The 72,089-nt window shown below is 40.8% G+C and overlaps 2 pseudogenes; one reads left to right on the top strand and one right to left on the bottom strand.

Moving 5' to 3' along the window:
* Window positions 1-33,388: 33,388 nt before the first annotated feature.
* On the top strand, window positions 33,389-45,411 carry LOC139702402 (transcription factor JunD-like; annotated as a pseudogene).
* Window positions 45,412-60,606: 15,195 nt separating this feature from the next.
* LOC139702401 (ruvB-like 1) overlaps window positions 60,607-72,089 on the bottom strand; it is a 14,825-nt pseudogene continuing 3,342 nt past the window's right edge.

Below are 72,089 nucleotides of genomic sequence, written 5' to 3'. Positions count from 1 at the left end.
CAGATCGGTAGAATAAAAATGTGAGTTATTTTTATTCCTAAATCTCTCCTAAGGATTTCCATCACCAGTTACTCCTTCAGCCCTCATGTAATTACCACCCAGAACTGGGCTTCTGAACTTTCAGAGAACACTGCATCTTTTGAATTTTAGAATTAGGTGACATTTAGGCGACAGTCTAAATTCACTGACATTCAACCCTTGTGGCCCCACAAAAGCCAGGCAGCTTGTTGAAGTATGTACTTGTGACTTAGAAAGAATATTTTAGGAAACTCTCTTGGACTAGAACAGTTTTGTATTCCTTTCAGGCTTGGGAAGCGGCACTTTGATAATGCCCAAGTGGAAAAATATGTGGGGAAAGACCAGGAACATCAGGGTGTACCCTGAACTCCCGCCGCTTAATGCTTATCTTTGGGCCCCTCTTGGCTCTCTGCTACTAATTTTCTAGGCCCGGGAAATGTCATCCACCATTTCTATGAGGCACACCAGGTGATACTTAACAGGCACAAAGTTGGGGAAGCGATGCTATGTTCTTGGCCTTGGAACCACCCCACTTTCTGGCGATTAGGTCGGAAAGTTGGCAGCTCCTGTCTGGTGGAGTTGTTGCCTGACTGGAGGGACAAGGGCAGAATGATGGGTGGCGTTGAGGCAATCTGAGCCCTGTGGCCCCTGTGAGGTCTGGGAACATGTGTCAACAAGAGGCCTTTGTGTGGGCTTTCTTATTCACTCTTCCATCAGACTTAAAAAAAGAAGTTAGCTCAGTCCCCAGGGCTCCCCCAGCTCCACCCAGTGCAGGAGAGTGAGAAGCAAGTCTGGCAGTTGATGTGGCCACTCATCCAAAATTGGCGCGGTGGATTGTATTTACTCATATTTCATAGAATTCTTTACCCAGGGTCCCTGGTTTTTGGCTTTAGGATGGTGTGAAAGCAATACACATTTGGTAGAAAATGTTCTTTGAATTCTGAATTTTGTTCTTTTCCTGGGCTAGCAATACGTGCTATTATCCTCTTTTGCAATTCTGGGAGCAAGCTCGTGAGGGGAAATAGCCGACAGACACCCTAGTGTACTAAATTGCTATAATGCTCTGTGGGTAGGTATCTTAACTGCGTTTCAACTTACAGTGTTTTTAACTCATGATGGGGTTATATTCTAATAAACCTTTGTTTACTTATTTGTTATCAAAGTAGTACTGGTGGCTTGAGACTGGTTATTTGCATTTGTCACTCAAGGCCATGCAACTCCACGCAGTGGTTTAGCATGTAGGTGGGGGTGAGAACTGCAGGGAGTGCTCTGATGGCTCTTGACAGGGACTCTTCCTGGAGTCACTGGAGTTGTTTGAGGCTGTCTTCTCAGCCCATTCTTGCCCTACTTAGATTGAAAATACAAAAACCTTTCATTGTATAGAAAAGGACAGTGAGAAGAGAGATGGTTCAGGATGACTCAGTGATAAATACAGGATTCCCACCCTTATCCATAGAAGATGTGTTCTAAGACCTCCAGTGGATATCTGAAACTGCAAATAATATTAATGTTAGTCAATTTTCCATTAGTACCACCATTAGTGTTACCTAAAAAAGGTGATTATCTCAGGCTCATGACTCATGGCCCATGAATTCAAGGTTTTAGTTCATGGTCGCTTGGTCCTGTTGCTTTGGGACCCATGGTAGTGCAGTATATCATGGTGGGGAATGTGTGGTAGAATAAAGCTGCTCATTTCACGGCATCTGGGAAGCAGAGGGTGGGGTGGGGTAGGGGATGGGTTGGGGAGAAGCTGGCATTTCACAGTTCCCTTTAAGGGTATGACCCCAGTGACCTAAAAACTCCCACTAGGCCCTTTCCTTTAATGGTTTCCAACTTACTCCTCTAGTGCCAAACTGAGGACCAAGCCTTTAATGTGTGGCCCTTTTGGAGACATTCCAGTTCCAAGCTATGGCACTACTGAGATTAACAACAACTGCTAATAAAATAGAGTATTATAACATTGTACTGTAAAAAAAATTGCACTTTGGGACCATTATTAAGTAAAATAAAGGGTTACTTGAACACAAGTACTGCAGTGCCCCAACAGTCAATTTGATTACTCTGATGGCTACTAAGTGATTTAACAGGTGGATGTTAAATTTTTATGGTGTGGATATGCTGGACAAAGAAACGATTCAAATCTTGGGTGGGATAGAGCAGGACGGCACAGGATTTCATCACGCTACTCATGCAAGTTAAAACTGATGAATTGTTTATTTCTGGAATTTTCCACTTAATATTTTCAGCCATTGGTTGACCGCAGATAACTGAAACCTTAGAAATTGAAACCATGAGTAAGGAGGGACTATTGCAGTGATATTAATATATATTTTTTAACTTATTTATTTTCTTGAGGCACATTTTAGGTCGGATATAAGTTAAATATTAACAGTGCTTGAAAATAGTGCTTCTTAAACTTTAATATGCATGTGATTCTCCTAGGGGTCATGTTAAAATGCAGCCTTGGTACGTGTGGTATGGGACGTGAGATTATGTTTTTTCTGACTGGCTTTATGGTGATGCCTGTGTAGCTAATTAGTGACGGAGGCTTTGTGTGGTAAGGTCTTAATGTACTTTCCTCCATTTTATCTTTGGTTTCTTTTTCTCTAGAAATTCTCTGAACAGGTCACTTCACTCTTTAGGAATTTTTGCCAACACATTTCCTGTGATTAGCCCGATGTTGTTATAAGTGACATTCTTAAATATGCCCATGCTTTATTCTAATAATAAATATTTGCACATTATCCTGCTTTTCTATTTACTTGGATTCCTGTGGGTTTTATTTGGTGATTTCTCTCTCTCTTTTTCTCCCTCTTTTTTTTTTTTTTAAATAAGGATGGTAGAACCCTGAGAAATGTTTTGAACAGATTGAGCAGCCCTACCTGCCTGCATTTAAAAATATAAAATTTGTAGTGGGGTTCAGTGGTGCAGTCCTGTAATCCTAGCAATTTGGGAGGCTGAGGTTGGAGAATCGTAAGTTTGAGGCCAGCTTTGGCAACTTAGCAAGGCTCTGTCTCAAAAGAAAAAATAAAAAGAACTGGGGATATAAATCAGTGGCAAAACGCCTCTGTTCAATTCCAGGACTACTGCTGCTGTTGCTGCTATTACTACTAATTATTATTATTATTATTATTATTATTATTATTATTATTATTATTTGTGTTTACGTTGAGCTTGGGTACTCTAATGCCTCTCTTTTCTGGAGGCCCCTGCTAAGTGCTTCCACATCTCAGGTTATAGTTAGGAACTAGGAAGGGCTTTCAAACTGTGAAGAGAAATAACAAAGATGTCCCAGGGAGGCTGCCTTCTGGGGCCCTTGCACTGTCTTCTGTCAGCATGATCTTTTTTGTGCCCCATAAGGTAGAGTTGGGTGTCCTGATTATTTCCCTGTTAGGGGACGTGACATTAAATTAGTGTTCCTCTTACTTGTACCCATAGGTCTGTTTTCTCTGTGTAAGGTTGCACTCTGTGGATCACCTTCTTAGTGCCACCTTTTGAAAAATTCTGCTACAAAAATGCTTCCTAGTCATCCTTTAACAAGAATTTTCCTAGTCATGTTGTGATGTTAGACAACTTAGTGCTTCTTCAGGTTAATAAGTACTATGAGATATAGTAACCTATAGCCAAAGAAGCTTGGAAATGGTGGGTTAAAGTTGGTTTCTTATGGCAGAACTGTTGAGAAAATTTAGTACACCATGTACTGTGACAATCCAAAGGGGAAGATGACTATGGTGATTCCAAATTTAGGCGACATAGGAACCCCATTTTTTCTAATATTTAATGGGGTTAGCTTTTCACGTAGCTTCTCTGTCTCTCTGTCTTAAAAAAAAACAGCTTTCTTGAGATATGATTCATATACCATACAATTCACTCAAATTTAAAATGTACAGTTTAATTATAATTAGTATGTTCAGAGGTATGTGCAATTTGTTATGTGTTTGTGTGTGTATATATACATGTTGACATAATCTGAACGCATCCCCCAGATCCATATGTAAACTAAACAGCCACTGCGATAGGTGGTATTCAAAGTTGGAGTCCTTGGGAGGTGATTAGGTCATGAGGGCAAAGATGTCATGAATGGGATTAGAACTTTTCTAAAAGGGTTTGAGGGAGTGGATCCACTCTCTTCTGTTTTTCTACTATGTGAGGACTTGGTGTGTGTGTCCTCTCTGGAGGATGCAGCACAAGACACCTCTTGGAAGCAGAGCACAACACTCAGAGGATACAGAACCTGTTGGCATCTTGATCTCGGACTTCCCAGCCTCCAGAACCGTGAGCAGTACATTTCTATTATTTATAAATTTAACAGACTGTGATATTTTATTATAGCAGCACAAACAGACTTAAGAAATTTGTGTCTAAAATGGGTTGTTACTATAACTAATACCTAAAAATTGGGAAGTAGATGCTGGGATTATTTAGAAGTGTGTGCTAAAAACAAAACAAAACAAAACACCAGATTCTGTGAATAGTCTGATGGGCGATTCTGATAAGGGCTCAGAAGAAGAGAAGCTGTATAGAGAGCACAAGTCTTAGAAATTATCAAAGTGGTTGTAATCAGAATGCTTGTAGAAATACAGCGAGTAAAAGACATTCTGATGAAGTCTAAGAAATGAGGAGTATTTTTTAGAAACTGGAAGAAGGATCATCCTTACTAGAAAGTGGCAAGGAACTGGGCTGAATTGTGCTCTTGTCCTAGGGCTTTGTGGATCGCGGAGTGAAAGAGCAGTGAACTCTTTGATTCAGATAACCTGAAGAGCGGGATATTTGGCAGAAGAACTCTCCAAGCAAGGTATTCAAGGTGCTGTATGGCTTCTCTTAACTGCTTACAAAAAGATGTGAAAAGAGAGAAATGAGTTAGAGGGAAAATTTATACTCAAAAGGGAAACAGAATTTAAAGATTTGGAAAATTCTCACCCTGGCTAAATTATAAAAGCATGCTTAGGAGAAAATACTAAGGATATATGAAAAGCAGAAGGAAGCCAGATACGACTCAACAACACAAAGAAAGAAAAACCTTGAAGGCATTTGGGGGATTAATAATACTGTCTAGCTTTTATCAAGGCCCAGGGAACTTCAAAGGAGGTGCCCACAGGATCGCAGCATTCCTTTGCCTAGTGCCCCTTTGAGTCTCTGTACCTGCATTCTGGTGCAGCACTCCATGGCTGTCCCAGGTATGGCTCAGTCAAGCCCTGATGCAACTAGAGGACTGCCTCTGAAGGTACAGGTCTTCATGTGGTGCGAACTTTGCTGGCATGCAGAGTGTAAGATCTATGCAGGCATGGCTACCTCCACTTTGATTTCAAAGAGATCTTGGGTGCTCAGGCAAAGAATTGCCACAAGGGCAAGGCCAGGGTAGAATTCCTGCTACGTTAATGCCTGATGGAGCTTTGGGGATAGAAAGCCCTTCCAAGGACAATGCTCAATGGTACCATGGTAGCAGGGTCACCCTTGAGAGCCTGTAAGTTTAGAGCCACCAGTATGCAACACTAGCTTGGGGGACCTGCAGGCATTTGACTCCAACCCATGAGAATTGTTGGGTGGGCTGTACCTAGCGGAGATGTGGCGGGCAGGACCCTCCAGTGCCTTGGGGATCCAGCCTCCTACTCAGTGTATTCAGAAGATGGAGCACATTGAAAAGTCAAGATTATTCGCCAGCTTTAAGATTTAATATTTGCTCTGTTGTGTTTTGGATTTGATTGGGACCTGTTAACATCTTCTTTCTTATTTCTTTCTCCCTTTTGGAATCAAAATATCTGTCCTGTGCCTGTTGCTCTGTTGAATTTGGAAGAATACAACTTGCTTGATTTCACAGATTCACAGCTGGAGGACATTTTGCCTCTGGATGAAATATTCCTTTGAGTCTCACTGATACCAGATTTGGATGATACTTAGATGAAACTATGAACTTTAAAATTTGATTTGGTGGGCTGGGGTTGTGGCTCAAGGGTAGAGCACCTGCCTAGCATATGTGAGGCACTGGGTTCGAGCCTCGGCACCACATAAAAATAAATAAATAAATAGAAAAATTTTAAAAAGTATTGTGTTTAACTAAATATTTAAAAAAATTGAGTTGACGCTGGGTGAGATAAAACTTGGTGCTATTAAGATGGAAGGGAATGTATTTTATCTGTGAGAAAGACATGTATTTTGGGGGAGGGTCCACATACTAGGTTTGAATGCTTACATCCCTTCCAAAATTCACATTAAGATGTAATTACCAATTCAACAGTATTAAGAGGTGTGGCATTTGGGAGGTGAAGGGTCATGAATAGATTAGTGCTCATATCAAAGGGTTGGAGAGAACTAGGTGGGGTCTTCTTTTTGCCCTGCTGCCTTTTGCCATGGGAAGACTCAAGGATTCCAAAGAGGGCTCTCGTCGTTAATTGTGTGCCTCTTGATATTGGACTTCCAAGCTTACAGAACTGTGAGAAATAAATTTCTGTTCGTTATATATCACCCAGACTCAGGTATGTTGTTATAGCAGCATGGAGAGACTAAGACATACATACACATGTGCGTATTTTGTATGTATTAGCCAGATATTTGGAATCACTACTGTTGTCCGGTTTTAGAATGATTTCATGACCTCAAAATGACACCCTCTATCTTTAGCTATCAGTGCCCCCCACCCGCTGATTCACCCCACCCAACCCCACCGAACTCTACTTCTGTCTACACAGATTTCCTTGTCTAGAGTACTTTATACAAAAGTAATCATCTGTGGTGTTCGTGACTGGCTTTTTTTGTACAGCATGGTGTTTTCCAGGTTCATCCATGTTGTAGCATTTTTTTTTTAACTTCATACCCTTTTATTATCAAATACTATTCCATTGAATATGTACAACACTTTTTGTTTATCCATTCTATTGTTGATGGGTATTTAGCTTGTTTATACTTCTCAGCTATTGTGAATAGTGCTTTTATGCTTACTGTTGTACAGGTTATCTTTCTGAGTACTTACTTTCGCCCCCTCTTCCCCATATATTTAGATGTGATGTTGGATTATATGGTAATTCTGTGCTTATCTTTTTAAGGAATTGCCAAACTCTTCCACAGTGGCTGCTCCATTTTACATTCTCATCAAGAATGTAAAATGTAGTGTCTGATGGGCCCAATTTCTCCACTTATTTTCTGTTGTTATTCTTACTATGGTCATCCTTAGTAAGGTACCATTCTTACTATGGTACCTCATTGTGGTCTGGATTTGCATTTTGGTTTTGAGTTGTAGGGATTTTTTTTACCCCATATATTCTGGATACTAATCTCTTATCAAATTTGATTTGCAAGTATTATGTCCCTTTTTATTGGTTATCTTCTGACTGTATTGGTGGTGTCCCATGATGCATGAAAATTTTATTTTTTTGGATGAATTTCAATTTAATTTTACTCTTTTTGTTGCCTGTGCTTTTGGGGTGATATTTGAGGTGTCATTGTCAAATTCTAAGTCATAAAGATTTCCTCCTCCTTTTTTTTTTTAATTGAGAAAAGATGATTTTACTTCTTCCTGTCAGTTTGGATGGCTTTTATTTTTATTTATTTATTTATTTTTTTTTTTTGCTTAATTGCTCTAGTTAGGACTTCCCTGTGCTGAATGGAAGTGGCAAAAGTAAAAACCCTGTATTGTTCACAATCTTGGGTGAGTAGCTTTTACTTCTTTCACTGTTGAGTATGAGCTTCGCTGAGAGATTTTTTAGCATGCCCAGCACCCTTTGGGTTACTAGGTACTCAGTTCCCTTTCCCTGGGGGAGTTTTTTTGTTTGTTTGTTTTAAAGAAAATTCTGTGTTCTTTGACAACCCTGGAACTCTTGAATTGAGAATGGTCTTAAACCAGAACTACAAGCTGGCTGGTAAGTTTGGGAACATAGGTGATATTATTTTGTACTATATTGTAAGTAATGTCAGTTCTCCTTTGTTTCCAGATGTGGTGGCTATTTTGTGGTTCTGAGTGTGGTAGAAAAGGCTTTAGATTTAAGAGACAGGAAGTAGATCTTGTACCACAATTCCACAACTCTTTTGTGTGTGTGTGCAATATATACACATAAATATACACAAGATATATATATATATATATATATATATATATATATATATATATATATATTTTTTTTTTTTTTTTTTTTGGTCCTAGCGTTCATATCCAGGACCACTCATGTGCCAGGTGTACCATTGAGCTATACCCCAGCCCTGTTGCTTCTTGTTTTTTTCAGAGCAATTGAGACTGAAGGAATGGTGACTGTGGTGAGTGAATTTACCTGAATAGATCCACGTCTCTCTTGTGATTTCCCATAGTCACTTTGATTTGGTACCAGGTTTAGGGTACACAAGGCATTCAAGTTAGGTCCACTTTGTAATACCTTCTCAGGGTCAGTTTTGGCCTCCCAGAGGGAGAACATTTTACTTTTGCAGCATACTGACTGCTCAGGGGTAGACGTGAGAGGTGTGAGCAAGGCCTTGCCCCATTTGGAAGAGTACATCTCACATTCTTAGGTCAGAAATAGATCCTCTTTCAAGTGTTGTGTCCAGTCCCCAGAGTAGTAATCCAGCCACGAACAAAGGGGGGCCTCGTGCTGGAGCTGCGGAGGCCTGGGACACAATGTCGCTCTCTATAGCCCCTCGGGTCATTCCTTCCCGGCAGCGGACTATGGTCTTTTAAAACATCAAACAGTTTGAACAGAAGACGCAGATAGCTGGCGTCAGGATAAGTGGAGAACAGTTGTTCTTTCTGTGGTTGGGAGGACCTAAACTTGGGCACTGATGTGTGCTGTTCACTTTTGGTCCCTGTTCTCACACAGGGAGAGGGAAGATGGGGAGGCTCTGGCCACCTGTGAGTGTTGGCAGCCCCGAGGAGACAGTCTGTCATGCGGCTGCACTTCACCCGGGGCCAGGCCTCGAACTCTGCCGGGAAACTGGAAATACTGGACGTGTGACATTTTCTTTCTGTCTCTCCCCATTGGTGTGGCTTATTCAGGAGGCATTGGAAGAACATTCTAAATGACAGAGTTATGCATCTTGCCAGAATCAACAAGCAGGATAAGCCTTTAGGGACTATAGCTGAGCCACTTTTCAAAGGCTCTGACCCTCCTGGGGCCCCTATTAGTCCCTTGAGAAGCAGAATGGAATGCCCTGCCCTGCCCTGCCCTGCCTTGCCCTGCCAGGCTGTGTGCAGCTTGCTGCACTGCACGTGGTCTGGCTAGGGATAATGATGTGTGGCCAGGTCTCAGGTGAAAACTTCTGGAAGTCAATTTTATTTTTAAGAAAAACTATTTAAATGAAGAAGTCTCCATGGGTTCTTATTGCACAAAAGCTAGGAGTTTCCCTGAAGAGTTCTATTGAGAAGCAGTGCAGTGTCCAGGGGGTGGTGGATGATCCCATGTACATTGAAGTCTTGGGTGCTGGGTGAGGTCATGATTCCCAGGGGAGCAACCCCAGGTGTGCAGGGCTGTAGAGGCAAAGGACGTTGTATCAGAAGCATCAGTTCTTAATCTGTTTTGGTCCCAGGGCCCTTTAATACTCTTAAAAATGACTGAAGACCACAAAGAGCTTGTGGTTATATGACTATATATACTTACATTTAACATTTTAGAAATTACGGCAGAAATTTTTTTAAAAAACCCTTCCATTTAAAAACAACAAAAAACAAAACCGTCATCTGTAAATATGAATAACATCTTTTTTGGAAGAATAGCCATATTTTTGAAAAAGAAAAAAGAACAAAAAGAGCAGCATTATTTAAAAATTTTGAAAATTCCTTTAATGTCTGGTTTCAAAGAAGGCAGCTGGATTTTCCTGTTTGCGTCTGTAGTCACATGTCCTGTGGTCTCCAGAAAATTCCAACCTACACTTATGAGAGAATGAGAAGGAAAAGGAGAGATCACATCTTAGAGTTTTGAAGATAGTTTTCGGCCTCTCTGATCCTGGAGGTTCTGCCCCAGTGTTGGAGATCCATCATCACTAGGCTTCATATGACATGTGGGAGTAGAGCATCAGTCTGAAAGTCCAGGGGTTACTCTGAAGCCCTGGCCCTTGCTGTGAAGATGGAGTGTCAGACCCATTGGTTCCTTGGTGGATCTCTGTTTATTATGTCAACTTCAGACTCAGCAACTTAAACCTCAGGGATCCGGGGGGACACTTGGTCCATAACTCTTAAGCACCAAATTAGGGGAGCACTGGAACATGACTTAACATAATTAAGAGTGCTTTGGAACAAAAAAGAGCTAATCATACTCAGCAATGACCTGCACAGTTTGAACAGGTAGCCCATTTTATCTTACATGTAAAAAGGAGGGTTTTGGTGAGCTGAGAAATGAGGGTAGGGTGTTGCAGAAAAAGCAGAGGGTCCTGACTCCTTTCTTCCTCTCCTGCCCTTGCCCATGTGACACTTGGATGTGGTGTGCTGTGCCCCATCAAAAGGCCTTGTGAGCCTGGCTGGCACCTGAAGCCGGGAGGTCAAAAGCTAAAGGTCCCCTTCCAGACCCCTGAGGACAAGCTCATCTAGAATGTGTTTGAACATTAGCACGTAGTTTTTGCAGAACTGATAAAAGCAATGGTTGATCATGCATGGTACGAGTTGTTTGTCTTTCCACATTCTCATTCCTAGGTCTTGAACAATGATAAGATTTGGCCATACTCCTGACATCTTGAACCCGTAGACCTACAGAAACCAGGTTAGGGACCAGATTGGAGATGGCTGTGTAACTGATGGTACTAAGATTGAGAACATAGAAAGCACTTTAAAAGTGTTTGTTGAGTGAATTAATGAAAGAAATAATGAATAGAAAGAATAATGAATTTCAGGACTTAAGGTGATCAGGTAAAGGGTTAAGGAAGATTGTTAGAGAAGTTAAAACAAACCACACAGCAGATGGCCATGAGTCCGAGGTTTAAGAGAACTGGAAAAGTGATGAAAGCATCCTTACTGGTATAGAAATAATATTTTCTTCCTTTAGGGCAATTGATTCTAAATTGAGAGTCATGAAAACAGAAAGATGTCACAACACAAGCCTTTACCTTTTCTACCTAAATTACCAGAGCCAGGTAAAAACAGAAATAAGTGCAGGATCTGCTATTTCAGCTTCCCACGTTGGTTTCCCTAAATTGTGACATTGTTGGTTGTGTAGTTCATTTAGTCCAAAAGAAAAGAGCCAAAGCATTGCTACATGTCTGCCACTTTCATTCCACAGTCCATATCTACATCCTGGGAGCTGGTGCCAGGTGGAGAGCAACTGTAGGGTTGAGCTATCAGCGACGGCATGTGGTTGGGGGTGTTGGGATTTGAGAAGTTCCTAGCTGGGGCAGCACTATAGGCTACTGTGTAGATATTTTTGGACACAGATCACTTCCCTACAAGTGGGAAAAGCTCTCTCTCAGAACCCCGAGATAGGAAGCAGATGAGCACCCCAGGCCCTCTGCACACGTGAGAATTTGTGGTTTGTAGAACATGACGTGGTTTCTTTTGCTCACTCAGTTTGGACTCTCCCAAGTCTAACCAGGCAGAACAGGGTCACTGTTCTCATAATACAGGACCCAGATATCACTTTTGTAATGGGTTAATCAGGCACTGAAAGGGCTAGGTAGTCCAGTATTTCTGAACCATAGGGTCTCCCACTTCATAGGACTGGGCTGCCGGATAGTGGGGACTCAGCTGCTGCAGTGGTTTAACTGGGGACAAAGAGTATCAAGTACAACAGAATCATTTACAGTCTTTTTAAAAAATATGGATAAATTTTAGAAAAGTAATAAAAAGATTGCATTGTTAAATAAAGTCATTTTAAATTTTTATTAGGTCCATACCCTATATCTTATCATACCTGCCTAGTGCAATAGTAATTCATTTCAAAGCCATTTATAATTACTTTCTTATCATTCTTATTTGGATGAACCATGTATTTCTAGTATTCTTGCTAAAATGTTGATTTTTCTGAGCTGAAGGATCAATTTTTCTTACATATGAATGTATATACTTTATCCTGAAAAATGATGGCTCTTTGTAGTTACTTAATGAATATAAAGAATGATAACTGAGAATACAAGATGTGATTAACTTTAAAATCTGAAGTTCTGGTCCTAGAAGTGATGCATATTTGGACTTTGGGGTTTACAGGGTAACTTGGCCAGTTTTGATAACAGGCTTCTTTTGGTGTGCTGATAAAGCATCTGAACAACATTGACTCCACTTCTCAAGAGAGCTGTTCATGGAGGAGGGCAAGATCTTATCTGTTTGCTATGCCTGCTTCGCTCAAAACTTCCTGCTTGAATAATGTTAATGATTGCATTATATAATTTATCTACAAGCAGTAGTGTATTTCTTCTTTACTTTCCAAGTATGCACATCTGTCTTTGTCTTGTTTTAAACCCCTTAAGAGAAGAAAGACGAGGAAGAACAAAGAAAGGAAGGAAGGAAAAGACAAGAAAAACAGAAGGCCAAGTCCTTCTGCACTTCTGGAAGCAGCCTGTACAGAGAAGGGTCTGTGCAGTTAATGTTCATGTGACTAAGCCTGATGCACTTAATAGGCTCATTGTGTTTAGGTATAGAGCAGGAATTTCTCTGGAATCCCTAGAAAGGGAGGGAGAGCTGGCCTAGGGTAGAGGGAGAATCACGGGAACTCTGCATGTAGATTTTGGGGTGAGGGCTGGAAGAAGCAAACAGGATCTTTGGTTCAGAACTTGACTAAAGCACTTTTTACATAGATTTCAATTTGACAAGTAATTTGAGATCCTTATTTAAAAAATTCAAACCTAGAGTGCAGAGTGAGAGATTGCCACTTCCTGCCTCTTGTCTGTACCACATGGCAGCCCTCTGTGGGGGTGGGAGTTGTTCTGGGTTCTTCTGCTTTTCCTTGTGTAGAATCACAACACATGTAGGCTTGTCACGTGTATCTTTTCACAGCACCAACTCCTTATTTCTACTCCTTGGCTTTTTTTTTTTTTTTTTTTTTGCCTCCTTCCTCACATAGTTAAACTTCTGTGAATCCCATGCAAAGCCTTTTGTAGAAATTACTGTCTTTTTGTTCTTACATGAGGCTGGGATTGTGGTCCTCATTTTACAGGTTAAGGAGAAAAATAGAGGCACTGAGAGACTAAATCCTTGCTGTGATCTTCTTCTACTTCTCTTTTTAGGGTTTTGTAGTTTTCATTATATAAATCTTTCACCTCTTTTGTTAGGTTGATTCCCAAGTATTTTATTTTTTTTGAGGATATTGTGAATGGAGTGTTTTTCCTCATTTCCGTTTCAGAAGTTTTGTCACTGATATACAGAAATGCCTTTGATTTATGCGTGTTGATTTTATATCCTGCCACTTTGCTGAATTCATTTATTAGTTCTAGTAGTTTTTTTGTAGACCCTTTTGGGTCTTCTAGGTATAGAATCATGTCATCTGCAAATAGTGATAATTTAAGTTCTTCCTTTCCTATTTTTATGCCTTTAATTTCTTTCGTCTGTCTAATTGCTTTGGCCAGTGTTTCGAGAACTATATTGAATAGAAGTGGTGATAGGGGGCATCCCTGTCTTGTTCCAGATTTTAGGGGGAATGCCTTCAATTTTTCTCCATTGAGAATGGTGCTAGCCTGAGGCTTAGCATAGATAGCTTTTACAATGTCGAGGTAAGTACCTGTTATCCCTAGTTTTTCTAATGTTTTGAACATAAAGGGATGCTGTACTTTGTCGAATGCTTTTTCTGCTTCTATTGAGATGATCATATGGTTCTTATTTTTAAGTCTATTGATGTGGTGAATAACATTTATTGATTTCCGTATATTGAACCATCCTTGCATCCCAGGGATGAATCCTACTTGATCATGGTGCACAATTTTTTTGATGTGCCTTTGTATCCGATTCGCCAGAATTTTATTGAGGATTTTTGCATCTAGGTTCATCAGAGATATTGGTCTGTAGTTTTCTTTCTTTGAGGTGTCTTTGTCTGGTTTCGGAATCAGGGTGATGTTGGCCTCATAGAATGAATTTGGCAGAGCTCCTTCTTTTTCTATTTCCTGAAATAACTTGAAAAGTATTGGTATTAATTCTTCCTTAAAGGTTTTGTAAAACTCCGCTGTATACCCATCCGGTCCTGGGCTTTTCTTGGTTGGAAGTCTTTTGATTGCTTCTTCTATTTCATCTATTGTTATTGGTCTGTTTAAGTTGTGAGTATCCTCCTGACTCAGTCTGGGCAAATCATATGACTTAAGGAATTTATCGATGTCTTCACTATCTTCTATTTTATTGGAATATAGGTTTTCAAAATAATTTCTAATTGTCTTCTGTATTTCCATAGTGTCTGTTGTGATATTGCCTTTTTCATCCCGTATGTTAGTGATTTGAGTTCTCTCTCTTCTTCTCTTCGTTAGCATGGCTAAGGGTCTGTCGATCTTATTTATTTTTTCAAAGAACCAACTTTTAGCTTTGTTAATTTTTTCAATAGTTTCTTTTGTTTCAATTTTGTTGATTTCCGCTCTGATTTTAATTATTTCTTGCCTTCTGCTACATTTGCTGTTGTTTTGCTCTTCCTTTTCTAGGGCTTTGAGATGAAGTGTGAGCTCATTTATTTGTTGGTTTTTCCTTTTTTTGAGGAATGACCTCCAAGCGATGAATTTCCCTCTTAAAACTGCTTTCATTGTGTCCCATAGATTCCGATATGTTGTGTCTGTATTTTCATTTATCTCTAAGAATTTTTTGATTTCTTCCTTTATGTCTTCTGTAACCCATTGATCATTCAGTAACATATTGTTCATTTTCCATGTGATGTAGGATTTTTCCTTCCTTCTTTTATCATTGATTTCCAGTTTCATTCCATTATGATCAGATAAAATGCATGGTATTATCTCCACCCCTGTATATTTACTGAGGGTTGCCCTATGGCATAATATATGGTCTATTTTTGAGGAGGATCCATGTGCTGCTGAGAAAAAAGTATATCCACTTGATGATGGTTGATATATTCTATATATGTCAGTTAAGTCTAGGTTGTTGATTGTGATATTGAGTTCTATAGTTTCTTTATTCAGCTTTTGTTTGGAGGATCTGTCCAATTGTGAGAGAGGTGTGTTGAAGTCACCCATAATTATTGTGTTGCGGTCTATTTGATTCTTGAACTTGAAGATCTTAGAAGATGGAAAAATATACCCTGTTCATGGATAGGCAGAACTAACATCATCAAAATGGCGATATTACCAAAAGTTCTCTATAGGTTTAATGCAATGTCAATCAAAATCCCAACAGCATTTCTTGTAGAAATGGATAAAGCAATCATGAAATTCATATGGAAAAATAAAAGACCCAGAATAGCAAAAGCAATTCTAAGCAGGAAGTGCGAATCAGGCGGTATAGTGATACCAGACTTAAAACTATATTACAGAGCAATAGTAACAAAAACAGCATGGTACTGGTACCAAAACAGGAGGGTGGACCAATGGTACAGAATAGAGGACACAGAGACTAATCCATAAAGCTACAACTATCTTATATTTGATAAAGGAGCTAAAAACATGCAATGGAGGGAGGATAGCATCTTCAACAAATGGTGCTGGGAAAACTGGAAATCCATATGCAACAAAATGAAACTGAATCCCCTCCTCTCGCCATTCACAAAAGTTAACTCAAAGTGGATCAAGGAGCTAGATATCAAATCAGAGACTCTGCGTCTGATAGAAGAAAAAGTTGGCTCCGATCTACATATTGTAGGGTCGGGCTCCAAATTCCTTAATAGGACACCCATAGCACAAAAGTTGATAACAAAAATCAACAAATGGGACTTACTTAAACTGAAAAGTTTTCTCTCAGCAAGAGAAACAATAAAAGAGGTAAATAGGGAGCCTACATCATGGGAACAAATTTTTACTCCTCACCCTTCAGATAGAGCCCTAATATCCAGAGTATACAAAGAACTCAAAAAATTAAACAATAAGAAAACAAATAACCCAACCAACAAATGGGCCAAAGACCTGAACAGACACTTCTCAGAGGAGGACATACAATCAATCAACAAGTACATGAAAAAATGCTCACCATCTCTAGCAGTCAGAGAAATGCAAATCAAAACCACCCTAAGATACCATCTCACTCCAGTAAGATTGGCAGCCATTATGAAGTCAAACAACAACAAGTGCTGGAGAGGATGTGGGGAAAAGGGTACTCTTGTACATTGCTGGTGGGACTGCAAACTGGTGCGGCCAATCTGGAAAGCAGTATGGAGACTCCTGGGAAAGCTGGGAATGGAACCACCATTTGACCCAGCTATTGCCCTTCTTGGACTTTTCCCTGAAGACCTTAAAAGAGCGTACTACAGGGATACTGCTACATCGATGTTCATAGCAGCACAATTCACAATTGCTAGACTGTGGAACCAACCCAGATGCCCTTCAATAGATGAATGGATAAAAAAAATGTGGCATTTATACACCATGGAGTATTACGCAGCACTAAAAAATGACAAAATCATAGAATTTGCAGGGAAATGGATGGCACTAGAGCAGATTATGCTTAGTGAAGCTAGCCAATCCCTAAAAAACAAATACCAAATGTCTTCTTTGATATAATGAGAGCAACTAAGAACAGAGCAGGGAGGAAGAGCAGGAAGAAAAGATTAACATTAAACAGATACATGAGGTGGGATGGAAAGGGAGAGAAAAGGGAAATTGCATGGTAATGGAGGGAGACCCTCATTGTTATACAAAATTACATATAAGAGGTTGTGAGGGGAATGGGAAAATAAACAAGGAGAGATATGAATTACAGTGGATGGGGTAGAGAGAGAAGATGGGAGGGGAGGGAGGGGGGATGGTAGAGGATAGGAAAGGTAGCAGAATACAACAGTTACTAATAGGGCATTATGTAAAAATGTGGATGTGTAACCGATGTGATTCTGCAATCTGTATTTGGGGTAAAATTGGGAGTTCATAACCAACTTGAATCTAATGTATGAAATATGATATGCCAAGAGCTTTATAATGTTTTGAACAACCAATAAAAAAAATAAAAAAAAAAAAATCCTTGCTGTGTCTGCTTTTTTTCCTGGAGCTGGCAGAAGCTGGATTCTGAACCACTTTGAAACTGCCTGCCACAGACCAGATACTCATTTCTATGGGAGCTCTTTTAAAAGGCTATTGCATGTTTTTTTAAAATTTTGTTTTTTCTTGTGGGGTTTGAACCCAGGGGCACTCTACCACTGAGGTACATACCAGGCTTTTTTTTTTTCTTTTCTTCTCCCCCCCCCCCACTGATTTTGAGATAGGTTCTCGCAAAATTGCCCAGGCTGGCCTCAAACTTGCAATCCTCTTGCCTCAGCCTCACAAATCACTAGGATAAAAGGTGTGCGCTGCATACTTTTTGTGGCCACTGCATACTTTTTTTTGATGCCTAGCATTCTGGAGGATTGCTTTACTCTATTTAAGTAGGTGCCTATCGGGGCATTTTTCATTTGTTCACCAAAGATTTGAGCTGCTTGATCTTGTGCTGAGAGTCAAGGATACAGCAGTGACTGGGACAGAGGGGTCCCAAGCTTCAGAGTTGGTTCTCCGAGGAGAAATCACTGCAAAACAAGTAGGCAGGAAGAAACAGCAACAACGAACCTGTTGTGTTCTGAAGAAGAGGAAGTCAATTGACTGAGCTACAGAATCACTGTGGACTTACTTGTACGTGAGTACACAGAGCAGCCAGATCTCACAGGGACGGGACAGAATAGATGGGAGTCTGGTTTCTACAGTGGGGCTGTAGACAGGAAGGTGGAAGGAGGTTGGAGGCTTGAATATTTGGGAGAATTCCAGATAGAGAACAGAAAACATGCCTAGCCTCTGAGGGAAAAGTGTGACTGGTGGATAAGGTGAATTAATCATGGGACACTGGTTTCTGGGTAGTCTGAGGGGAGTCAGGAGCCCTTGGATCATGCATGGCAGCTGGTTTTGAGTGTTTGAATGCATTTAGAGTGTAGCAAGTGTTGTAGGTTGAATGTGTCCCCCTAAAATTCATGTGTTGGGAACTGAATCCCTAAATTCATATATTAATGGTATTTAGAAGTGGGCCTTTTGGAAGCAATCAAAATTAGATGAGGTCATGATGGTGGAGCCCCCGTGATGGAATTAGTGACTTTGTAAGAAGAAAAATAGAGACCTGAGCTGGTATGCTTGCTCTGGCCATTGGTTGTTGAGTGAGAGGCACTTTTAGGATCAGATTCCTACATTGGGATACCTTTAAATTATCTTTTCTCTTGTCTTAGCTAAAACTTTTTGGAGAAACTTAGAGAGTCAGCCATGATCTCCAAAATCTTAAAGACACTCTTAAGTTTTGTTTTGTTTTTTTTTTCCTTCTTAACTTCCTAGCAAACACATGGCTTGTTATGGTATTGAACTTAACATGCCCAGAAATTTTTTTAGAGAGAGAGAGAGAGAGAGAGAGAGAGAGAGAATATTTATTTTTTATTTTTCGGTGGACACAACATCTTTATTTTATTTTTATATGTGGTGCTGAGGATCGAACCCAGTACCCTGCGCATGCCAGGCGAGTGTGTTACCGCTTGAGCCACATCCCCAGCCCATGCCCAGAAATTTTTATGTCTGTCATTTTTCCGACCCTGAACTGAGCATGCCCAGAATCATCCATGTTGGCCACCCTACATTTTTTTGTCCACCATTTTAACTTTTTACTTTGTCCTCTATAACCTTGACCTGAGGTGAGCATGCTTAGGAATGCACCCGCCATCTTTTCTTCTTGAACTGTGATGCTGATAAGAGCATGAGCAGAAGTGGACATTCTAAACTGTGCATGCTCAGGAATGCATCTCCCCCTAAAATGAATATATATAGATTGCCAAATCAAATCACCAAGGTTCCTTTAATCTGGGAGAACATTGCTTTGCGGACAACTCTGGTGCTCTCTTTACATGCTATGGTTAATATTTCTCCATTCTTTTATCTTCTGGTTGTGCTCTTTGTGTTTTCACTGACCAAGAAGCAAATCTTCTATGTTTGGTCACTTCAACATGTGATGTTGTCCACTATGTGGTAATGCATCAGGAAGGCCCTCACCAGATGTCCAGCATATGCTGGTGCCTTGCTCTTGGACTTCTCAGCTTCCAACTTCCATGTAAATTACACAGTCTCGGGTATTTTGTTATATAAGACAAAAATGGATGAAGATAGAAAATTGGTACCGAGAAGTAGGCCCTTGCTGTAACAAATACCTGAAAGTGTTGAAACAGCTTTGGAAATGGGTAATGAGTAGAGGCTGGAAGAATCTAGAAAAGCAGGCTAGAAAAATCCTGTTTTGCCATGAATGGAGCAATAAGAATGATTCTGGTGAGGACTCAGGAGGTGAGCAGTTGAGAAAAAATCTGGAACTTCTCAAAGATTACTTAAGTGGTTATGATCAGAATGTTGATAGAGATGTTAGAGAAAGGCATTCAGATTCGCTCTCAGACAAAAATGAGGAGGAGTGTGGAGGATACTAGAGTGAAGGCCATTACTTCTAATAGTGGCAAACAGCTTTGCAGAATTGTGTCTATGTCCCAGGACTTCGTAAAATGTAGAACTTTGGAGCAATGAATTAGGATATCTGGTGAAAGAAATTTCTAAGCAGCAAAGACGTCAAGCTGCTGCGTGCCTACTTTTGACTGCTTATAGTGAAATGAGAGAGCAAAGAGATGACTTCAACATAGAATTTATAATTAAGGACATGGGAAAGGGTGGAAAGATTTGCAAAATTCTTAGCTTGCGCATGTGGTAGAGAATGACAGCATTTTTATAAGAGAAAATCTAAGGTGTGGCCAAGTGATCTTTTGCTTAAGAGATTAATAGGGAGAGAAGGAAGCAAGGTGCTATTTAGCAAGACATTGGGAGAAGGACCCAGAAAGCAACCTAGAGATTTTCAAGTTTGTGCCTCCCAGAGATCTAAGAGGCCTGAATGGTTTCTGGGGATGAGCCTGGGGCATTCTCCAAGGGCTTACTGCACAGAACCACCTGAGTCTGCACTGCTGCTGCTCTCAGCATTTTGGTACAGTGCTCCATGGTGTCTCCAGCTATGAATTAGGTGGCCCCAGGCATGGCTAAACCTGCTGCTCCGGAGGGAAAAAATCTGTAAATGATGGCCAGGTCATGTGGTATTAATTCTTCAGAAAAACAGAATGTAAGGTCTCCGGGGCATGGCTACTTAGATATCCTCAGAGCATGCCCCCCTAGATTTCAAAGGCTGTTGTGGATGGCCATGGACCAGGCAGAGACTTGTTGCACACAGTCCCCACTAGGGCAGTGTCTGTGGGAATTGGACCACTACCAAGACCCTAGAGTTTTAGAATTATGAGTGTGGGCTGGAGCTGGGAGATCTGCAGTCATGAGACTCCAACCTGAGAGAGCTGATGCATGGTCTGCACCCATCAAAGCTGTGGGGTTATGGCTGTCCAAGGCCTTGGGGGCCTGCCTCTGTATTAGATGTATCCATGAAGTGGGATATGGAGTTAAGGAATTTTTTTCTGGAGCTTTGAGATTTAATGGTGTTTACCCTGTTAGGTTTTGGATTTTCTTGGGACCTATTACTCCTTTCTTCTTGCTTATTTCTCCCCTTCAGAATGAAAATGTCTGTCCTGTGCCTGTCTCACCATTATGGTCTGGAAGTAGACAACTTGTTTCAATTTCACAGATTCACAGAAGGAGGGAATTTACCATAGGATGAGTAGTGCTGTGAATCTCACCCATCACTGATTCACGTGAGACTCTGGACTTTGGACTCTTGAGTTGATGCTGGAAGGAGCTGAAATTTTCTAGCTGTGGGGGTGGAATGAATGTATTTTGCATGTGAGAAGGATCTGAATTTTAGGGGCTAGGGAAGAATGCTATGGTTTGAAGGTTTGCCCCCAAATTTCATCTGTTGGAAATAATCCTTCCATCCATACATTAAGTTACCTGGTCTCAAGTATTTTGTTAGAGCAACAAAAATGGATTTTCATGGCATGTAACCATTGCTAAGTCATAGGCCTTGTGGAGTTGGAGAATGGTGGGTGGGCACAGAGAAGGTACTGGGAGATGATGAGGCAGTGTTCATGTCAGGGAGAGGTGGCGGCCACTGAGATGGAAGGAAGTGGGTGGCTTTCATTTGCTTCTACAACCAAAGCTAATCCAAAGGCTGGTGGATTGTGTGGAAAAAAGGTATGAGAGAAAGTTGTAAATGGAACTGTTACTGTTGGTTTTACTTGAGTCTAAAATTGAGACGCAGGTGGAGCCTGGGCCCGTCTATACTTTTAGGTTAGGTTTTGTTGGTTTCAGTGATGGCGGCCGGTTCCAAAGGTCTTTCTGTTGTGTCAGCATCTGTCCCTTGGCCCGGTGCACCATCTTTATGGACCTCTCTTGGTGTCTGCTGGTGGATGAGTCACTGAAGGAAGGACACTTGTGGGGTTGGACAAGATGAAAAGGGCTATAAAACTAAGTTGTTGCTTAAGTTTTCTGTGTGTTTGAATTTGAATGTCTGACGTTGGCAGTTAGGTGAAAAACGTCCTGCATTTTAACTTACTTCCTCTGCTGTATTCCTTTGTCCTCATGTTCTGAGGAGTTACAGCATTTAGACTGTGCACTGTCTGAAGGTGCCCCCAATACAAGTGGCGTGAAGTGTGGCCTTTTTGTATTTAATGTTTTTTTTTTTTTTTTTTCTTTTGGCAGTGCTGTGGTTTGAATTTATGGCCTTGAACATACTAGGCAAGTCCTCTTCCACTGAGCTACACCCAACCCCTGTATTTAATTATTGATTCACTTTTAAGCTGTCTACAAGTTTTAGCAACAGCATTCTGAAATTCTATAATTACTTTTTATAGGAATTAGCCTTTTCTTCAATTTCATTTTATTCATGTATTTCTTAATTTGTCCTCATAAATGCCTTCTTACTTAGTGAAAACACAGTTGTCTCTGATATCAGTCCAATATGGAATTTAATTTTTGTAAATTAAAGGTATTCTGTTGCCTTTTGAGAAAGCCTAGACTTCACTCCAGAGCTGTCTGGCAAAGAGGCTGAAAGTCTTTGTGGTGAAAGTTGTGATTTGTTGGGTGTCTAAATAGTCACTGTTATTACTCTAAATATTTAGTGTGAGAAAGCTAGACAGAAGGAAAACTTTATAGGAATTTTTGGAAGATATCAAAGATCCTCGACAGGAATCAAGAGGCATTTTGTTCCTGAAATATTTTAGAAGTAAATAAAACATTTATTTTTGCCCAGGTTAGTATATTCTTTAATAGGATCTTAAGTTTTTGTCACGTCTGACTGGAAAACTGCAAGAGAAGCACTCTCTTTACTGATCGGGGAAATAGACAGAAATGAGTTCCATCTGGACTCTGTAGGTGCCTGTCCTGTAGTCAAGGTCAGCGTGTGAAATGTGCTGATCTGTGTTCTGGGTGTTTTCCTGCTGGGTGTAGGTGCCAATGAACTGTCCTGAACAGTGCTCAGAGGTTGTGTTTGCAGCGGGCTCTTTGATGGCAACCAGTTAGCACTGAGGTTATTGTCAAGGGATGTATCTTAGTCACTCTGTTCAGTTTGTCAAATTCAAAATTCCTATTGTCTTTGAAAATTGAAGTTTCTTATCAACTTTCTTGAAAATAGACAAAAATGGTTGAAGTAGTGATGAGCTTGACAGGACAACTCTATTTCCTTTTACCTTAATTATAAATCAATTTCTTGTGCCCAACCACAATTAAAAAAACAGATCTCCTAAGCATATGTTCTGATTTTTGAAGGCATATGCTTGGCAGATGCATTGGGAAGTGGTCCTGGGGCATTCGGATCAGAATTCAGGAAAAGATTAGGTTCCCTGGAGATGGAAGCCCCTCAGGATATAAGGATTACAAGTGATTCATAAGCTGTCATTATGGTGACCCAAAGTCCATTTCCCAATGTTCTGGCCCACTGCCATTTCAAAAACCATCTGTTTTTTTTTTTTACTGTGTACCTTGCTTTTTTACCTTCCTTTCCCACCCCCCACCCCCCAAATTTTATTCCACTAGCTACTTGAATTTCAACATGTTCAGGATGACATCATCATTGTGATACTTTTCAAATATTCTAATTCTTTTTTTTAAAGGATTAAAGTAGGTACCCTTAATAAATTACCTTGAAGTATACATATGGAGCCTTCAGTAGTCAAATGGTCTTGAATTTCCCATTTGGGTCCTGAAGAGATCAAGATCCTCTTTAAACATCAAGCTTGCAGTTTGCAGGTGTTTAACTTTGTATCTGATTATGAGGAAATTGTTTGGCATGTTATAGGTCATGATAACTAGTATTTGTTTAGTGTTTACTGGATGTTGGATCTTGTCCTAAGTCTTTATGTGCATTAACTCATTTATTTCTTGTCAAGGTTGTACAAGGGAGGTACGTTTTTTTTTTTTTTTTTTTTTTTGGTTTGTTTTGTAACTGGGGACACTGAGGCTCAATGAGTTTAATAATTTGCCCAAATATCACCTCCTGGGAAGCCCTAATTAGAACTCAAATGCATCCTTCATCTACTTCCAGACTTTCTGTTTTCCAGAAGTTCTTGGAAGTCTTTTGTCACTGGAGATTACCTCCTCTTTTCATTGTGGATGTTTATCTCATTTTATGCTTCTCTTTTACTGTTACTTTAATTTATTGTCAGTAAAATAGACTTGTGTATATTTTTTAAAGAGAGAGGAGAGAGAGAGAGAGAGAGAGAGAGAGAGAATTTTTAATATTTATTTTTTAGTTATTGGCGGACATAACATCTTTGTATGTGGTGCTGAGGATCGAACCCGGGCTGCACACATGCCAGGCCAGCGCGCTACTGCTTGAGCCACATCCCCAGCCCCAGACTTGTATATTTGAAGATCCAGATCTCTAAATAAAATGGTTAGCTTAGTTTATGGGCTTATAATACACAATCAAAAATGTTCAATACATTTTAATATGAATTTAGATCCATGATTAAAATTGGAGGAAATAAAATAGGCTTCATTAGGATGTAATTCTGCACTACAAAATTTCATTGTTTTTAACAAAGGATAAGAATTTTGGAAGATAACATGACAACAAGAAAAAGAATCACTATTTTTTATATATAGTTGTGCTTGAAAGAGAATAATTATGTCACTATAAATTGATGATATAATATAAAACAAAAAGCTTTATAACCAAGTTCTGTTTATTTTTGACAAAACATATTTGAAGCAAAAATACCAAATCCATGAATCTCCTCAAAATACTATACAGTGAATAGCATTTCTACACAAATCATGTAATTTTTATGATATTATGTAAATTTTCTAGACATGGATGTAGAAGTTAAATACACTAATATTATTTCTCAAGGCACATTTATTCTGAAGCACAGTTCCATAAATCTGCAAATACAATTAAATTTTACTTATTATACACAGATCAGTACCTCAAAAATTACCAAATACCTGGATATATTTTCTTTGACAGATTTCTATTTCCTAGACAATAAGGTCAGCTTTAATATAATATATCTCCTACCTTTTCAGTGACACATAATTTTTAAATTTTAAGTAAACTTCTCGTATAGGCTCAAAATTCACCATATAACTATGGTACTAATGAATTAGTGATGGATGTTACAAGAAAATTTCTTAGTTCTTTTAAGAGAATTTTTTGAAATGAAACACTATATGAACACATGATCCTTCAAACAAATTATGATAATGCATGCACAGCAATAAATTTGGAATAAAGAAGGTATATATATTTATTAGCTACAGGACTTTGAAAACACATGCTTTGGACCTAAAAGACAGTTATTTTGCTTTGTAATTGTAGCATTATTATAGCTGTGTGAGGAGTTTTAGGTCTATGTTTTTGTTTTGTGATCTCATGTGCTTCATTTATTCAGATGTATTAATGTAATATATGCTTATATGAGTTATATGCCTCTTTCTAATGATAGAATATATTTTTAGAAACTCTTGGTAATCATACAGTTTCTAAATTAGAGAGCAATTACCATGCAAGCTAGAAAATGCACAGTGGCTTAAAGAACTCCTCATCCCAGAGTCCAGCCTTAGAGTTTTCACATTGTTGATGATCAATAAATTTATATGTTTCATAAAGTTAAGATCTGTTTAATCTTAAAGTAAAGAAATAGGAAGCCAGAGAGGTGCTTCTTCACAGATATCAAGCTGTCATTACTGGGAAACCCAAGAAAAAGTCCTAGAGGGCAGTCTGTCCCTCTGATTGAGGTAGTTATGTAAAATTCAAGTCCTGCTTTTCTTCCCCACAACTTTGGCTTTCCTGTGTCACCTTGTTCTTTGTGTTTCAGTGACCAGAGAATGAGATAGGTTCGCAATTATTTGTTCATGCTAAAGACAAAAAACAAACAAACAAGTGAAAAAAGAACTAAAAAACAACTGAGTTTGTGAAAACATCAGAAATTTAAGTACAGTTATCAGGATAGGGTGAGATTCCACTGACCTAAATGTTCCTTTAAGAAAAATTAGAATCAGACATTTCCGTTGTGACAGAAATGAGAAAGGGCATATATGTATGTATATAGTCACATATATATATATATACACACATGAAACTAATACATAAAGAACGAATGAACACAAATATTCCTCCTCTAAACTTGGAAATTATATTCCTGTGTATTTTTAATCCAGGAATGGGTAATTACTAGTACATTCATTGATTTTCAAAAATATTCCGTGTGCTTCCAAACCCTTTTATCATGATCCTCTCGTTTGCCATTTCCTAACTTAAAGAGTACAGGGTGTGGACATTTTTAATCTTTTGAGTTAAATTGGATCCAAAGACTTTATGATAAATATAAGTAGTTTATGGCATTGTGATATTGACCTCTATGAAATGAATTTTTTAACATAGAATATCATTTCCTTCTAAAATTTAAAAAAACTTATAATTACTCAAAGTATAGAATTCACATCAATAGTAGTTCTATTTTTTTTTATAATATTACAAAAGCAAGTTTATAAATAAAAAAAATGCTAAATTACAGATGGGGATATGGCTCAGTGGTGGAGCACTTGCCTAGCATGTGTGAGGTCCTGAGTTTTATCCTCAGCACCACATAAAAATAAAATAAAGTTTATAAAATATCAAGGTAAAACTCATGTCTTCTTTTATAATATGTATACAAATAAGTAATTTTTAAAATCTCTAGATGACATTCCATATTTAAGTTGTATCACTAGAACTCATTAAAGTTAGAACAAATGGAAAACTAAAATTAATCATTTTTCCCTGTTAAAAAATGACTCATTTTAGAGGATATAAATTAAAGAAGCAAACGTTGTTAGAACAAAATATCCTCAGTGAACCATACAGAACACAGTTTTCTGGATTGAGTAAAACCTATCCTATTATTAGGGATAGATGTGGATTCACCCAACACATATTTTTCTCACTTCAGTTATCACCCTCTAATATCCTCCAGGTGACATTCCAATATTATTACCAAATTATGTCTGAATTATATAATGGCAACTGTGTTCCCACTATACACAGCTTTCTTATAGATTCAGAATTACCATATATTATCAAAATAGTTCTTGATATAATCTCATGTTGAGGTTTTCTGGGGTAGTATGTTACTTTGATTTCATTTTTCTCTTCTTGATTAAGCAGTAGGAACATATTGAAAACTCTACAATTTTCAGTGAATTGAAATGGAAGGATTGCACAAAAGTAAAGAATTGCAACCATCTGAAAAAATGAATCTCAATGTAGTAGGAGTGCACACCAATGTATTTTTTTAGTGCTGTCTTTTGACCATTTACTACCCGACCTAATGCCTTTAATATATCATCTAAGATGACACAGAGAAGCATGCCCTCTAAGGCGATATTTTTATTTGTATTTATAATTTTTTATTGAGTTAAAATGTTACCTTGATGCTAAATCTGATCATCTTGTATGACATATACAGAGTCTTATTACATATATTCTAGAGGTATTGTGTATGAAAGAAGAACACATATGGATGTGTTTCTGAAATTAAAAGTCCTCAGTAGAAATTCTGGCCATTGTTTTAATTATGCAGTTCCTGATATATGTGATTTAATAGATTTAAATCTTTTATTTTAATAATGGCTACATATGTTTTTGCTTCAAATTGTTTTCATAAAGTTAAAATATTCTAGCAATATGTGTAGAAAGCTCGTTGGCAGTATTTTAGGCCTGTCTTTGAATCCCCAATGTAGCTATCCACCTTGCATATATGTTATTATCATGACCAGAAAAAATATCTTAAGTGACCAAATTCCAACTATTGAATATCAGTAGAAATATTTTATTATTGTCTTCTCCTCAGTCATCTGGAATAAAGGTGGTAATTCAAGTCACAGTTTAGATAGACTCAAAGTCATTCCATTGTAAGGTTTTTAATTAAAGATCAAGAATTTAACCCAAGCGTAAAAGATAAACTTCCATAAAATCCCAATATTCATCTGCTTGAAGGAAGCAGAATGTGTTTCTTCAGTAAAGAAACCATACATAAAATTGATACAGAAAATTTGATGTTCATCTGATGGAATATTTTCTATAAAAGGCATGTTGTGTTTTAAGTCAAGTGTCTGAAATAGTAGGTATGTGTTTTAAATTGTTTCAAGCCACATATTTAAAAACACCAGTCATCAGGGCTAAGATTGTGGCTCAGTGGTATAGTTTTTGCCTAGCACATGTGAGAAACTGTGTTCAATCCTCAACACCACATAAAAAATAAAATAAAGTGTAAAAAAGGTTTGAAAAAAATAGCAGTTATCAGAAAACCATGTGGATGAGGCTAAATTGTTCCATGACTCTTTAGACCTTTTAGATATAAAAGACATAACAATAAGAGAAACCAAAATAGTGAAACGTTTATGAACATAGGATACCATTTTAAAATCTGAGGTGATGTAGATATTTGGTTAAAACATCAAAGTGTTGATTTCTGTTTATTTTAATTTTTAACTGGAATCTACTATTTGTACTTGGATATGAGACCCAGTATTGTAACTCAACATGTGTATATAGTGTGTAATTATCAGATCAGGGTAATTTTCATCTCATTAAAATTATTCTTTTTTTAAAACCTGCAAATTTCTTGCTATTTTGTTTTGTTTAAGAAGTTATTATAGAAAATAATCACCTTATTGTGCTTTAAAATCTAAGACTTACTTTCTGGTCTTAACTTTTTTTGACACTTCTTACACAAAATCAGTCTCTTTCTCATTCTTATCATAAATCTGGTTAGCACTTCTGTTTTCAGTTTCTGTGTAATCAACTTTTCAGCTTCAACACATGAATGCCACATGCAGTATTTGTGGGAAAATAAATGTCATTACTAGGAAAAATAAAATATTATCCTCAATAAATAATTTGGGAAATTGGCATAATTCTCTGCATTCACTCATTCAGTGTTTTGAACATGTCTCTAATAATAAATTTGGAAAAAGAATAAAAATATATAAATCAAATATACATATGTTTTCAAGATCTTATGGGTCACATTTGGTCAATGAGAGTAAGTTTTGTGACATTTATTTTTATAAAAATGGCATATGCTAATTCTTATAAATTTATTTATAATAAGTGTATATATTATATGTAAGTTTTTGTATTGTGAATTTAAATAGATCTATATTTCCATGGAATAAATAACTTTAAAATTTGTATTAGAGTTGGCTCAGTAACACAGGCCTGTCATTCCAGTGAATGTGGAGGCTGAGGCAGGAGTATTGAGAGTTCAAAGCCAGCCTCATTAACTTGGTGAGGTCCTGAGAAACAATTTAATCCTGTATCAAAATAATAATAAAAAAAAAAAAGAAAGAAAAGAAGACCCAGACTCAGTGGCACACACCTGTAATCCCAGTGGCTCAGAAGGCTGAGGCAGAAGGATTATGAGTTCATAGTCAGCCTCAACAATGGTGATGAACTAAGAAAATTAGTGAGACTCTAAATAAAATACAAAATGAGGCTGGTGATGTTGCTCAGTGGTGGAGTATCCAAGAGTTCAATCTCAGAAGGGCCAAATAAAATAAATAAATAAAAAGTGCTGGGGATGAGTGGGCCTGTGGTTCAGTGGTAATACAATTGAATTGCATGGCATGTGTGAGGCACTGGGTTTGATTCTCAGAACCACATATAAATAAACAAAATAAAAATCTATCAACAAAGAAAAAATATTTTAAAAAACTGGAGGTGTATCTCAGTGGGTAATCACCCAAATGCACTCACCCTGTATCCCTTCTCCACCTGGGATGCCCACCCTGACACATGTGAAAGAACAATATCTCAGCCTGGCCACCTATCCAGCAGTTTTCCTTTAACAGCCCATGAGGACCCATTCCTCACTTGATGCCCATCCTTTCACGCCACTGTGTGACTATGCACTGGGCCTACACTAAGCCACCCGAGCACAACTGTTTGTTAAGGTCCAGGTGCGGGTATCCCTAATTCATTCCACTGGGACGTTATATTTTATAAAATGGGTTTCTAATACTTCAAAATGACAGGTTTAGGGCTGAAAGTACAGTTCAGTAGTAAAACGAGTGTTTCCCATGTGCCTGGCTCTGGGTTCCTCTGCCACACGACCGGCGTGAGCTTCATGAAAGAAGATTCAGTGCATAAGAAATTGCTAGAGAGTTTTAAATTAAAGAGACAGACTCTCATACCTTTAATGCAGCTCTGAGATGGCTTCTCCTAGCTCCCGCCTCCAGCCACCTAATCTGTTGGTGAGGTTTACAGAAGAGACTAGCGAGAGAGGGAGAGCATGCCAGGGAGTGAGCTTTTATTGGGCAACAAAAAAATTCAAGGGAAAATACCAGCCAATGAAGGATAAGGGGGTCAGCATCTCAAGGTCAGGGCTGGCAATTGGGTCTTCAGGTCAGTGGCCAGGCACACCTCTGCATGGACAAGCCCTCGGACCTGGGAAAGGGTGGGGAAGGCTTTTTAACACAGGCTGTGTTTAAGCCCCTCTCACCCAGCCAGGGAGGTAACTCAAATCACATGTAAGAATGGCCTCCCACAGGATCCAACTCCAGCATGTAAAAAAAAAAGCCAGGCAGGCCTGGTGGCACATGCCTATAATCCCAGTGACTATAGAGGCTGAGGCAGGAGGCTCAAAAGTCTAATGTCAGCTTCAGCAATGTAGTGAGGCCCTAAAAATCTTAGATAGACACTGTCTATAAACTATAAAAAGGGTTGGGGATGGTTGTTCAGTGCTTAAGAAATCCTAGATTCAGTTCCCACAACCAAAAAACAGAACCAAACTCAAACTAAAAATGAAAAACAAACTGTATTCCCCAATATTATTTGCAGGTAGGGGTCTCTATGATTCTGTGCTGGCCAATGAGATATCAGTGGAAGCCACTGGACCTCTTAGATCTTTGTTTTTTTCCTTCTTCCCTTTCCCCTGATTGCTGTATTGAATGGACTGCAGAATGAAAAACAGAAAGGGTTCTGAGGCATGATGGCATAGCTGGATAGCCATAGCAGCCCAGACTGCCAACCACTGGGCTTTTTGATTTTCAAGTAAAAGGAAATCTTTTTCAGTATTTGATGGGTACATTTTTCTAGCAGTGGAAAGACAGATGCATTGATTTTTCTCCTTGTTCTACTTTCTGTTCATTGTCCTCAGGTTCAGGAACAATGCAGGTCAAAAGAACCAGCCATCTTTGTCACCAATTCTTTTTCAGGTCTCTGGGGATGGAGTGGAAGTACAACACAAAACCTCTACAGTACCTAATCTGAGCCCTTGGGACAGAGTTAGTCCTGAATCATCTCCAGGATCCCTCATCTGTCCCAGAATATTCACAGAGAGTGAGTATATTTCCTCTTGTTGCCAACACTCAAGTCCAAAATCCCAGGACTCCCATGGCTCTCCTGAGAACTGTTCCACAACAGACTAACACTGGTCCCAATCTCAATTCCTGCACTGATGGGACATTGGGAAAGTGATTTTAAGCAAGCCATACTGTTCCCAATTTTGAAGTGGGTCGTCTCCAAAAAAGACTTGAATCTAAATGAACACAGAAGGAAGAAGCCTGGGTCCAAGGACTGAAGATGAACCCTGCCTCCAGAGAAACCGAGGATTTTAAAAGATTTCCAATTAAAGTGAGGTGGCAGGTAAAGTATAGACCTTGACATAAAACAATAGGCTGAGAGCAAAATGTCAGATGTGGGCAAAGACGTATGTGTGAGAGACTGATGTTTCACAGCCTCCACAACAGGTAAAAATGAATGCTAAAATTGTAATATGTAACATAAGAAAAAGGAACCACATTTTTTTCCTTTGTTTTTTATTTCTTTTCTTTTTTTTTTTTTTGTACAAGTGTTTGAAACTAGGGGAACATAACCACTGAGCCTCATCCTCAGATTTTTTAATGGTATTTTTTAGCTTTTGAGACACATTGTTAATCACAATATTGGGGTATTCTTATATCAAACAAGCATTTTTATCACAAAATAAATATGTCATGTTAGCAGCTACTTCTCTTTTACTGATTTTGTTTTTTTCTTTCCATAAATTCAAGTGAAAATGCTGTTTTCTCATATTTAATAACTTTTTATAACTTTAACCATTATTTATTTTTTTTTTTTTGTTTTTATGTGGTGTTGATATAACCCAGCACCTCGTGTGCACGAGGCAAGCACTCTCCCACTGAGCCACAAACCCAGCCCACATTTAACCTCATTTTAATCAAATTATTTTCTTTCTTTCTACCCATCCTTGTTTTTTTTATTCACCCTCCAATCTATGTGACTAAAAAGTCCTGGGAAATGATACTGCCTAATGTTAATTCTGGTGTTTGGGGCACTGGGTTTTGGCAAGATTTCCACCCCTTGCCCAGTTTTGCAGTATTCTGCTGTATATTTTGAATTCTTTATAGAAGCCTTTAGCATTTTTGTGGAACAATGAAATAAGTTTCCCAAAGTATGGCACTATTTTTGAAAGGTTTGGAGATATTGAATGACATGATGAGAAAAGCACCTGGCATAGTGCGGTTGTGTGATTCTGAGAGGACACAAATTTCTTTGTGAGATCACAAATGGTGTTCTTACCTAGAATGTCCTTTCCTTTGCTCTTTAGCATACTTCAATTTATCCTTTAATACCTAGTTGAATGTGAAGAATTTGTACTCCCAGCCAATACCTATACCCAGCCTACTGGACCCCTTCTCTTTGTTGTTTTGCAGCAACAAAGCAACAGCAGGAAGGCTTTCAGTGTGCTCATATAGCAATGGGGTTCAGTGAGAACTATAAATGGGTTTTGGCCACTGAAATCACCTGGCAAAACCCAGCTCCTGCTTTTATTAAACTTTGCTATCAGGGCTGGTGATGTGGCTCAAGCGGTAGTGTGCTCGCCTGGCATGCGTGCGGCCCGGGTTCAATCCTCAGCACCACATACAAACAAAGATGTTGTGTCCACCGTGAACTAAAAAATAAATATTAAAAAAATTCTCTGTCTCTCTCTGTCTCTCTCTCTCTCTCTCTCTCTCTCTCTCTCTCTCTCTCCCTCTCCCACTCTCTCTTTAAAAAAAAAAAAATTTTGCTATCAGATTCCTTGACCTCCCCAGTGTCATTTTTTTTAAAAAAATAAATCACCTAGTTCAGTTTCTGCAGCTTGAAGCCCAAGTCCCCAACTGCTTCCCTGTCTCTACAGCATTGTGTCAGGTTGTCAGAATAAACCATAGTTATACAGAAGTCATTATAAAGAGGCTTTCTCTTCTGAGACTGAACCTTGAGAAAGATGGCCATGACCAGATACCTATGCTTCCTCATTCTGAGATGCCCCAGGCTGGCTGGAGAAGAGATCACAGATGACTCTTGTTTGCCAAATAGCTGTGCCCATCCTGTGCTGAAAGGGGGAGAGAAGGTGCTGAAGGCCACAGAGCTTAAAAAACATCAGAAGGGCATGTCCTTTGAAAACATGCTTTTTAAATCTGGCTGGGCTATTTCACAAATAGGGCAGGGACATTGCTAGTTGCTGTACAGTGCCTCTTCTGCATCCATAATACAAAGACAGTGCTGAAAACATGCTCACATTTATGCAAAAAAGTATTATCATCAGTTGGAATTCTGTAAATGGAGATACTCTGTGGTTAGCAGAGTGGTTCAAGGTGAACCATTGAAGATGTGGGGTTCAAATGTGACCAGAGCCCAAAGGTAATTGTCCCTTAGACTCAGTGGTGTCACAACCATGGATATCTCAGCAAGATCTCTTTCATTCATTTCAGATGGAGTTTTCAAGGAGCAGTGGAGAGGCCAGGTGACAGTGAGGCTGGTGTAGGAGTGAACTTGATGGAAAACCATGGCTAATGAAGAAGAGCAGAGCCATTTTGTATGCTAGTGGATGCTGGTGGAATTGGGCCAAGCCAGACTGCAAAGGTTCCAGGGCTAGAGGGAAAAACCTGCAATCCCAGAGTGTTAAATATGTCATCGGAGGATGAGTCATGTGGACAGAATGCAGAGGATCAAATTGGTGGAGTGGGCGTGGCTCTCAGAACAATGCAGGTAAGAGGCCAGATGCTGGGTGGCGCCTATGAAAAAAGTGGAGAGGACCTTGTGGGCAGAGCTGGTGAGGCAGAGTCAGGCTGAGTGAATGGAGCCCAACTCCTAAGAACAGTGGATGGGGAGAAGACAGGGGAAGCACGTGGGAGGCAGCACCCCACCCAGGACCCCTTAGGTGAGCACAGCCTAGGAACCAGGAGGCACAGTAATGCAGGAGCAGAGGGCATGGTGGGTGCATCCACAGGAGGCAAATGGAGTCAGGAGAGGCATCCATCCGGTAATTCTGTCAGGATTCACTGTGGACCCAGAGGGGAAGCAGGGTCTTTGGCCTCTGAGATAGTAATGTGACCTCAATGTCTGCTCCATTGGGGGCCTCAGTTTCCCCTCTTACCCACTGAGGCAATGGAGGGAGGCTGAAGATGCCATGGCACAGCCTTTCTTTCTTCCTCCCACTCATTGGATGCTGTGCACTTTCTATATTTTCAGGTTGGTTGGGTCCCATGGGGTTTCTTGAAGGGGTCCTTGGGATATCGCCTGAGACACTTTGTTTTTGGGGAACAATAATTTTTTTTCCTGTGTGTTCACAGAGACTTCTCTTGGTGCCTGCTGTTTACATATTGAGACCCTGAAGTCCAGAGAGGGTGAGCCTGTGATGCAGCCATCACTTGCTGGAGTCTGATCTGGATCGCACAGTCCCCTTCACTCACTCACTCACAGGCAGGGGTTTCATAGCACCTGGGCAATAAAAAAATGCATTGATGAGGGAAGAGGCCTTGGCTCTTTCCAGGTGCTACTTTGGGACACTCCCTAAGTCTGTAAAGTGGGACACAAAGTGACATCTGACTCTCAGGCTGGTGTAAGGCCAAGTTCCAGCTTCATGATTCTCTAAAAGGCAATTTGCAATGGATGGGGCAGGGGATATATTTTGACAGTATTATCATTTAGTATTTTTTTAAAAACATTCATGTTTTAGTTGTAGGTAGACACAATACATTTATTTTATTTTTATGTTATGGTGAGGCTTGAACCCAATGCCTCATGCATAATAGACGAACACTCTACCTCTAGGCAAAACCACAGCCTTCATTAATTTTATATATGGAAACATAACTCCTTGTATAAAAAAAAAAAAAAAAAAAAAAACTATAGTACCAGGCTCTGTCCTAGGCAGAGAGGACACAGACATGAACAAAACAGCAAGGAATCTCTGCTCTCATTTTTGTGGGGGATACCATTCCCCTGGACTGACCCAAGAATTCAGGCACTAAAGAGACATGAAGTACTGACCCCCTTTAGGCATCTGATCTAATGTTACCATCCATGGCAATGTTTTACCTTCTCAATTATTCTAAAACACACCCTTCTCCATATCATTTAGCTGCCCCAATCCTTTCCTACCTGTGAGATAAAGGTCTCCTTAAAGATCCCTTGCTTGCTTGCTTCTCCAGTTGCATCTCCTCACCCCTCTTTTAGGTTTCAAGAATTCCTGTCTCATCCCTACTTGTACTTACTGCTCTGCGTAATGTGGGTACTTTCCCATTGTTAGAAGTGCTAAGTCCTAATTAGACACTAGATGGTATCAGAACTGTACTTTTGACATTTTTCTATCTTCCACCAGAGTATCTGCCTACTTATTGGCTGGCTTGGTTAAGAAATACTTTAGAAAACTCTTCAGTACTTGCTTTACAAGCAGCTTTTTATTTTTTTTGTACAAATCTTCATTAATTGTATGTATGAAATTAATCATCCAGCTATGAAAGGGAGTATTACACTAACTACCCAGTGTATATGTGTGTGTGTGTGTGTGTGTGTGTGTATATATATACACACACACACACACACACACACACACACATATATTTTTTTCAAAATTTATTCAGAAGTGGGATAAGGATTTCAATTCAATCATGGCCTCTTTCTACACCTGTTGTGCCTGGAATGTTTCAGGAGTCCTTACTAATATTGCAGGTATTTCTTTCTATTTTCTATGCTGTGATTATTAAAAGCCATTAAATAGAATAAATATATCTCAGAGATGCCAAGTGTTATCTCACTTGTAGTTGTTCATTGGGCATCTGTAGGCCTAAGTGAATATTCAGAGCTTTTTGGCAAAAGCATTCCTGTATGAAGCAGAACAACCACATGAGGCAGGAAAAAGTGTGTTAGTCTTGAAGAAGGCTTTTGTGTTGATGTTTGTGATTTCTCCTTGATATCCACATAAGGTGAGAGGAGAGGACTGGGAAGAAAATGAATATTTGGAAGTCAGGGGAATGTGAAAAATACTGCAATGAGACTGAACATGACTCAGGTTTGGGTGAAGATATATAAGTACAGGGAGCATTTCTCTGAGCTGGGAACACACCTATATTTAGCCACGGAGAAGGAAATAATATGAAGAAGACAGAGTGTGGGCATTCAGATAAGGAGATAGAAAACCAGGAAAATGTAATGACATGAATTTCTGGAAGAGGTGATTTTAAAAAGAAAGGCAGAACTTCTTGTTCTAAAAAACACTAAAAAGTGAGCCACAGGGTGACAAAGGAGGGACCTTGAGTTTTGGTGCCATAGGGGTTTCTGATAATCTCAGTGGAACCTCTGTCCTCAGGTGGTGGGAATTGAAGCCAAATTGAAGATTTATGGAAAAAATAAGGTCAGCATAGTGAAGGCAATAGCTGGAGGTCATTTTTCTGGTTGTTTACAATGAGATAAAGGGAGACTCAACCAGGTGTTAACATTTATGTTCTCAGAGATGTGGGGAGAGTTCATTCCTGCAAATGTTTGTTTTTGACTGCAGAAATCTTTTTTCTATTACCATGTTTATCACCTACACCTTAGAGTTGATTTTTTAGAAGTAATATGGAAGCCCAATAGTAATTTCTGGAGAGTACAAAGGGTGCTGGGGCAGGGCAATCAATGAAAGTAGAAGATAGATAATTAGATATGATCACTGTGTACCATGCATTTGGAAATATTATGCTCAACTCCATTAACATGTGCAGTAAATATTTGTTAATTAAAAACAAATTAAAACTAATTATTCTATTTGATCACTGAAAGGTAGGCACTCAACACTGAGGAAGAGAGTATCCTTATGGTTTGTTTCCTGCTTGTGAAAATGGTCATTGTTAGTCACCTATAAAGATAACGGATTAAATAATTTTGGAAGAAATCGTATGATTTCTTTGATTTGAAGTGCCTTGTTGTCACAGCATGATGAGGTTATCTGATGGACACTGAAATATTTGAAGTGCTACAGTCCATCCACTGTCAAGGTAGTTTGTGCCAAGTTCATCCTTTGGGACTGTAATATTTTCCTTATTCTTTCACTATTTGTTGCAATCAAGTCACTGAATCTGCCCACCCATAAAATGACAAAGATACTAAGCTCCACATGCAGGATGGGATGCTATTCTCCTGTATTGTTTTGAACTCTTGTATATGAAAGATTTTTTTCCCATCATTTTTATCAATGTAGTCAATATTTCTCAGTAAATATACATTTATTTGTTGATTTCACTTATAATTTAATATTAAAGTTTTTTTATTTTATTGCTCATATTTTCCAGCTTTCACTCTTTCAGGATTTTTACTTTAGTTCTTATGTCATTTATCAGGAATTCACATGTGTGAAACCTTGAGAGACTCTCCTCCTACTCTTAATTCTCTTCCTCCTTCATATGTTAAGGCTCATTTTTTTAAAAAATTATCTTTCATGATGCTAGAATCACCACTTTCTCCAGGGAAATATACACCTTTTTACTGGTATTTTTAGGGCAACTTGTGTAATTTGTCAGGACCAATGCAAAATGAAAACTTAGACTCCCTGTCTAAAAGCAGGTGACCTCTACCATTGACATCATGCCACAGAAATCTATTTCTTTCTTCTGTGATCTCTTCATATGTCATTGTACAATTTGTCTTTTAATTGTCCTTCTTACTACAGAATTTTAAATTATTAGCAAGACTTCTAACATTCATCTTTTTGTATGCCATATCAATTCTAAATGCAAACTTATGAGAAATTCACATTGGAGAGCTTACACATCCATGTTGTGTTCATTAATACCAAAGCAGTGAATATGTTACACAGAACCAGTGCAATTGCATTTATTACACCTTGATAACTGTGAACAATTTCTCCAGCTGGTTTGTTAATGAGTTTGAAAGAGCTGGGAGAAAAATGACTGTGGATTACCCTGCTTTCCCTATCCCTTCACATCCTCAGCTGGAAAGTTGGGTTAACACAGTGAAATACCTTGAGTGACAAAGCTGTCTTCTTTCTATATTTGAATCTAATTCTGGTTCGACATTAATGTGTGTCCTACCTGGGTTTCATCATGCTCCCTTTTTTTTATACTTGTGGATAGGACATGGTCACTTTGTACCCAACTCTCTCTTAGCTCCCATATTTCTGTGGCGCACTGGAATTTGTGATAATGGGAATGAAAACTCAATGTTTATGAGGTGTCCAAAAGCACTATACCTGCAGGTTACATTTATGTGCTGTGTTTATACCTGTGGTCCATTGCCTTCTTGGAATTTACTTTTGAAAAATAAGTAGTAAGATAAAATCAATAAAAATTATGATAGCAACAGCGAATATTCAATTAAGAACAGGTCCACTTTGAGCAGGAATCCTGACTGTGTAGGAAGAGCATCATGGGGCTAGTCCTCCTTTCCCTGCCTTCTGGCTTCGACACTCTCTTCATCATCTTTCCCTCCCTCAGTCCCTTGTATCCTCCCTTCCTCCCTTGCACAATAGTAAGAACACTAAGTAGGATATATGTACTCTGAAAACATGTAAGTGAACATTATACTATTGTAAAGTGTAACTACAGAATTATGCTGCAAATATCTAGAAGTTGTTTATCTTATGCAATTAAAATTTTATATCCATCGAAGAGCAGTACCACATTTTACCCTAACCACATTTCTTTGCAAACAGCATGCTACTCTCTGTTTATATTTATCTATTGCAACTAGAGATTGAACCCACAGCACTTAATTACTGAGTCACTTCCCCAGAGTTTTATTTATTTATTTATTTTAATTTAGAGTCTGGGTCTCACTCAGTTGCTTAGGGCCTGGCTAACGTGATGAGGCTGGTTTTTAACTTGTGTTCCTCCCACGTCAGCTTCTCAAATCACTGATATTCAAGGTATGTCCCACTGTACCCAGCTCACTTAATGGTTTTTCATAGGGATATTTTGTGTTTCAGATTTTATACTCTTCTCAGGTGATGTGTCAGTCATTTCTCTCATTCCAACAGTTGAATCTCTTCGCTGTTCATGCTTTACTGTGCTGTGCAGAAGCTTTTGGTTTAATGGAATTATACTTCTCTGTTCATGGTTCTCTTCCCTGTCCTTTTATTGTCATAGCCAAAGGACCATTACCTAGAGCAATCTTGTAACGTGTTTCTTCTGTGTTTTCTTTGTATATTTTGCTCACAAACTTATGCTCTTCTTTCTTTTTTTCTATTTTAGATTAAAAAATAGCAACTTCATCTGCTTGTGTTATATAGCATGATATTTTAATACATATAACACTGTGTAGTGATCATATTTGTCACCTTAGTAGGATGGGAAGAGATTGGTAAATGGGACCCCCAGTACTCTCTTCCAGGAATTATACAGGTTCACCTCTCACTGTTACATTTTCTCCTCTTTGAGTTGATGTTTGATATGATGTAACATAACTTTTTGTTTTCTTTCTCCCCTGTGCAGATATTGAGTGTCCTCAGCACCATCTGTTAAAGAGACTAACTATCCTTTATTCATTCTGTATTATTGGCTCCATTCTCAAAGATGATTGTGCAGTGAATGTCTGGGCTTATCCTTGTTCTCTTTTCTGTGCATTGGTCTATATGTTGCTTTCTATTTCAGTAAAACAGTGTTTTAATTCTTGTATTTTGTAATTTATTTGATTCTATCTTTTTGGCATTTGTTAAAATTAGCTATACATAACAGTATAATGCATTGACACAGCATACATAAATGGAGTATAACTTCACATTTTTCTTTTTGTACATGATGCAGAATTGCACCAGTCATGTAATTGTATAAGCATACAGGGTAATAATATCTGATCCATTTCATGATCCTTCAAAACCGCATACCTCTTTCCCTCCCTTACTAACCTCTCTATAAATCAAAGTGTATTTATTCTTCCCTAGTGCCTTCCATTGTAAATTAGCATCTGCACATCAGATAAAATATTAAGCCTTTGAAATTTTGCTATTGGTTTATTTAGCTTAGCATGGTATTCTCAAGTTACATATTCCAGCAAGTGGCATAATTTTATTATTTCTAGGGTTGAGTAATATTCCATACACACACACACACACACACATACACAAACACACATACAGCCATATATATATATATATATATATATATATATATATATATATATATATAATATTTATATTATATATAAATGTTTTATTATTTATATTATATATAAATGTTATATTATTTATATTATATATAAATGTTTTATTATTTATATTATATATAAATGTTTTATATATATATCATTTTATTTATTCATTCATATGTTGAAGGATACCTAGGTTGGTTCCGTAGCTTAGCAATTGTGAATTGACCTATTGTACATTGATGTGGCACAAGCAATGTATGAGTGTACCTTTGCCTCCCACATTCTCATGAACAATATTATTGCTTGTATTCTTGATAATTGCCATTATGACTGCAGTGAAATAAAATATTGAAATAGCTTTGATTTGCATCTTTCTAATTGCTAAAGATGATGGTCTTTTTTATGTGTTTGTTGATCAATTGTATTTCTTCTTCTGTGAAGTGTCTTTTCAGTTCCTTCATCCATTTGTTGATGGGTTATGTCTCTTTTTTTGTCAATAAGTTTGTTGAGTTCTTTATATGTCTTGGAGATTTCTGCTCTATTTGATGTGTTTGTGCTAAGGATTTATTCTCCCATTCTGTAGGCTCTCTCTTCATATTATAGATTGATTCCTTTGCAGAGAATAAGCTTCTTAGTTTGAATCCATCCCATTTATTGATTCCTAATTTTACTGTTTGTGTTTTAGGAGTCTTGTTCAAGAAGTCAGGTCCTAAGCTAACAGGATGAAGATGTGGACAATTTTTTTTTTTTTGTTAGGGTCTCCATTCTCATGTCTAAATCTTTTATCTACTTTGAGTTGATTTTTGAGCACAGTGAGATATAGAAGTTTAATTTCATCTTTCTACATATGGATTTCCAGTTTTCCCAGCACCAATTGTTGAAGAGGCTTTCTTTTCTCCAATTTATGCTTTTTTTTCACCTTTGTCTAGTATGGATTGGTCTATATGTCTTTTAGGACTTTTTTTTTCTTTTTTTACTATGTCTCTGTAGTATAGTTTAAGGTCTAGTATTGTGATGCCTACTGATTCACTCCTTTTGTTGAGAATTGCTTTGGCTATTGTGGCTCTCCTATTTTTTCAAATGAATTTCATGATTGCTTTTTATAGTTTTATGAAGAATGTCATTGGGAGATTAAAAGGAATTGCATTGAATCTCTATAACTATTTTGTTAGTATCACCATTTTGACTATGATCATTCTGCCTATCCAAGAGTATGTAACATCTTTACATTTTCTCAGATCTTCAATTTCTATCTTTAGTGTTCTGTGGTATTCATTGTAGAGGTATTTTACCTCTTTTTTAGTTTGATTCCCACGTATTTTATTTTATTCTTTCTTTTTCTTTTTGAGGCCATTGTTAATGGGGTGGTTTTCCTAATTTGTTTTTACATTGGATTCATTGCTTCATTGCCGCAGTCCGGCTCCAGCAAACTGGGGGGGGGGGGGGGGGTGACGAAAAACTTGTGTACATTGATACAGCAGGAATGGGAGCTTTTTACTGTAGGACAGGAGCGGTATTTATACATTCCACACAGCTTATCTTAATTAGCATAAACTAGATACAGCAGTCAACCAATAAGGAATCTCCACACTTAATGTCTCGCTTTTGTTACTTCACAAACCACTCCCTCTGGCATTTTGCCAGGCGCCATCCAGACTTGTTTACAGACTCTAACATTTCTCTGGCAAAATGCCAGGCGCCATCCTGACTTGTTTACAGACTCTAACATTTCCCCCTTTTGTTTAATTTAAATAATGACCATAGTGGTTTTTACACAAACACCATAAATAACCTGCTATAAACAGAAAGGGAGGATACAAAATGCCACAATACCAAGCCACTTGATGGCTCCATGCAAGAAGCCCTTGGAAAAATTATACCAGCAATGACACAACTTGTAAAGATACAATTTGTTGTAGATTACAGTTTGTTGTCTCAGTCCAGGTAAAGCAGTGTCTCAATAGATTAACTCACAGTCCAGGTAAATCACAGTCCAGGTAAGTTCTGCAGGCAGCTAGCTTAAATCACAGTCCAGGTAAGTTCTGCAGGCAACTAGCTTGATCCGAAGTCTCGTCCGTCCATTTCTCAGCCGAAGTTTCGTCCGGTTTTCAGCAACACTGGAAATTCTTCCACCCTCGTTTTCACCGGCACTGGGATTAAGGCAGGAACTCCAGCAATGATGCTAAAGAAAATCTTGTAGCATTCCACTAAGAAAACAACCTTCTGAATAATTTAGTACATTATCTCAAGGTTTTTTACATTTGAAATAAGCCTTAATAGTACTCATTACTCATCAGCCTCCAGGTGTGGGAGAACCATTGTAGTTACTGGCCTTGGAAATGATCAAACTTCAGGGACGCCGGTAGCATCTTCTGCCAGCTGTAGTGTCCCAGGCAGCCCCAGATGGCCCTGGGGAGAGTCCCAGTCTCAAACTGCTTCCAGGTCAGGTTTGGATTTGGGTTCTCGCAGTGGCGTTTAGTAGTAGCCTTTTGCTGCAACTTTTTTCCTGATAATCCTTCCTCCTCTGAACTTTCTTCTTTCTGACTTGAGTTCCATCAACATGCCCTAACTGCTCTTGGTTCCACTGGGGTGCCTTCTTCCCTTAGTAATTTACTTAACACCACTTCCATATTTTCATCACAAAGACAATACAATACACTGAGACAAAACAAGACAAAAACATACTGTATCAATCTTCTCCATTTTCTCCAAATGGCCATTTTTCCTCTTGCCCTATCTGCCTAGGGACGAGCAGATTTGCTCCCGTCCTATGTATGGACGGGCAGCTTTTTTCCTCGTCACTTACCCTCGAGTGTCCCGGGGCTCCCCTTAATGGGCCACCATCTGCCACAGTCCGGCTGCAGCAAACTGGGGGGGGGGGGACGAACTTGTGTACGTTGATACAGCAGGAATGGGAGCCATTTATTGTAGGACAGGAGCAGTATTTATACATTCCACGCAGCTTATCTTAATTAGCATAAACTAGATACAGCAGTCAACCAATAAGGAATCTCCACACTTAATGGCTCACTTTTTTTTTAAAGAGAGAGTGTGAGAGAGAGAGAGAGAGGGAGAGAGAGAGAGAATTTTAATATTTATTTTTTAGTATTTGGCGGACACAACATCTTTCTTTGTATGTGGTGTTGAGGATCGAACCCGGGCCGCACGCATGCCAGGCGAGCGCGCTACTGCTTGAGCCCTATTTTGTTACTTCACAAACCACTTCCTCTGGCATTTTGCCAGGCGCCATCCAGACTTGTTTACAGACTCAAACACTTCATTATAAAAATTCATTTGGTTTCTGAGTGTTTATTTCATGTTATACTATTTTACTAAATTTATTAGTCAAGAAAGTTTTCAGGTGAAATTTTTTGGATTTTCTAAATATAGAAGCATGTCATTAGCAAATAGTGATAGTTTGATTTCCTGTTTTTCTATTCATTATCTTTAATTCTTTCTTCTAATTGTTTTGGATAGAGCTTCAAGGATGATGTTGAATAAAATGGCAAAAAAAGGCATCTTTTTGCTTTATTTCAATTTTAGAGGGAATGCTTTAATTTTTTCTCCCTTAATAATAATGTTTCTGAGGAGCCCCCACAGAAGGGCCAGGCACAGAGCCCACTGGCAGGGTGGGCCCAGGACTGACTGGGCAGGGGAGGGGGTGGGAGACCCCAGGACAAAGGCCCTGGCCACCCTCCCCCAGCGGAGCCAGCCTTCTGTGCAGCAGAGGGTGGAAACACTTTTCTATGGTGATGAGGCACTGAGAAGCCTGGGCAATAGCGTCAGTGGCAGTGGCAGCAACTTTGTGTCCCTGGCCCACTTGTCCCTGAAGCGCCAAGATGGGCAGCAGGCAGCGTGGTGAAGAATGATGCCCTGAACCTGAGCCTGAGGGAACAGGTGCCAGCAGAGCCAACTCTGCCCCTCCATCTGCAAACTGCACACACAACAGGTGCCCCCTGACAGCCTGCTCTCCAGCCCTACCTGAGGCTGCTCAAGCTCCCCTCTCCTGAGCTCCAGTGCCTCATCATCCAGACCAATGGGCTGGTTACCACTACACCGAGGAGCACACAGTTCTTCTACCCCATGATGTTGGCCAACGAGAAGCAGGAGTTCACCGAGGACTTTGTCAAGGCCCTGGAGGATTTGGAAAAGCAGCACCAGCTTGGCGAGTGTGCAGCCCCACTGCTGCTGCTGCTGTTGCTGCTGCAGCCTCTGCAAGAGGACCCTCTGTCAGGCATCAGGCGCCATACCCTCACCCCCCAGCTGACATCGGTCTTCAGGAACCTGAGCAGCTACAGGGGTGGGGCCGGGGGTGCTGCAAATGTCCCCTTCACCTCCAATTCCGTTCCGTTCTCCCCGTCACTGCTGCCCCCCCGCCCCCCCCCCCGCGCACTGGGGCTGCCATGCCTAGCTGTGCTCAAGGATGAGCCACAGAAGGTGCCCGACTTGCCAAGCTTCAGCGAGAGCCTGTGGATATCGCTCATCGACATGGACACATAGTAACACATCCAGGCTGAGCGCAATCGGCTGCTCAACCGCTTTGCAGCCTCCAAGTGCCCCAAGGGCAAACTGGAGCATCTCTCCCTGGAGGAGAAAGTGAAGAGGTCAAGAGCCAGAACAGGACCTGGAGTCCACCAGGAGCCTGCTGACTGAGCAGGTGGCGCAGCTCAAGCAGAACGTCCTCAGCCATGTCAACAGTGGCTGCCAGCTGCTGCCCCAGCATCAGGTGCCCTTGTACAGAGCCCAAGCACTGGGTGCATGCGCGGCCCCCCTCCTTGAGGGGCGGGCTCACAAGGGGAGGGAGATGGCGTGAGCGCCCTGGACTTGGGAGGGTGCAACCCTGGCGACCACCTCCCCGAGGGTGCCCAGGACTCGGAGAGGGCCCGGTCCCCAGGCATCCCCATGGGTGCCCTGGGCTTGACAAGCTGGACCCCCTGCTCCTTTAGGGGGGGTGGAGTCCATGACCTCCACCCACCCCCCTCCCCGCCTCTTTTCCCTGCGCTGCTGCCAGGTGTTGCACAAACCCGCAGGTTGCCCCTTCCTACACACCACTGCGGAAGGGGTCTCTATGGGGCACAGCCTCCAGGCTGCCTTTTCTTTTTCTGTTTTGCTTTTGGGAAAGAGAAGAACAGAGTGTTAGGTTCTGCACCATTTATGTTTCTATTCGTGAACAAATGGTTGTGTGTCCCTGTGTGTTTCCTTGTGTTTTTTTTTTTTTTAAAGAAATGGGAAAAAGAAAAAAAAAATATTAAGCCTTTTCCTTGCTCTCACTACCCACTTTTGTCCTTCCAACACCCCTCCTCCCTGCCCTTTTTGTTCTTTGTTTTTGCTTTGCTAGGATTCCACATTCCTGTTTGTAAACCTTTGTTCCCTGTTTTCTGTTTTCAGTAAAGTCTCCTTACTCCAAAAAGAAGAAGAAGGAAGAGGAGGAGGAGAAGGAAGAGGAGGAGGAGGAGGAGGAGGAGGAGGAGGAGGAGGAGGAGGAGGAGGAGGAGGAGGAGAATATTGTCCATGTGTTTACCATAGATAGCTTTTATAGTATTAAGACATATTTCTATTATACATAGTTTTCTAGTATTTTGACTATGTATTTAGTCAAATGTTTTTTTTTTCTGCATTTATTGAGATAATTTTTTTTATTCTTGTCTTTACATCTATTTAATTAAAAATATGTTTATTGATTTCTATGTATTGAACCAACCCTGCATCTCTGGGACAAAGCCCACTGATCATGTTGTACTATCTTTTTAATATGATTTTGTATGCTGTTTGCCATAATTTTATTGAGAATTATGACATCTCTGTTCAGCAGGAATACTGGTCTGAAATGTTCTTTCCTTGATGTGTCTTTGTCTGGTTTTTGCATCAGGTTGATATCAGTTTCATAGAATGAGGTTAGAAGGTCTTTAATATTTTCTATTTCATAAAATAATTTTAGAAGAATTGGTGTTCATTCTTTTTTCAACTTCTTGTAGAACTGGGCTGAGAATTTCTCTGATCCTGGGTTTTTCTTAGTTGTTAGGCTTGTGATAATCCCTGGCTTGTGAGAATTAATGTAATATACTCAAGACTTTATACTTTAGAGGAGAAATGCCTACTCTAACATTAGCCTGCTTTAGCAAATGTTAGTCCTCAAATAACAATATTGTTGAACATTTTTTTGTTTTCCCCAGAAGAAGACTGACATCTCCAAGACTCCTTTCTTTAAACATGTATGTGAAAATGTGTATGTGTGTGTGTGTGTGTGTGTGTGTATCCAATGTTTTGTGATCACTTGGTAAAACTGCATTAAATAACACAGCCATCACATCAATTTGGGTACTTTACTCAAGCTTTTTAGCCCACATCTTAAATTTTTGATCCATACAACAGTTTTAGCTATAATTTCTATCAGAGTCTCTACATGGAAATATGAAATAATGAGATAAAATATTTTAACACTCTAACTCTCCAATATTATAAAATTTATTTCTAATTGAATTTAATGTTATTCATACTTCACATAATTCTCCTGAAATAAATATAAAAACTTTGAAATAAACAAAACACAAGTATATCATTCAAGGGAAGTGACAAAGACTGCATGAGAGCAGGATGAAGATTATAAAATATTTCTGAATTAAAATCTAAGTTCCATGAAAAGTTGAATCAATATTTTTATGTTTGTGTATTGAGATAATTACTACACTAAGACATTTAGGTGTTTGTAGAGTAGGAGGATATAAGATACTATTGCAGTGTTAAGAAAAAGGGAAATAAGAGGAGCTCTATCATGAACATCATGTTGAATTTTGCTGAAAACCCAAATGTGAAGCCTAGGGATGTTTTGTAGAAAGCAACAAAGTTAAGCAAATAGATCATCAGTTTTCTTGCTTCTGAGTACAGTCTAGAAGGTAATAGTTTACACACATATTTGTAACAAATTCAATAAAATGCTTCATTTCAAGGGAAACTAATAAACCAGGCTGTGGTTGAAGGAACTATCAAGTTCAACTTGTTCAACTGTCTTTAACACATCTATAACCAAGAAGAAAAAATGACTATTTTCCATGAATAAACTCAGTAATAACAAAAAGTTTTCTCAGATAAATGGCTACACTTTGAAAAATATTGCAATAATCATTAACTCTGGTTCTGCTTACAGAATAGTCTCAGAGTTCCTGAAAGACTCATGGGTACAAAGAAATATATATCAAGGTCTTATAGTCTTCTTCAAAAAAAATTCATTTTTTTCCAAGATTTAGCCATCCTGACATCAATGTGTGGATTCAGATATTTGGGGCAACGCTGTACTCTGATGATCCGGTTACCTTTTTCTTTTAAAATTACAAAAATTTCTGTAGAAAATGTTTACTTTACCCAAACACCCAAAGTGTCATTCTTTGAAAGAATTTAAATTGTCTTTGAAGAGCATTTTTTCTTGAAAGTTTTCAATGAACAAAATCATCCTTTGATATTTGGGTGAAAAATCAGTGAAAATTCCTTTGAAAGTTTGAATACTTCTCAGAAAAAGATAAAATACCTTTCTCTAAATTATTATAAACTGCTCTTATTACAGAAAAGTAAGTAATGTAATAGAAAATAATTTGGTATTTATTGATGTTGTCTTTTTTTTTTTTTTTTTTGGTTGTTTGTTTTTGGTTGTGTTCCTCGCAAAACAATGTAAGACCTCTCATTAGACCCTGGACGTGTATGGCTTGTTGTATAAGAAAATAAATTAAACAAACAATCAAACAACAAAAAAAAACTAATGTTTTATGTGAGTGTGTATACTTTTAAAATATATTTTTCAGGTTTTTCAACTAAAACCAATTCAGAGTAATGACACCTAATATAAATGGATATGCCTCCCATACAGCTTTATTTTCCAAATGACTAGTTTGTGAGAAGTAAATATGAAGAGTGAACTGAGACATCTTCTCTTAGAAAGAAATCAAGGAATGAATGGAGAGTGAGAGATAAGATGGAAATAACCAATAAAATGAGGAAGGAAGAAAATAGAGAAGAGAGAAAGAAAAAAAGACATTTGACTTTTAATTTTTTTTCATTTGGGAATGAAGACAGGTTAAACAACTTCTTCCTGAGGGAGCCAGTTTTCCTTCCAATTACTCCCTTTCCATTATAGTCCATCTTCTCATTCTCTCACACTCATCATGTTGAATATATAGCAGATATACATTGTGATTATGAACTAATCTGTGCTTGAAGATAATTTCTTCAGCCACTGTACAGTCCAGCTTAGCCATGGGCAGGTAGTTTAAGAACTGTGAAAAAAAAAAGAACTGTGGTTGCCAATCATGCAGGATTTTCTTTTTCCCATTCTAGGAACCAAAATGAGAACCTCTTTTCTGTTAACCTTAGCTGAGAATGTAAGCGAAGGTCCTGACTGGCCCTGATTATGTCCAACTCTACTAAATATTGTTGTGAGCATAATGGAACTTGATCTGGACAGAAATGACTCAAAGTCCCTGTTATCTGTTTGGGGTAGGTTAGTGTTAGTAACTACCAAAGCTCAGAAATGCAAGATCTACCCGAAAAGGGTTAATTTATTAAAAAATGAAGAAAGAATATGGAGCTCTCAGTATTACCAAATGCCTACTATTTATCAGATCAATTGGACTGTGTTTCTCAGTAATATCACCCACAATTTATCTGGCCTTTAATGTGTATCAGCACACCTCTTTACTTGGACTATCTTTATTTATTTCAACCAGAGATTTATTGAGTAAGAAAAAGAAAGTACTCTAATTTTATAGGTAGTATATTGGAAGTGAGGTAGACTTAAAAAATCTCAGATAATTTTCACATGAATATGAGTGTAGTAAAAAATGTTTAGAACATCTTTTCCTTAGTATTCGAAGAATTACTACCTATGTAGCAGAGTGATGAATAACCATTTTTTATTGATGTAAAAGCATCTTTTGAATGTAAGGTACTAGTTTATTCACTAAGGACTTATGTTCACTGTTCTCTAAAAAGATAATGAAAATTGTAAAAATAGAAAAAAAAGAAAGAAAAATAAGGTTGTTGGAAATTATTTATTCTTAGTACAAGTTTTATTATTGAGGACCAGTCCTAGGGCTGTGCATGTTTGAGGCAAGGAAAATCAGCAAACCTTCTCTGATTGTTTTAATGAACAGACTTTATTTTAAGAAGAGTTTTAGATTTACAGGAAAATGAAGCACATAGTAAGTACCTTGATATGATACGCCTTCCCTTATTTAGAGTTTTCACTACTTTTTTCTTTCTATATGACTGAGAAATATTTGATATAAGCAAAAAATCAAAATATTTTTCCAATAGTTTTGGTATTAAGTAATTATTAATGGCAATGAATAGTTTAATTATTTATTAAAACACTAATTTTACAGTTTTTAAAGCATTGACAAAGAATAATGTCAATTTTCTTCATGATGGTGTCTTACAGAGTATATTCACCACACCAGAAGTCCCTGTTCTTCACCTCTTTAGCATCTTGTACTCTCCCTGATTTCTTGGCAATGTTTAACATTTTTAATGTTTTGACTTTTACATAATCTCACAAATATGGCATTTCAGACAATATATTCTTTCTGGCAAATATAAATTTATGATGCCTACATTATTTTTATGTTTGATAGTAAATTTCATTTTTTTTTAAGTTTTGAATGACCCTCCAGTGTATGGATGTATCACAGTGTTTACATTAATAACAAGTAAATAGCTACTAAAGTCTCTCTTAGCTGCTTCCTGTTTTTGGCAATCATGAATGAAGAAGCTGTGGACATTTGTATGTGGGTTTTGTGTGGACTTAGTTTTTAATTCCATTGAAATAACACTGAGAAATACAATTAGTGAACCATATTAAGTGCATATTGTAATTTTAAGAAGCTACCAAACTGTCTTCCACAGTGGCTGTCCAATTTTGTGATCCCAACAGCAGTGTACGAGAGTTCTTCTTGTTCCACATCTTTGCCAGCTCTTGATATTGTGAGGTTTGAAATTTTGTAAATTTTTATAGGTTGTTTAATTTGTAATTTATTAATGACATATAATATTCAGTAATTTTTTCTATGCTTTCCAAATATATAGTTTGTTTTCTGAGGAATATATTTATTTCTTTCATTCAAATGTAAAACCATTGTATTAGGGTAATACCAAAATACAATAAAATATACATATATAATTCATATTTTGTCATGTTTGGACATACCTATTTACCAATATAACAGTGACCACAATCAAGTTTTTTACATTGAGAGTTTATGCATATGTTTCTTGGTGCCCTGTTGTAATTTCTACCTCTTGTTTTAATTTCTCCTCCTCCTACAGTGGGGAGGGGGGTGGCAAACCAAACCAAACCAAAACAAACAAACAAACAACAAAAAAACATGGACTTGTATTGTGATACATGATACAGTAAATTGTAAATCACACAAATTAATTGTGAGAGCCTTAGTCTGCATTGATGGTGACCCTGGGACAATCAGTCATCCCTCAAACTTAGTGTACTCATCTGTAAGATTAGAAGTCTTCCAATCAGGACTCAAGATAATGGAAAGATAAGGACAAAGTAAAAAATGAATGTCTGACACAGAGAAAGCTATTGAATTCTGTTATCCAGTGTTACCATCCAAGCTTTAGTCTCATGATGCAGAGTACATGTGGGTGACTACAACTCCATAGTTTCTTTCTTTTTATTATATTTTATTTGTTATTTTAAAATATTAATAATGATAGGAAATATTTTGGAATATTATGCATACAGTGAGTATGACTCATTGTAGTCAGAATTCTATATTTGTGATTCTACATCATGCAGTTACTCTGGTCATCTGTTCAAATACAAAGATAAGAAAGTTATGTCCAAACACATAGTTCATTTCTGTAACCTCTGGCTATAATTGTATAGACTTCAGTGTTTTCACAATTTTTTTTTCTTATTGGTGTTATTGAGGTTTAATTCTCATAAGAGTGCCCATCAAAAAATTAATTAAGTATTGACATTTACAATTTTGTGGTAAAATTACCACAATTACCTTGTTTTAAACATTTTAATAACTGATTTAATTAATTTAATCTGTTAATCAACCACTTAAATGCCTTCCAAGTCCCTGGCAACAAACTCTCTCCTTCCTAACTCTATGATTTTCTAATTTTGGATGTTTAATATAAATGTAATTATCTCTCACCCATACAATCAATAACTGATTCCTACATGGATGGATTCAGAAAGAATCTGCTAATGTGCCCCTTTGGATGACATCCTAGGAAGAGACCTTTGTGGTAACCACATGGAGCTATGCACTTGAAGGAACTAACAGTCCATTTTGGGTTCAATGTGCCTTGGTCTCTGGCCAATCTAGATGGACATGTGCTTGGTCAAGTAGCAAATAGGGTGTCATATTGCAGAGGTTACTGTACAGTCTGGTAACTCCTTCCATGTTAGTCACAGACTTACTAAATGACACAGCAATCCTACTCTAAGTGTACACCCAAGAGAAACAAAGGTATATGAGTATTCACAGCAGCATTATTCAAATAGCCAAAAAGTACAAGTGATTCAGTCAACTAACAATACAGATTAATAAATATGGCATTTCCATCTAATGGAATGTTGTTCTGCAATAGAAAGAATGGAATACTGATGACATGCTATTATATGAATAAAACTTGAAAATATTAGGCCAACTCAAAGAAGCCAGTCATAAAAAAGACAGGGTCTCACTTAAGGCTCTGATTTTATCCTTGATGAAGGAAGAGCCACTAGGTACTTTGTCCCAAGTGCAGACAGCCACACACCTCTCCAGGCACAGTTAGAGAAAGGTTCACTGAAAAGTTCTAAGGTGAAGCCAGGTTTCTCAGCATGCTTTGCATGGTTCCTCCCCCAAGTTCCCTGATGTCACAATTCCTTTCAACACCTATTCTTCTAGTAGATCCTCCAGACAGAAGGCAGCATCTTCCAGGATAGTTCTTGTCATGCCATGTCATTGCCCTGCCCGAACTTCTCCATTCCTGCCTTTCTCTGGACCTCACCAGAGAGCCACTTTCAAGGTTGCTCAGGGCAGAGCTCAATGCTCTAAGGCAGCAGGCCCTACAGCCTCTAGGAGGTGCTCTTCTTAGAGTCATAGGCTAATGGAAGAGAGGGGACTCAGGAAAAAGTGCATCATGTAATTTATATCACAGAATTTTCCTATGGGTACGTAAAGTATATACATATTTTGAATAGAGGTTTACATGTCCCAAATGAAGGTGTCATTTCTTATTTTCAGAAATCTGTCACTTTAAAAAACTCTAATAGAAGGCCACATTTGTCATATTTATGACCTTCATTCAGTTGTATGTTGAAAACAAAAGTTGTATGTTTTCCTCTGACCCAATATTAATATTGCTAATGGCATAATGACTTATTCAACCAAAATTTCAGCAAGGATTTATGAACAGCCTGCCATCACCAACTAAACCCTCCCAAATGAATCCTCAAATGAACACCTCACCAGGATGGATATCCCAGCATGTGGCACCATCTAATATATGTATTGAAGTTGAGTCACCTGCCATCCTCACTGACAACTCACCTCTCTGTTCTTTTAGACTCACTGCTCCTTCACTGGAACCCCTCAGTTGTTTGTTTTCCATTTTAAACACTGTATTGTGGTTAAAATAGACATCACATAAAGTTTTACATGTTAAGCATTTTTTAAAAAATATTTTTTTAGTTGTAGATGCACATAATAACTTTATTTTTCTATATGTAGTGCTGAGGATTGAACCCAGGACCTTGCATGTTCTAGGTGAGTGCTCTATCACTGAGTCACAACCTCAGCCCTCAAATTTTTTTTAAACGTAATTCTTTTCCTCAATATAAATACTCTCAGGTCCATAGCATATTTGAGAAATATTGTTATCCCTGAATATATGAATTTAATTCATTTCAGCAAAATTCTACCATATACATTTCCTCTATTTTAGAAGAGTAGATGGTGGCCAAGTGCTAGGAAATACTTCTTCAGGCCTTTGGTAAAACCACTATAGAATCAAGGAATCCCTGTAATGAATAGAGTATGTGAAAATAATTCAGGCCTAATTGTTATTGGTTATCTATTTTGGGCTTGTATTTATTTTATAATGTAGATATCCTCATTATATTTTTAGATTATTATTAGTGGTTATTAGAACATAATCATGGGCTGGGGTTGTGGCTCAGTGGCAGAGCTCCTGCCTTGCATGTGTGAGGCACTGGGTTTGATTCTGTATCCTACATATAAATAAACAAGTAAAGCAAAGGTCAATCAACAACTTTAAAAAGTCATAAATAAAACGCTTAATCATATACCTATTAGTTTCATTCACTTGTACTATATTTATCCACATTAGTCATGTAAAAAAAAGACTATTTCTTTAATTATGACAGCGTGAATATCAGGAGGAGGATTCCTCTTTAGTTGTGGAAATTTTGATTTTTACAATAACAGCCCAATTATTTAGGTAAAGTACATGTAAACATGTACTGTATATATTACTTTTTTTTATTTAATACTTCCTTATTTTTCTATAAATTGCCGAATTTTAATATTGTTTTATTTTATTTTACTGTCATTTTTTAGAGCTGTAAACAATGTTGGAACCTGATTCACTAAATGCTGTCATATTTAAAAGGGCCCTTCAGGTTTTTATTCTGAAGCTATAATTTTTTATAGGACTGTATCATGGTATTTAGGCATTTCATTACTGTTTTCAACATGAAATTATATTATTTTTGGTTTCTTGATGTAAAACATGAACTATACTAGCAACTATTCTCCTACAGTAGTTAGGGCAGAAGTAGTTCTTGATTAATATCAGTGGGGAATAGTCAGCCCATTTTATAGAAACTTTGGATGTAGACTGCCATCCACTTATTTAGAGCGAGTAATGTTTTATGCTGGAAAGTAAAAATTATTTATAGGATTGATTTAACAACCAATGTTACTTTTGAGAGAAAAGTGATTAGATTTATTGAACTTATAGAGTTTCTTTTTCAAGGCCCAACTTTTTCCTCATTTAAATTAATTGTGGGCTCAAGTATCATTGAAAGTCTTCACTGGCCATCAATTGTGATAAAGCTACTGTTTATATTTAAGAAGAAAGTTATATTACTGTATTTATTTTAGACTTAAATATATAATCTTCACAAAAAACTGAAGAACATATTTATACTTGAAAAAAAGCTTTAACCACTAATTCTTAATTAGGGTATTTTTTATAAATGTTCTTTCTTGTTCTCTATCAGGGAAGCATTGTTCAAAGTGTCACCTCTGGACTGGTGCAGTTTTGGAAATTATTACTTATTTGAAATGATATAGAAATTGAACATAAGAACTTCAAACATGTTATAGTAGTTTAGCCGAGTCATTTTATGCTTATTGAATCTAACAATAACAAAATTTTGAGTTATGTCTTTGTTTCTTTATTTCAGTGTCCTAATAATTTATTTGCATTTTACAAAACTCTCCCTGGGAACAAAACAAAGACTAGAACACTCCCCATATCAGCATCATGTGTATGAAATAAAGAAGATGTAAGAAAAAACAGGGACAGAGTGAACTTAAATTATGGTTTTCATAAGTTTTCTGAGAATTGTAATTTTTTTCTGTATTCAAAGTCTCCTATTTCCATGACATGTTTAATTGTGTTTCCTGGCTTACTCTTAATATGCTCTAGTTATAACTTTTTTTAATGGAAAAAGTAGCAGATTTTTATTATCATTATCAATGCCAAACAAGACATTAAATCAATTAAAATCTTTCATTAAGCATAAAATTACTTTCACATTTGCTACAATCACAGTAAATAGGTTTCTTTGTATAAAGGGACAGTCTTTGGAATTTAAAATATCCCCAACTGAAAGATTACATATTTAAAACTCTGTCTGTTGCTCATATAATAGTGGATTACTCAAATTAAATGTTATACTCTCTTAAATAAGATAAAATGGAAATAATTCACTCATAAGATTTATAAACCATCTTTATTTATGAAATACTATCCTCAGAATTATAATCTCATCAAGCTTCAATTGGAGCAAAATTATAATCACTTAAATAAAAGCACATAAACTAAAAATGAGAACTATATTACTTTTGAAGGCAGATAAAAAATTATTGTCAAGTTTCCTGTTGTACTTCTGAATGTTCAGTAGCAGAATCTTTTGAAGGTGGAATCCACCCTGAAGGGAACTCACTTCTACTTTCAGAATGCAGGGGAGAGAGGAAATCCAGCTCTGGGGGGAGATAATGAAGAAAACATCATGGTCCCATTGAGAATGGAGGGGGTGGTGGCCTTGGTTGGAAAATATTCTTGAGATGCTCCATACATGTTTTCTGGAGGAGGTGGAAGAAAAAAAGGTCCTCTTCTCATGAACTTACTCCTTGGATCCATTGGAAACAACGGATGTTTGATATGAGGGAAAGGTAAGAAAGCAAAGCCAGAGTCAGTTGCTTGGATTTCAGCAGGGAGAGACGAATCAGTTTCATTGGAATCACCAAGATCAACTTGGTATCCTTTCTACTGGCTTTCATTTCTGAAGATGAGGCCCATCCAATTAATCCAAGGGCAACATATTGGAACTTCTGACTTCTGCTTATCAAGATGGTCTACTACCATAATTAGAATAACATCCATCTTGCCTTTGTAGAGGAAGATGTGGCTGGTGGCAGGATCATTATCCTATGGGCCTGTTCCCATGGAGGTGCCAGGGGCCCAGCACCAGAAGGTGCTCTCTGAAGATCACTTCACAAATCACAGCTTGATTCTCTTTTTGAACTGCTGATAAGATGGTCCAGAGGATTCTATGGGCCCCTTGGCCTCTTTCTCCTCCCAATGGCACCAAAGGTGAGAGTATGAGTGGACCCTTCTTTTCTGAATGAGAAGGTCTTATTTCACATGAATTTTGACTCAATGGCGAGGAACTATTTGGGGAATTCTGCTGGCAAAGACTGAATATGAAACATCAAGCACAGAAGGATATTTTTCCACAAGTTTAAATTTGAAATCCATTTCAGTTTATTTTTGTCTATTGAGAGCATTTTGTTTCCTTAAATCATTGAGGTATCTTTCAGCATTCTGAGCTGCCAACACATTATCATGTGCTTTTTTTGTTTTCATAGTAAATAAAGTGTGCCTGATAAGAACAAATGGTTCTCTCGAATTCTTCAAGATCTTTGGCTTGCTTTCTATAGGTCTCCAGTGGTTTAATTATATGGCTTATCTTTTCCTCCACTTTGGAATGTTTGTCCTCTTGCTCTACCTGGTAATTTTCTTCTCTTATTAATTTCCTTTGGAGTTTCATTACATTTTCTTGATATAGTTCCATCATGACTTTAAGTTTATGCTAAAGATTCTGATTTTTGACTTTCAAATTCTGTATTTTCTGCTTGCAAAGTGTGCTGTATGTATACACATGGACGTATAACCAATGTGATCCTGCAATCTGTATACGTGGAAAAATGACAATTTATACCCTATCTGAATCAAATGTATGATATGTCAAGATCATTGTAATGTCTTGAACAACTAATAAAAAATAAATAAAAATTTTAAAAAAGAGAATATAAAAAAGATGCTTGTTCTGTCTTAAGATTGTTAATGTTCTATAAGGTCTTCCTTTGTTTTACCTACTTCAGATAATAAAGTAAAAATTTTATTTCTTTCTCTAAGCTTTTAAAAGAGGCATTTAACTTAGCAACATAAACCAGTTTTTAAAGCTCCTTTTGGCTGATCTTCTAAGTGAGCACCAATTTCTGATTCACTTTCCATTTCCAATTCCAAGTTACCACCATCTGTTAGCACTTCTCCAAGCAGAGGAACCCAATCTTTCATCTGCAGCAAGTGTTCATTCAGAGACTTAATGTGATTTTCTTTATTTTTTAAAACTTGTTCTGCATGTACTTTAGAGTGTTCATGTGCCATTTATTAAGGCAATTCAGTTTTTCTTTTCATACTTCAACTTCTTATAAAAGCTATTTTTGTCTTTCCTGAAGTTGGGGATTTTTATTCAAAGAATTTTTTATTGCTACCGTAACTCCTTTATTTATTTGACATATTCTCAAGGTTGTTTTACTTTCAGGTATTTGTGATTTGAGGAATTTTGATTTATCTACTAGAAACTTAATTTTTTTTATATATCCCACTATCAATTCATCCTGTTGAGAATGTTTAGTTTTCTCTTCTTGTAGCTCTTTTTCTAGAAAGAATATTTCATCCTCAGGTTTAGATACAGATCTATCCAGGTTTTTATATATTGCCACCAATTTTTCTGCTTTTATTGACTCTTTCTCCAAAATGGCATCCTTTAAAGATGACTTTAAGCCATATCCACAATATATAAAGAGCTCTTAAAATTCAATAATAAAAGATAACATAATAAAAAAAGGCCAAGGATACAAACAGATATTTCTACAAAGATATACAAATAGCCAATAAAACACAAAAAATGCAGTCTCACTGGCCCTTGGCAAATGCAAATCAAGTGAGAGGCCACCACACACCCACCGGGACATCTACAGTGGACAGTAACAGATGTCAAGTGGCATATGGAAAAACCAAGACCCTCAGACATTCCTGGTAGGAGTATGGCAATAAAGCCATCTTACTGGCAGTTCCTTGGAAGGTCAGAGGTGCTGTGTGACACAGCAGCTCTACCTCTCCACACAGATCCAAAAGAAAGAAACTGCAGTCCCTGCACATCTGCGGCAGCATCACTCCTACAGCCAAACCTCCCAACGGGCTGGGGCTGATGAGTGCACAGATCCATGAGCTGGTGAAGGCCCCATGCAGTGGGCGCTCCTCAGCCACGGGGGATTCAAGGGCCTGGAGGACAAGGGTGAATCCTGTCAGTCACACCCCACACAGCCACAGATGGCTAAGGGACAGAAAGCAGCCTCCCACTGCCTGAGGTCAGGGTGATGGATGGGACGCAGCAGCAGAGGGGCTGTGGATGGCTGACAGGGATGGGGGTTGCAGTGTTCTAAAACCGACTATGGTGGCAGCCTTGCGATTTTGTGGACACACTAAGCACTGCTTGAGTTTTCCAGGGTGTAGGAGCTGCATCTCATAGAGGGCTGTTCAAAGCCCCACCTGGGACTAGGCCACAGGCTCCCACTGGGACCAGGCCACACCACTGCCTATGGCCTGGCGCCTATGGCCTGGAGCTAGCCTGGCACGGGAGGCACTGGGCTCCCTCCTTAGCCCCACACAGAAGAAAACGAGGAGGCCAAGTCCGCCATCCAGACTCACCACCTAAGACTTTTAAAAAAGACTGGATGCTGCAGAGGCCCACGCCTGTCATCTCAGCAGCTTGGGAGGCTGAGGCAGGAGGATCGTACCTGGAGGCCAGCCTCAGCAAAAGAAAAATGCTAAGTAAGCAGCTCAGTGAGTCTCTGTCTCTAAATGCATTGGGTGGGGGGTGGGCCTTGAAGCCAGGTGCTGCTGGGGTGGACACTTGCTGGCTCTGGCCTGGGCAGGTCCCTGAGTCAGGACAGCCCCACGGGCTCTCAGCAAGTCAAGACGTCCCACTGCCCCTGAGGTCCCACGTGCAAAGCCAGGAGAAAAAGCCCTCAGCCAACACTATACCTTCTTCCCCTGTCCCTCATGAGTTCCGGGGTCAGACATGGGTCTGCGGGGCAGGGAGCGGGAAGGTCCCCTTGGGAGCAGCCTGTGGGCAGCAGGTCAGAAGTCGCCGACAATGTGCTCATGTCCCAGATACTCTTCAGCCCCCGCCCCAACCCCATCTTGCCCAGAGCCCTGGGTCCTGGCCCAGTCCAGCATTGGTCACAGCCCAGCCTGCCTCTGGGCTGCACGCTCCCTGGACACCAGGTCACAGCCCCTGCTCCTGGGCTTGGGGGGCAGGGCCATGTCCCTCAGTGCTACTCAACCATGTCCCCGGGACTAGGCACCAGAGTCCTGTTCTGGAGACCACGGGGCTCCATCCCCACAGGCAGGTTCTCGGGCCAGAAAGCTCCTTCCTGTGGAGCTTTCTCTGGGGCTCAGGGTGGACAGAGCAGCACCCTCTGAAGACACCTGCTGGCCAGGCCAGGGACCCTGGGAGGGGGCTGTGAGCAGGGCTCCCCAGCAGGGGGTGCCATGTATCCATGTGGAGCCCTCGGCCAGCCAGGCAGGACCCAGATAGGGGACCCAGTGAGGGGACCCATTGATAGGGACCCAGGGAGGAGATCCAGTATGGGGAACCAGCGAGGGGACTCCTACAGTATCAGGTGGTGGCTGAAGGGCCCCCGGCCCCCAATGCTACTCAGGGTGCCCTGAGCTCCCCCAGCAGCTGGCCAGACTGACACCAGCTGCCCCCAAGCTGCAGGAGGTAGTTTCACCCTGATCTTGTTCAGTCACGTCAGGGGACTTGGGGGGACCACACAATGCTGCCCATGAACCTGGGTCATTCACTCAGATCCCAAGGGCAAGGGAGCACCCAGTGGCAGGGACTCGTGGGTGGCCTAGTGCTGTGGTCCCCTAGCTCCTGAGATGGGGCTTCTCCATTGAGAGCAACTGAATTTCCCACTGTCTGTCACTCAGCAGCCAGTCTGGGCAAATGGGGGGGTCACTTCTGGCTCTAGCTGTCCTGAGACACTTGGACCACAGGGTTCTTTTCTAATTCCTGCCCCAGCATGCATTCTCGGGGACTCGTCCCCATAGCCCTCGGCTGCTGGGGTGGAAGAGGCCCTCCTGCCACCTTTGCTGAGAAGACCCAGGCCCAGCTCCTGTTGAACCAGGAAGACAGAAAACCCTGAGGGCGCCACCTGACCACTGAAGCTGCTGGCACGAGGGGAGGCAGGAGGCCTCCAGCGCAGGGGCCCAGGGAGGAATATCCCCCAGCTGTGGCACAGATAGCAGAGCCACTGTGCTAAAGATGTGTCCACGCCATTCTGCACAAGACCCCCTGTCCCCACAGCCTGGAGTAGCTATACTCAAAGGCAGGCTGAGGCCAGGCAGGGGCCAGAGGCCCCACTGTGTCTCCAGGAAGGTCTTACTGTCCTTACTGGTTTTGTTCCTGGAGAGACCTGCGTTCTCCTCAGTGTTTAGAGCAGCTCAACTCACAGTAGACAAGCTACAGAACCAGCCTAGGTGCCCCTCAGCAGATGGACGGATAAAGAAACTGTGGTCCCTATACACAGTGGAATATTACTCAGCCATAAAGAAGAATGAAATGATGGCATTTGAAGGTCAATGGATGGAGCTGGAGAGGACTGTGCTGCTTAAGTAAGCCAATTCCAAAAAACAAAGGCTGAGTGTCCTCTCTGACATGCAGATGCTGACTCACAATAGGGGAGAAGAGAATAGAATTTAATTGGATGAGACAAAGGGAAGGGAGGGGAGGGACTGGGGGATGCAGGAAAATAAATGGATGTCACTTTCCCATGTTCACATAAGAACACAACCAGGGACACCCCACAGTAGGGCCAGTCACAGGAATGAAAATCATACCCTGTGTAGGTGACATGGCAGGATGCATGCTGCTGTCATGGGGAGCTAAGAAGAACCAATTCAGAGACAAATCTGTGTTCCCACCTATGCCAAGGGACAAGGTGCAATGTCATTCAGTGTCCTCATTGAAGATGAAACGGGCTCTGCTGGCCTCTGGATGCCAGTGTGAGGAAACTGACACTCAGGTCACCAGAGGGGCCCCACCTCCTCAGGCCTTTGCTCCCCAAGGGAATGTCGAGCCTCAGAGGCCCATGGAGACCCTGCCCATCAGGGACATGGCAGCTGCGGACTTCAGTCCCCCTGCTGTCTCCTCCCAGGGGCAACATGCACTCCCTTCATCCCATCCTGACTTGTGACATCATGGGAGGGGACAGACCCGGGCAGCAGGGACAGCTGGCAGCACCTACCTGATAACACAGTGGCCTCGATTGGAGGCAAAAATCACGATGGGGGCGATGGAAGATTCCAGAGCTCAGTGCAGGGAGTTGAAGCCCTCGATGTCCAGCATGTGCACCTCGTCCACAAACAGCATGCTGGGGACCCTCTCAGCCACGCCCTGGTCGATGTACTTGTTCACCACCTTGTTGACCTCGCCTTGGGCAGGGTCCCAGCCAGTGGGGGAAATGTCACCTGCTCTCTTCTCCACACCTAAATTCAATCAAGACCCAACCCTGCAGCCTGGTTCTCCTACTGGCTCTCTGACCCAAGGCTGGGTACTGGACCCATTCCAGGTTTGGTGTCATCATTTGTAAACAAGAATCATGCCAGTTGTGGTGGCACACGCCTATAACCCCAGCAGCCTGGGAGGTTGAGGCAGGAGAATCACAAATTGGAGGCCAGCCTCCACAACGTGGTAATGCCCTGAGCAACTCAGTTGAGACCCTGTCTCTGAATAAAATACAGAATAGGGCTGGGGATGGGACTCAGGGTCAAGAGCCCATGAGTTGAATCCCTGAACCCTCATCTAAAAAAAAAATAAAACAGGCATCATCGCCCCCAAATGCCACAAAACGCCTTTTGTGGAGCTGTGTGGGGCACAATGACCAGGAGCTGCCCCATCAAGCCCTGACCCTGATGCCAAGACACCTCATTTGGGAGCTCCAGGGAGATGTGTTTTCAAATGTGAATTCCCCTCTGCTGCACTCAGTCAAGGAGCTCTTTTGGGGGCTGTGCATGACAATGCTTAGGTTAATGAGCTTTCCATCAAGTGCAGTTAGAATCCTCTCCCCAGGAAACCTGAGCAAGGAGGGTCAGAGCAGGCCCAGCCTTGGCCCCAGAAACATCAGCCCTTACAGAACAGCAGGCACACCTCAGGTCTCAGCCCTCACCTTCCAAACCAGCGCCCCCTGCCATCAGGATGGAGCTGTTCCCAAAGAACCGGGATCTGAGGCCTGTCCTCGCCCAGAGCCATGATGCATGGCTCTCAAAACCGAATTCAGAGACAGATCTGCTCTTGGCCACTCATGGAGGAGCTTAGGCTGCTGCAATGCCTCAAGACAACAGTGGATTCATGTTGAACTTACATTTTCAGGGAGTAAAGTGGTAATGGTCCGGAGAAGGACACAAAATTAGGGAAGAGCCAGGCGCGATGGCACATGCCTGTCATTCCAGCAGCCAGAGAGGCTGAGGCAGGAGGATCACAAGTTGGAGGCCAGCCTCAGCAACCTAGCAAGGGCCTAAGCAACTCAGCCAGGCTCTGTCTCTAAATAAAAAATAAAAGTGCTGGGACGGGGCTCAGTGGTCGAGGGCCCCCGAGTTCAATCACCAGCATCAAAAAATAAATAAATAAATAAGTCCATAAAGGAGCAAGGGAGACCCACTCCCTGGTGTCAAATTTGGCACCTTTCTGGGACCTCAAGAGAAGCAGATGCTGACCTCTGTGGGGCCAGAGCACACAGTGTGGCCATGGCTTCTAAAGGGAGTGAAGACCCAGAGCCACGTAGTGGGAGGCGCTCAGAGCCAGGAGCTTGTCAGAGAAGGGCTTCAACTTGGCTCCAGGCTTTGGCTTTGCCATGTGTCCTACCTGTGATCTCTGTCTTCTTTGGCTTCATCAACTGGCCCATCATGGACAGGACATCTTGTCCCCCTGTACCTGAGAGGACTTTCTAAGGCAGCTACCAAAGCTCATCCTCCTTCCTCCTGTGGGTCCCTGATGTCACTCAACTTGGAGGCCTGAGGTGGACAGGCCCAGCACACTCCCCTGGAAGGGATGAGGGGCTTCTGAACTCAGAGGGATCCCCTTGAGGTTTCCCCTGACCTGCAAGAATCAAGCAGAGTCGTGCGCGGTGGAACATGTCTTTAAAAATCCTGGCAATTTGGGAGGCTGAGATAGGAGGACCGCAATTTTGAGGCCAGCCTGAGAAACTTAGTGAGGTCCTGAGCAACTCAGAAAGACCCTGTTTCTAAATAAAATATAAAAAGGGCTGCGGATGGGGCTCCATGTGTAAGCACCCTGGGGTTTAAGCTTCAGTACAAAACAAAACAAAAAAAACCTCCGGCCAAGAAGGAAGAAACTCCAATCTCAAGAGTCTCTGGCCTCTCCTGGGAAAAGCTCCAAGGGACTAAGAGAAAAACCAGATTCCCAGCAGAAAGCCCGTTCCTGGTGGGGAGGAGGAGGCCCCTTCAGGATGAAGAGCAAACCTGACTCTCTGTCCAGTGGGGCCCAGAGCAGCGCCAGCTGGGAGCTGGAGGATTTGGAGCTCTTGCTCTATAGAGGCCAGAGCCTCCGTGAGGCTGTCTGAAGCCCTGTGAAGGCTCCCGCCAGGAACCCCCAGCCCGGGGTGGAGAGAAGCCCCCAACAGGATGGCAGGCGGCCAGGGGCAGACAACGCCCAGAGATCAGCGGTGACAGCATCTGGACATTGGGACAAAGGGGCCGAAGCTCATGTCGTGCTCATTGCTGAGCCTCTCAGAGGGCTTTCAGGAGGACAGCACGGCCCTGACAACTGGTTCCCAGGGCCTTGGGCATGCGCTGGCCCAGCAGAGCCTGTCCCTGGGGCCTGGTGTTGGCCACTTCCAGGTCATGCAATATCCCATTCTGGATGACCTCCTTCTTCTTGTGCATGTCGCCCTTGGGCAGGGCATGTCCTCATCGGCCTCCAGGGCGAACTCCGTGGCCTCTGCCTTTGCCAGCAGAGCCATGGGGCACCGGGACCACACAGAGCTCAGTGACAGCCAGGTCTCCGCTGCCCACCGAGGGCACCCAACAGCAACCTCTGCCTATGCCCCACAGCCGGGGGCCCCGCTTTGGCTCCCAGACCCGCCCGGGCCACACCTGAGACTTTCTGGAAGATTCTCTCCCCTTTCATTTCACTCCTGATAAAGGAGCATCCAGGGGACTCACTGGAGCCAGGGTCCCGGGCTTTTCTAGGTGGTGATTTATGGGTGACACGAGGCCTTAGGCTCATCCATGCACCAGAGAGGTGCAGCCACCATGGGACGCAGCAGCAGATAGAGGACGAGCCACCTGGTGCAGTCCCCAGGTTTAGGACTCAGGGAGGGACACCAGGGAGATAAAGGAAAATGGAAGATGCTGCCTGGTGCAGCGGGAAGGGACAAAGGCTATCTGGTCCCTGTCCCCGACAGGGTTTGCATCTTGCACACTCTGCCTGCTTAAGTCATGAGGAGAGGAAGACAGAGAAATCCAAGGTGACTTAGGTAAAGGGACAGCTGCTGACCTTCCCCCACCCACCACCAATGAGCAAAGTGACACCCTAGTTACCCAGTTGTCCCCCTGGCAGACCCTCATGTGTAACACTGTCCCCGGGGAGCATACCTTCACAGCCCCGATGTTGGCCTCCATGTAGATGACGTCATTGGCCTCCACTCGCTCCTTCTGCAGACTTTAAAAAATGCTGGAGTTCAGCTAAAACCAAACCAAACCAGACAAACGGGGACTCAGACCACCCTGATGCATGTTCCAGTTCCTCCTGACCCTGAGGGAAGGCACCTTTCCGGAAGAGACCTGAGAGGCCAGGCACAGCAGTGCACACCTGTCATCCCAGGGACTCGGAGGCTGAGGCAGGAGGATCGCCAAGTTGGAGGCCAGCCTCAGCAACTTAGCAATGGGAGACTCTCTCTCAAAACAATACAAATCAAAATAAAAAGGGCAGGCTTCTGGCTCCCTGCTTAAGCACTACTGGTTCAGTTCACAGGACTAAACATTCATGGGAACGAGGTCCCTTGGAAGGTCATGACAATATTCTAGAATTAAGATGGGGAGTGTAAACAATGTCATGCATCAAAATCCTGTGTGCTACACAAACTTAAAATGGGTGGATCATGTTCACAACTGCACCCCAAGAGAGCTGCCAGAAGCTCAACAGGACCTGGCCTCTTTGGCCTCGTTGGGGCACTGTGCAAACAGGAGCAGGATTGGGGAGTCCCTAGGCAAAAAATTCATAAGCCTCCTTCAAACTCAGACACTTCACAACTCCACACAACACACCTGAGGTCCTTCTGTCCCAGTATCTCATCCATGTGGAAAAACTGCCCAGAAGGACATGAGTTTTTGGGGGGCTGGGGGTACCAGGGATTGGGCTCAGGGGCCCTCAACCACCAAGCCCCATCCCCAGCCCTGTTTGGCATTTTATTTAGAGTCAGGGTCTCCCTGAGTTGCTTAGGGCCTTGCTTTGGCTGAGGCTGGCTTTGAACTTGCGATCCTCCTGCCTCAGCCTCCCAAGCTGCTGGGATCAGAGGTGGGTAGCACCTTTGTTTTGGAAGACAATTTTCCTCTTCTCTGTTAGGCTCATTTCTTTGAGAAGCTGGTCGAAGCAGAGTGATGGATGGCTCAAATTTCCACTGTGTTTCTGTGTCCTCTCTCCTACAGGGAAGAGGACAATTTTTCTCTTTTCACCTCAGGCACTTTTATTCGGTTGATTTTCCAGAAGAACTTTCTCAAGGTGTTATTCTTGAGAAGGGGCCACCTTCTCAGAACCTCATTAATCCAGGATGGACAGGATGTGATGAGGGATTAAAGAGATAAAGACAGGTTGTGGAGCCAAGCTCCTGAGATGAAGGCCCCATTAGGAAACAGAAAAATAGCCCTTGGAAGAAGTGACATTTTCATGATCTCCATAAAGCTGTGACCAAGAAACTACCTCAGAGGATCAAAGAATCATCAAGTTATAAAAGGGGGAAAGATGGAGAGATTCTATGGTGGATGGAGAGTGGTCTAGAGATGAGAAACTGAGCCCCAGAGAGCTCAGAGGACATGCAGGTGTTACCCAGCACCAGAGGACTCGCAGTCACCCTGGCCCTCAGCCAGCACTGGACACAGGATGACTGTGGAGCCTCTTTCTGAGCCTGAAGACTTGATCTGGAAAACAGGGGAAATGAGATTCTTGGCACCTGCACACACGGGCACACAGCTGTGATGAGCCACAGGTAAAACACCTCCCCAAGCCCACAGCAGGGGACCTGGCCATGCAGCAGGGGAGGTACAGAGCTAGTGTGAGTCAGTCATAACACGGTGGATGAGTAAAAACATTATGAAAAAGAAAGAAAAAAGAAAACAAAATTATGTCCACTTCGACTTTTTGGGGAGGTGAGGGGGCAGTTTGGGGATTTGAACCCAGGGGTGACTTATACCTGAGCCACATCCCCAGCCCATTTTGTATTTTATTTAGAGACAGGCTCTCACTGAGTTGCTCAGGGCCTTGACTAAGTTGATGAGGCTGATCTCCACCTTGTGATCCTCCTGCCTCAGCCTCCTGAGGGGCTGGGATGACAGGCATGCTCCACTGTACCTGGCTGGCCAATGGTTGTCATTTGGGGGATGAGATGGCATTAACAATTTCTTGACTTAACCACACAACTCACAGAAGCAATGAAAAAAGAAAGACCTACCTTATGAAGGGACCTATGTCCTAGTCCTTACGAGGTGTCCCTTTATACTACACGGTGTTATCCTGAGTGTCCCATATGGCATCAACAGTGCAGAGGCCAAGGAAAGGGGGACACAGAGGTCACACCACCTGCCCGTGCCACAGTGCTGAGGACAGGGCTCAGGACAGCCTCAGCAACTCAGTGAGGCCCTGATCAACTCAGGGAAACCCTGTCTCCAAATAAATTCAAAACAGGGCTGGGAGGTGACTCCGTGGTTAGGATCCCTGGGTTCAATCCCTGGTGCCCCTCCTCAAAAAAAAAAAAAAAAAAAAAAAAAAAGGTCGCTGCTCTCCCGACAAATGGGGAGGCCACAGAAGACTTCTGCTGGCAGGTGGCCATCAGGATCCCTGTGAGCTGATATGGAAATATCCCAAAGGCAGAGACACACAGCCACATGATCAGACACTCAGGCCACTTCCTTCGGTTCAAGGGGGGCATTATCTTATCACCCTATCCCTTGCCTTCTCTTCTCCAGAAACCCAACCAGGACAAGGACACTCAAGACTGGAAGCTAAGGGCCAGCTCTCCTCTGCCTGTGATCCACTTGAGAGCCTATAATTGGGGCTTGTGGAAAACATCCAACAGGGAAGCCACATTCTGTGTTTGATGAACCAAATTCACAGCTCCTGAACCCCAAAACAAACTTCCCAAACAAAGCCCGAAGCAGCTGTGCACACCTTGAGTCCAAGTAGCTGCAGAGGCTGAGGCTGGAGGATCATGGGTTAGAGGCCAGCCTCCACAACACTGAGTCCCTGAGCAACTCAGGGAGACTCTGTCTCTAAATCAATGCAAAATAAGGCTGGGGACGGTGCTCAGGGGTCGACGGCCCCTGGGTTAAATCCCTGGTACAAAAAAAAGAAATTTTCCAGACAACATGAAGGTATCAGAAAACTCTATCAAGCTTGGAAAATTCTGGGCTTTTAAGCCTACTTTGATTTTTTTAATAGAACCATTTCTATTTTGCAAAGAGGAAATTCCTCCAAATGGAATGCCTGCCCATACTCACTGTGAGGGGACAGTGACATTAAATTTCTCCAGGAGAGGAAGAAAAGCATCCCCAACTCTCAGCCACTCATATTTGTCTAGAAGTTTCTTGGTGGTGACAAGTAGACAGAGGAAGGCCCAGTGGACCATGGGCCCAGCTTTTGGCCAAGAGAGAGGCTGTGGGCGCTGTCTCTGGCCAAGACAGCACAAAGGACACAGGTTTCATCTGCTGGCTCAGGTTTCTAAGTCCCTGACAGGGACTTTATCATATCAAGGAAGTGGCACAGACGGGGACAGATGACCCTCTCTCCCTCTCTCTGCAGCTTTGCAGGAATTCAAAGATGTGGGAAAAGCAGGCTTCTGTCTGAGGGGAGACCACAGCTTGCCCTTTATTCTGTGGCAGGATCTAGAAATTTCTCCTCACCTGCTGCCACCAAAAGCCCTGCTGTGTCCCCCACCACACCACTCCAGGGGCCACTCCCATCAAATGTGCCTGGTGACCTCTACTTTTTCAAATTTTAAAGCATTTCAGTTCCCACTGAGCCATTGAAATACAAGCAACTGTGTGAAGGCCAGTTTTATCAGGTTTTTGTCTCACAAAAATGGGGGTTTAAAAAAATTTTTTTAAGTTGTAGATAGACATAATTTCTTTATTTTTTCAATTATTTTTATATGGTGCTGAGGATGCAACCCAGGGCATCACACGTGCTAGGTGGGTGCTCTACCACTGAGCCCCTGACCCATCCCAGAAAAATGGTGTTTTTTAAATTTAAGTTCTTAAAATATTAATATCCAGGTATTTGAAAGGTAGTAATATCTTACTTGTCACATATTTTTCTTGGTTCCTTTTTGTACCAGGAATGGAATTCAGGGGCCCTGAACCCTGGAGCACCATCCCCAGCCCCTTTTATATTTTATTTAGAGACAAGGTCTCACTTAGTTGCTCAGGGTCTGGCTAAGTTTCTGAGGCTGGCCTCCAACTTGCTATCCTGCTGCCTCAGCCTTCTGAGCTGTTGGAATATGGTTCATATGTTTAACTTATGAGTTGAATAAAATCACTGGCACATGTTTAAATAAGGAAAAGTAATCCAGGCACCGTAGCACACATCTGTAGCCATAGTTACTCAGCATACTGAGGCAAGAGGATGGTTTGAACCCAGGAGTTCCAGGATTGCCTGGGAAACATAGTGAGATCCTGAAAAATAGGACATGAAAAGGGAAAATAAAAGAAGATATGAAGAAAAAAAAAACAATAGAGAGAAAATTTTTAAACGTAAAACCCAGTTGTATACATGTATAATCCCAGCATCTCAGGAGGCTGAGGCAGGAGGATCGAGAGTTGGAGGCCAGCTTCGGAAACTTGGCGAGACACTGTCTCTAAATAAAATATTAAAAGGGCTGGGGAAAGGGCTCAGGGGTGAAGTGCCCCTGGGTTCAATTCCTGGTACCAAAAAATAAAAATAAAAAGCCTAAGTTCAATGTGACACAAAGCTTAGCTTCTAGACACAAGTTCAGAATTAGAACTCTTCAGTTCAGCATTAGTGTCACACAGGGGCTAGGGGTGGCTCAGCAGCCATGGTCTCAAAAGGAGAGAGAGAGAGAGAGAGAGAGAGAGAGAGAGAGAGAGAGAGCGAGCCTGCCCCATACTTGAGTGCTTACAGGGACCTGCTGGGGAAGATCAAAGGCAGAGCCAGTCCCACAAAGAGGAACCACAGGAAGATAAGAGTGCCAGCCACGGGGGTACCAGGTGGCTGTGGGGGGTGAAACAGGGTCCCATGATGTCTCCCCACTTCCAAATGCTGCACCCTCCTACTGCGTTTTCTTTCCTTCAGCATTAAATCAAAAGTTCCCCAAGTAGACTGCTTAGTCTTTTTATTTATTTATTATTTATTTGGGTACCAGGGATGGAATCCAGGGGCCTTCGACCATTGAGCCCTGTCCCCAGCCCTTTTTATATTTTATTTAGAGGCAGAGTCTTGCTGAGTTGCTCAGGGCCTCAGTAAGTTGCTGAGGCTGGCCTCCAAATTGTGTTCCTTTTACCTCATCCCCCTAAGCTGCTTGGATGGCTAGCTACTCTTGCCTGTCTTGTCAACAGCACCAAAAGAACATGAGCATTTTTAAGATGAAAGGATTCAAAGCACCGGAGAAGCAACAGCCATCTTTCACACTGATGTGATACTCACCAATAGCCCTGCGGAAGTTCTCCATCAGCACCTCTGTCTTCTTGATCTCCATGAAGTAAACTTTGCTCCCCACCAAGGAGCAGAAAGGCACCTTACTCCCCAGCTCCTGTGCAATCGCCAGAGAAAGGGCTGTCTACAGAGGCAAGAAAGGAAAGGTTTTCATTTTACAGTCTTGAAAACATAATTCAAACCCATCTATAAAAATATTTATTCAAGAGGCTGAACATGGTATTGCACACTTGTGATTCCTGAGACTCAGGAGGCTGAGGCAGAAGGATGGCAAGGTGGAGGCCAGCCTCAGCCACTTATCAATACCCTGGGCAACTCAGTGATACCCTGTCTCTAAATAAAATATATAAGTTTGGGGAATGGGGCTCAGGTGTTAAGTGCCCCTTGGTTCAATCCCTGGGACCAAAATAAATAAATAAATAAACAACACTAACAAATCAGGAAGGATTTATTGCATGACCTTTATTTTATGTTAAAAGGCCAGAAAATAATGGATAATACATGAGGCCAAATCTGTAAGCGGTGGCTTGGTCTGCACAAGCTCCCCCTGACAGTGCCCTGTGGTCAATTATAAATTGATGCTCAGTAACATAACTTTGGTTGGCAGATGCTAAAGAGAACCTGGTGAAACAGACATGTCATCAAATACCAAGTTTTAGAAAGCATATGCTCTCAAGTGGGTCCAGGACTGGGAAATGCCATGGCCTCTGAGTGCCATTTCATCCTCCCTCATCTCTGAAATAAGAATGAGGTCAGACCCTAGGTGTGTAGGCCAAGCAGAGCCTCCTGAGATGCTGAGGGCCTCACTAAGTTGCTGAGGCTGGCCTCCAACATTAGATCCTCCTGCCTCAGCCTCCCAAGCTGCTGGAACAAGGCCAACTGAAGCTACTGCTTCAAAGATGGACCAGGGAAGGCTCCTCTTTTCAATGCCCGTTTGGTTTCAGCTCTGAGCAGCCGACATGGGGGATGATCAGCGAATGCTGTCAGGAAAAATCCACTAGCCCATGGGGCAGAGGTTGGTTCTAGTTCTGATCTTCTCCCTGTTTTCTAGGGTGGTCTTGAGCACACAATAGTGCTAATGCTGGACAGCCTCATCTGGCGAACTAAAATACTGTTTAGATTACAAGAAGCCAACAAGCTGCCCACAGGATGGTTTGATTGGGACCATGTAGTTTTATATGTGCCTTTAAACTTGGCTTTTGTGGGGGGGGGATTGAACGCAGGGGCCCTCAACCCCTGAGCCCCATCCCCAGCCCTATTGTGTATTTTATTTAGAGACAGGGTCTCCCTGAGTTTCTGAGGGCCTCGCTTCTGCTGAGGCTGGCCTCAAACTCGCTATCCTCCTGCCTCAGCAACCCAAGCCAGCCACTGGGATTAAAGGCATGTTCCACCGTGCATGGCTCTTGCCATTTTTTGAACCCTAGGAACTTTCCTGTTAAAATCCAACTATTTGGTTTCTGTTGAGAAACCAGGTCTGGACACAGTGGCCCTCTTTTAGTGAAAGGGCACCACATCCTTGGGCTTGAGCAAGTCACTTTGCTTACCTCGCTGCCCGAATGCTTAGGCACCTGAGTTGGCAAGCCCAAAGCATGTGTTCTAATAGCAAAGGGAAAATGAACACAGAGGGATGCGATTCCAACACCATGAGGCCCAGGGGAGGCCACAGGTGGCAGTGCTCATCTGTTTTATTTTGATGTTCCTGGGAATGGAACCCAGAGCCTTGTATGTGCCAGGCAGCTGTTCCACCACTGAGCCTCAGGCCCAGCTTTCCTTATTTAGAGACAGGGTCTCACTGAGCTGCTGAGACTGGCATCCACGTTGAGATCATCCTGCCTCAGCCTCCCATGTTGCTGGGTTTACAGTTGTGAGCCACTGTGCCTGACTCTTCCCTGTTCTTTCACAGCCCCCAACTCCCCATTCTCAGTTTCCAGTGTCAAAGACAGTGCCCACTAGCCACTGAACAGCATCCCTGCCTCCTTCCACCTAATACTGAAGGGGTGACCATTACCCTTCCATTCAAATAGAAACAATACTTGGTTAAGAATGGCTCCTTTTCTGTCCAGCTTTCTCCAATTAAAAGCTCATGGAAGGGGCTGGGCTGGGGCTGGGGCTCAGTGGTGGAGCACCCGCCTAGCATGTGCAGGGCCCTGGGTTTCTTCCTCCGTGTGACATAATAATAAATAAATAAAACAAAGGTATTCTGTCCAACTACAACTAAAAAACTATATTATAAAAAAGAAACTCATGGAAGAAAGGCACATATACCTACCCTTTCCTATGGAGCTCTTTATATCTCACTGATCTTTCCATAGCCTGTCATCTTGAAAATCTAACTTGTATTTTTTTAATATTTTAATATTATCAGGCCTCCCAGCTGATCAATCACTACCCACCAAGACACATCCCAGACCTTTATGTTGTTTATTTTTGAACAGGGTTGCATTATTCATATTTATTTTTAATTTTTTTTTCTTCGAAACAAGTTTAATTTTGTTCCAGCCCTAAATTGGGGGAAGAACTTAAATCTTAAAAAATTCTCAAAAATCAAGCCATTATAAAGTTAAGCACCCCTCCCCTTAGCAATAAATATTGAACTGATATAGGTGACGGAACTAATATAACTGATTTAGGTGTAGATGGACACAACACAATGCTTTTATCTTTATGTGGTGCTGAGGATCAAACCCGGGTCCTGTCCATGCTCTGTGAGCCCTCTACCACTGAGCCACA

The sequence above is a fragment of the Marmota flaviventris genome, chromosome 17, assembly GCF_047511675.1.
Source record: "Marmota flaviventris isolate mMarFla1 chromosome 17, mMarFla1.hap1, whole genome shotgun sequence".
NCBI lineage: Eukaryota > Metazoa > Chordata > Mammalia > Rodentia > Sciuridae > Marmota > Marmota flaviventris.
This window is presented reverse-complemented; position numbering and strand designations above follow the sequence as displayed.